The 72,089-nt window shown below is 39.3% G+C and overlaps 2 protein-coding genes across 2 annotated transcripts; one reads left to right on the forward strand and one right to left on the reverse strand.

Annotated features, from left to right (window-relative positions):
- Positions 1 to 7,759: 7,759 nt before the first annotated feature.
- On the forward strand, positions 7,760 to 15,750 carry NHP2 (NHP2 ribonucleoprotein). Its single transcript, XM_075209115.1, has 4 exons — positions 7,760 to 8,025; positions 11,304 to 11,373; positions 14,435 to 14,540; positions 15,024 to 15,750. The coding sequence occupies exons 1-4, from the start codon at positions 7,845 to 7,847 to the stop codon at positions 15,147 to 15,149; spliced, it is 483 nt and encodes a 160-aa protein (XP_075065216.1). The 5' UTR covers positions 7,760 to 7,844; the 3' UTR covers positions 15,150 to 15,750.
- A 14,764-nt stretch (positions 15,751 to 30,514) lies between these two features.
- Positions 30,515 to 56,854, reverse strand: N4BP3 (NEDD4 binding protein 3). The gene is made up of 5 exons (XM_075209116.1): positions 56,681 to 56,854; positions 38,457 to 38,891; positions 35,905 to 36,477; positions 33,292 to 33,543; positions 30,515 to 32,401 (listed from the first exon to the last, which is right to left on the reverse strand). The coding sequence occupies exons 2-5, from the start codon at positions 38,862 to 38,864 to the stop codon at positions 31,847 to 31,849; spliced, it is 1,788 nt and encodes a 595-aa protein (XP_075065217.1). The 5' UTR covers positions 38,865 to 38,891; positions 56,681 to 56,854; the 3' UTR covers positions 30,515 to 31,846.
- Between the last annotated feature and the right edge of the window lie 15,235 nt (positions 56,855 to 72,089).

Raw genomic sequence — 72,089 nt, forward strand, 5'->3', positions numbered from 1 at the left:
AATGCATTAGTATTTTGCCTGACCCAACATGGTTAAGGGCATGAAATCAGGGGGCAAAGAGGGTAAAGTCACCATATTTTATCATTTTGAATAAGTAGCTGCAGATTTGCAAGTGTTAAATGCTGTTGGGCCAGCAATTTGACAGTGGCAATCAACACAGGGTGGTCAGTTACATATAAAACATCTGTCTTTTGCCTGGCCCAACGCTGTTATCGGCATGCAATCAGGTGGCAAAATGGGCACAGATAGCATTTTGAATAAGTAGCTGCAGTTTTGCAAGTGTTAAATGCCGTTGGGCCAGCAATTTGAAAGTGGGAATCAACACAGGGTGGTCAGTTACATATAAAACATCTGCCTTTTGCCTGGCCCAATGCTGTTTTGGGCATGCAATCAGGTGGTAAAGTGGACATAGATAGCATTTTGAGCATTTTGAATAAGTAGCTGCAGTTTTTCACGGCTTAAATGCCGTTGGGCCAGCAATTTGACAGTGGGAATCAACACAGGGTGGTCAGTTACATATAAAACAGCTGTCTTTTGCCTGGCCCAACGCTGTTTTGGGCATGCAATCAGGTGGCAAAGTGGGCACAGATAGCATTTTGAATAAGTAGCTGCAGTTTTGCAAGTGTTAAATGCCGTTGGGCCAGCAATTTGACAGTGGTAATCAACACAGGGTGGTCAGTTACATATAAAATATCTGTCTTTTGCCTGGCCCAACGCTGTTTTGGGCATGCAATCAGGTGGCAAAGTGGGCACAGATAGCATTTTGAATAAGTAGCTGCAGTTTTTTCAAGGGTTAAATGGCGTTGGGAAATTGTGTGTACTGCTGCTGCAGAGATGGTCCTGAGGCTCAAAGTGCAGAGAACTAGGGCAAAGGTTGGGGTTAGGCAGGCTGAACCCTTTGTTCAAAAGGTGGTGGGTGCTGAGGTTGGAACAGGTGGTGTAGCAGGGGGTGAGAATTGTGGGGAGATCAATATTGTGGGTGTAAAATTTCCGCTCAAGTCTGTAATTCAAGTAGGTGGGGAGCCTACTAAGGTTTTTTTTTTTTAACTCAAAATTTTATTGTATAATAAAGTATGAATGACATAAGCATACAACAACAAGCAATTTGATTACAATAATCACAGAGCAGAGTAGATATCCAGCAATGTCACTCACAAAACAGAAACATGTATTGCAATATAACAAGATGGTAAGGGGCGGGAGGGAAAAGAAGTGGGCATTGAAGGGGGTGTAGGGTAGGCAAGGGGGGGTCAATGGCCGTCTCATGGGGTATACTAAGAAAGGCATGTTCACCTTCAAAGGGGGCGCGTTCAGGTCTGCATGGGAGTATTTTAAAGTAGTAAGGGGATCGATGTTATCTGGAATTGTGTAGGGGGAGACTATTTGGAGGAAGAGAGAACTACGGGGATCCTAGGCATAAAGCCAGGGGGCCCAAATTTGATGAAATTTGTCTTCTTTGTCTCGCAACAGCGACGTGATTTTTTCCATGTTGGCAATGAACCATATATATTATCTAAGAGAAGAGATGCGGGGGGGGGGGGGGGGGGGGGTCCGCTTGTTTCCACAATTTAGCAATCAGGCATCTAGCGGCTGCCAGGACATGTGAAGCAAGTTTTGCAGAGTGGGTGTCTAGGTCCTGTATAGGATAACAGAGTAGGAAGGACCATGGGTTCTTCCTAATAGGGCATTGGAGGAGGGAGGAAAGAAGTCTCGAGACCCTGTCCCAGAAGGAGGAAATGACCGGGCATGACCACCAGATATGCACGAAAGTGCCTCGGTGACCACAGTTTCTCCAGCAATCAGGAGAAGCTGACTGGTACATCTTTGCAAGCCTGTCAGGTGTGAGATACCACCTGTAGTAAACTTTGTACGCATTTTCCTTAATTAATGTGGAGATGGAACTAGAAGCCACGTTCAGCCTGATGGTCTCCCAACAGTCCTCCTCCGGGGGAGGGCCCAGATCCCTCTCCCACTCCCTCTCATGTGCGTTCCCGGAAGGCACCAATTTCCCTAGTAGAAGACTATACAAGGACGAGATCATACCCCTTCGCAAAGGGGAAGAAAGGCAGAGAGATTCAAATTGGGAGGGGGAGTGAGGTGAATTGTCCGACAGGAGTGACAGGAGGAAGTGCCAAACCTGCAGATATTGGTAGAAAGGCGGGTGAAAGTTAGGGACTCTGGAGCAGAGGGCGTCATAGGATATGGGCCTTCCCTGCTCAAGAAGGCTTCCCGCAAATCGGAATCCCGCCCTGGTGCATAGCCGAGAGAAAGATCGGGACATTCCTGGAGGGAAGGTGGGGTTATGCCACAGGGGTACAATGTGCAGAGGGTTAGGAAAGATAGAGAGATGGCCCTTGCAGGTCTCCCAGATCCGAGCCGCAAACTCTAGAGTTGGAAAACGTTTGGTTAGGGCCTTCCGAATATCAGAAGGAACTCCCCAAAGGCCAGATAGGCCGGGTATGGAGAGATATGCAGCCTCAAGGTCTGCCCATGCATGAGATGTCGGAGGAGCAAATGAAGAGGCTATGGAGCTAAGCTGGGCTGCCCAGTAGTAGGCCTCGAGGTCTGGGAAGCCCCTGCCTCCGCAGCCCTTAGGTTTTTTGAGTAGTGCCAATCGAAGCCTGGGAGACCTGCCCCGCCAGACAAATTTAGAAAAGTGTTGCTGCATAGAGTATATTTCAGTTAGGGGTATTCTCACAGGCAATGTCTGGAAAAGGTAAAGAAGTTGAGGGAGAACAGTCATTTTTACCGCAATGATTCTGCCCAGCCACGAAATGATTAGGGTTCGCCAGAAGATGTCTGATTTGAGTTTGTGAGAGCTGGATAGTTCTCCTGATATAGGGATTCATATGAGGTGGTTATATACACTCCCAGGTATTTAAATTTTTTCTTCTGCCATCTAAAGTGATAATGGGAGGTGAGATCACAGCAGTCCTGTGAGGGGACATTAAGAAATAGGGCTTCGGATTTTGTTATGTTGATTTTATACCCGGACAGGTCGCCATACCTCGAGAGGAGGCAGAACAGGTTGGGCAAGGATATTCTTGGCTGCTGGAGCGTCAGAAGTATATCGTCAGCAAACAGTGAGAGCTTACTCTCCAGAGACCCTGTCTCCACTCTTCTGATATCTGGGGAGGCTCGGATAGTGGCTGCTAAAGGCTCAATGGCCAAGGCGAAAATTAAAGCGGAGAGTGGGCATCCTTGGCGGGTGCCCCTACTAAGGTTTTTAAGGATACTAACACTATGTTTGAGGTAGTTCGTAGTTCAGGTGGAAATAATCAAGTGGATAGGGAGCAGGATAGGAGGGAGGTGGGTGGGATGGAACCAGGGGGGGGAGGGGGAGGAAATATATCCAGAAGGGGGGACAATTCCTGGGATTGACCGTGTGGTTCGGTCAGAAGAGTCTTTGGCCAGAAGTGATGGTATACAGGATCCGGGGATAGGGTCAAAGGCCTTATAGCTGTTAGGTAATATAATGCCTAGAGGTAATGAAGGTAATGCCCATGCCTATAATCTTTAATGATGGCTCCCCATCCCATACAGTTTGCCACCATTAATGTGGCATCTGTGTGTTCTGATCGAGCTCGTTATTTGGCCCTTGATTTTTTTCAACATGCTTGAGGTTGATTTTTTGATTTTGCAAGAGACTAGGGTTGGGCGCCTCGCGGATCTCCACAAATGCAAATGGGAGTGCAAGCGAGGTCCCTCCTATCAGTCTCTTGTGGCCGAGCCGTACGGTAGAGTGGCAGTCCTTTTTACTGGCATGGTAACCATTCAGCGGATTATAGAAATAAGCATGGGCAGATGTATGGTTATGGATGTTTCCCTGAGGGGGCAGGTCCTGAGGTTAATAAATATTTATGGTCCACAGACCCAACGGGGCAGGAAATGCCTTTTCAGGGAAATTAAACCGTACCTTTTTACGGCCCTGCAGATTGTCTTCGGGGGTGATTTTAACACCATTGTTAGGCCAGAGGATAGGGAAGGCTCGTGGACATCGCTGGGCTATGATGCAGGCTTTTTAGTTAATATGGTAAGTCAGGCTGGGCTGGTAAATGTGCATATTCGTCACTCTCCAGACCTCACTGGGTTCACCTTTTCTAGAGGTAGAAGTAGGTCAAGAATAGATAGGTTTTTTTTTAAAGGGAGCTCTGTCACATCAACTCCAAAGTTGATGGCGGTAGAGTTCTCGGATCACGTTTGTCTTTGCGTATCTTTGAACACTTCAGACACCCCTCAGAAAGGCAGAGGCCTGGGACGTCTGAACTCCAGCCTTTTGGATGATGAGGAGGTTAGACAATCCTTTAGGGACTTGCTTGAAACCCAAGAAACGCTTTTAGACACAGGTTGGACTAGGCCAGAGTGGTGGGAGGAATTTAAAGGAAGAACTCGGAGGTTCTTTAGGGAACTTATAGTTCAGAGGAATTGGATAAAAAAGAATGTCTGCCATGCCTTGAGACGGAAACTCGATTTCCTGATTTCTGAGGGTGGAGATAGTGGGGAAATCTCCCGGGTAAAATCCCAGATAAAAGGGTGCCAGTATGACCGTTATGCCTCTTTGGTTTTGGAAAGGGACTACGGTAAGTACCACTCTCCGGATCCCTACCTTAACTGTAAGAGTTCGGTTGATGCGAAGGAGGTGAGGGAACTGCGCGATGACAGAGGGGTCCTCCGAAAAGACCAAGAGGGTATCTTGTCAGTCGTGCATCTCCTTCTACTCTGGCCTTTTGTCTGGGAAGGTACTTATCAGAGAGAAGATGGAATGGTTTCTGAGGGGTGTGTCTGGGCTTGGTGACCATCAGGCTTCTCTTGATCCCTTGGATTCTGAGATAACAGTGGACGAGGTCAGGAGGGCGATTAATAGTTTATCAAATAAGAAATCCCCAGGTCCGGATGGTTTAACTTCCGAGTTTTATAAAGCCTTTGTGGACCTCCTGGCCCCACACCTAGTGGAGGTTTTTATTGAGAGCTTGGGTAGAGGGTTACTCCCTCCCTCCATGAGGCAGTCCGCCCTTATTTTGCTATCCAAGGGGAAAGACCCATCCAGGATTGAAAATTGGCGCCCCATCGCTCTTCTCAATTCTGATAGATTCTGGCAAAGGTCATTTTTAACAGGATTATGGAAGTATCAGGCCTGTTGCTTTCCACTTCTCAGCACTGTACGGTGAAGGGTCGAAGCATCTTTAATGCTGTCCTTGGCGTCCGGGAGGCCGTGGAGCGGTGCAGGGCTGAGAAGTGGGGTAAGTACCTTCTGGCGCTGGATCAATCTAAGGCGTTTGATCGTGTCAATCATGAATATCTGTGGGCACTTCTTGAGAGGTACGGTCTGCCAGTGAGGTTGGTTGATTGGCTGCGTACCATTTATAGGCAGGCCGAGAGCTTCCCTCTTGTAAATGGTTGGGTGGGTCCTACTTTTGCAGTGTCATCTGGAGTCAGACAAGGTTGTCCCTTGAGCCCTCTCCTCTATGTATTTGCGATTGATCCTTTTATCAGGAGGATTGAGAACGGTGCAGTGAGGGGAGTGCAACTGGCTGTGGATGTTCCCTTGAAGGTAGCGGCCTACGCTGATGATGTCACAGTAGTCTTGTCAGACATGGCCGAGGCGCGTGGCATTGAAAATCCAATCTGCGAATATTCTGAGGCTTCGGGCTCAGAGATAAACCAAGAAAAGAGTGAAGTTCTCTGGTTAGGGGAGGAAGGACGGCAGTTTGTCCTTCCGGATGCGCTCCCTCAGGCCAGTCAAGAGGTTAAAATCTTAGGCATTCTATTTGGTTCGGGTGATTATGCCCAGCGAAATTGGGAATTGAAACTGGCAGATGCCGCCTCTAAGGTGGATAATTGGAAGAAGTGGAAGCTGCCCTACAGAGAACGGATTGATTTGATCAAGACTTACTTGATCCCAGTTTTTTTATACGTCAGTTACATATGTCTGTTGCCAGAATCATTAAGGGTCAAGGTCAGTTCCTTGTTCTTTCAGTTGTTATGGGGGAACAAGTTGAACCTCATCAAGAGGAATGTGACCTACAAACCGAAGGATGAAGGTGGCCTGGGAATGGTAAACCCAGTGCTGTTCTTTAGTACTGCCTTTTTGAAGCTTCATCTCGGGAGTCTCTTTTTGGAGTCTCCCCCTCGGTGGGTAGCTGGCTTTCGTGTTTGGGTGCACCCCTTTCTCAACGCATGGTTGGATGGGGGTCCCGTAAAGAGTCTTCGAGTTAAGCATGGATACCTCCCGGCCTATGTGGTTCAGGGTTTAAAGGTGACAAGGAAATGGCAGATTGAGGTGGGTGAGGCAAAAAACTCCTCTAGAAGGGTGTTGGAGAGGAGGATTTTGCATACTCACTTTGATGTGCCCCTGTTACTAAAGGATTGCCCAGGTGATATGAGCTCGAAGGGTCTGTCTTTGGTGAATTCCAAGCGGATTCCTCCGAAGTTTAGAGATCTCACTTGGCTTGCATTTCACGGGAGGCTCTTTGTTAAGGGGAACCTGAAGCATAGGGGTGTCGATGATCGTGGTTGTCCACGGGAGGAATGTCATGGGGAGGTGGAGACAATGGACCACTTCTTGCTTCAGTGTCCTTTTAATATAGAGGTTTACAAGGGAGTGTCCCACGCCTTAGGCCTTCCGTGTCTTTCGGGGCTTAGTTACCCTGAGTGGGTGTATGGAGTGCTCAAATGGTGTGGGGATTTTGATTTAAGCACACGTTTTTTAGTTAGCGTAATTGTTAGGTTTTACACATGGAGCGCACGGTGTTTAGTGTCCATTAGGGGCAAAATCCTTCCCTGTAGTGAGGTGGTGGATAGTATTCTGCACGAGGTTTGGAAAATAAGGGAAATGGAGAGGGGCCGGGTGGATGCTGCGAGCTGGGGTAGACTTTGGCGGGGGCTGAGACCTCCCTAAGCGGTAGATAACACCTGCAGTCTCTCCATTCTTGGCTATCTATCCTGTTTTATCACTATTAGATTTTGTGGAAACCCTTTTTTTATTTTTTTAGTAAGGTTTACATACATTTAAAGTTTGCTTTCATTACCTGACAGTAAAGGATGTGTGGGTGGTATTATAGATTGGTGGCGGGGTTGTGGTAATTAAAAGTATTGTGCAAGGGTTAGCATGTTTCTCTCGTGGAAGTTTTTGATTTGTTTTGTGTTTTTTGTCTTTTTTATATTTGTGAAGTGGTGTATTAGTTGTTTTGTGATGGGATTGTAGTAGAATTGGGTGTGTAAAGTTTTTGTTCATAGTGGTCCTTTTTACCCTTTGGATAATGTACATAGTCTATTTTATCTTGGACAAAGTGATACTGGATTTATTTTTGTTGCAATTTTTTAATAAAAACATCAACACTTGCAAATCTGCAGCTACTTATTCAAAATGCTCAAAATGCTATCTGTGCCCACTTTGCCTCCTGATTTCATGCCCATAACCATGTTGGGTCAGGCAAAATACTAATGCATTTTGTATAAGGGACCCCCTGTAGTGTTATTCTGATGTGAAATCAGTGATCCAAATTGATTTAATCCATTAAAAATAAGCTTTTCTAAATAAGAAGCTGGAGCACGAATTAGAAACGAATAAGAAGCTGGCCGTATAAGAAGCTAACTTCAGCCTCGTTGTATTTCTGTAAGTCTATATCTGCTGATAGGATTCTAGGACGTCCCTGTCATACACTGCTGGAGATCCCTCAGCTCCTCCCCGCACTTCCACCAGATCCGGAAGCCGTGTGTTCCGGAAGTGTACTGTGTGTTCCGGAAAGGTACTGTGTGTTCCGGAAGTGTACTGTGTGTTCCGGAAGTGTACTGTGTGTGCCAGGCGTGCGGGACACGTGTGTGTGTGTGCGCGGGACTGCAACATGACCAAGATAAAGAAGGAGAAGTTGGACCCGGAGGAGGATACGGAGATCGCTCAGGAGACCTCTCAGGAAGCCGCTCCGGTGCTGTCCTACGAGGAGAGGCTGGTGAACCTCAATCCTATCGCACGGCCGCTGGCTGGACGGAAACTGACCAAGAGGCTGTACAAGTGTGTGAAGAAAGGTATGTGCTCTTGTACACCGCACACTATCCGTGTCATAGGTACACATCATATAGGGCGGCAGGATAGTACTGACATGATGCTGGGCCGTGGGTTCATTTTCCTTTATTAATAAACAAAAGTCTCTGATATGGGTGATCGTGGAATGTACAGACCCCACAGACAACTTGGAAGACTGAGCAGTGTTATTCACGGCGCTGGAATGATTCCGGGCTCAACACGCCTTAATTAACCTGTACTCATGGTGGGCTGCACATGGCACGCCGTGCTCCCCAGTAGATGAATGAAGCATAGATGGTCCTTACTTCAAGGACATTTTAGTAGTGCATTGATGTAACTTGTTTATTGTACAGTGTATTTATACCATGTACACTGTGCATAGTGAGGTTGAGAAAACAAACCATATCCATTTTTACTCTTTATTGGACATTTATATTTGTTTTGTTTTAGCTCTATGAATTCTGTTGAGGGAGCAGAATAAAACCAAGGAAGCTGTACATATTGGTCTTTCATAGAATGGATATGTATAGTTTTCTAGTCTTAACTATGTGAAGGACATGGGGATCTATTTACTAAACTGCAGGTTTGAAAAAGTGGGGATGTTGCCTATAGCAATCAATCAGATTCTATCTATCATTTATTTAATACATTCTAAAAACTGATAGCTAGAATATGATTGGTTGCTATGGGCAACATCTCCACTTTATCAAACCAGCTGTTTAGTAAATATAGCCCCTGGTATGAAAGTGTTGTGTTTGTGTGTGCTACAAAGCAGATAGGTGGACTATTTAGATTAAATTCCCATCTACCAATTTAACCCCACAAAGAGAAATAATATTCTTACCTGACCCCGTATATGGAAATAAAAGTAAATCACTTTATCAATGGTCTGCTTATTTTAAATACATCCAGTAGTTCTCCCAATACTACTTTACCAGTAGTGAATTCTACACTTTAACTACCCTCAGTATATTGCCTTATTGGTAGTGAAAATACTTGTTACAGTGGATGTCTTTGTAATTCTGGGTGTAAAATGTTTGAGACACACCCCTTTGTATTGCCATTTAATATATTTGTATACTTTTGTAACTTCACATTTAAGAACCATTGTTTCCAAATTAAACATCCAGCCCCAGTTTTTCATTAAAATTTAAAATATTCCCTCCTTTCATTAAGGTAGCCTGTTTCTGAATCCTATTGAATTTTTCATTGCTTTTCTTACAGATAGGTGCCAGAAACTACTCCATATTCAAAATCTGGTATAACAAGTAATTTATTGAGTGGCAAAATGTACTTTTCGATTATTAGCAGACTAAAGCCCACCATTGCATTGTTAAAGTTGACACCGTATCTGAACCTTTAGAAAAAATATTTTGGGATCCTATAGTTATAGGATGGAAAGCCAGGAAACTAAACTTAAGTGTACAATCAATTGTAATTCATTCCATTTCGGATGAGCTACAATGGCATATAAAGGACTTTTTCTTCATCACACGGTTAAACCATTCTACAAAACACAATTGACTTGAATGCAGCAAATCGATTCCATTGCGTCAATTTATTATCTTAGAAAAAAAATAATTATATTCCATAATTTAAAAGAAAAAATGTCAAGATTTCATAAATACAAATACATATAGAATGATCACCTTGTATCACATGATTATCCATATAAAAACAAATGTCCCATGATAGAGTAAAAAAATAAATAAGTGTAAATGTGTCTAGTATGAGTCCCATATTGCAAAAATACTCTTCATGGTGTAAATCAAATCAAAATGTAGAGTTACATTTATTCATAAGTCTCATTCTACAGATATTGCACACAAAAATACCTTTTCTGAACCATTCTGTTTCATCTTCGGGTAAATACGTGATTAAACTTTACACATCTATGGATTTCATTGTTGTTCATTGCATCCAAGCTATTCATCTCTTTTAAATGCTAATTGTTTTAATCATGTCATGAATAAAAATCAGTTTTATGTCACTGGTTTTCAAATGAATGTATTCAATTTGTTATTATACAGTTAAGTTTTGTCTCGTGGATCCTATAATTGTACAAGATTATTGATAAAAATGAGAGACAGGACTCAATACAACTCCCCTGAGACACCTCACTGATGATGTTGGCCCAATCTGAATGTGTTCTACTTGTAACAACACTCTGCTTCCTATCCTTCAGCCAGTTATCTACCCATGTACTTGTTATCCTAGTCCCCGTGCTTTTCTATTCTGTACAACCTTTTATGCTGAACTGTATCGTATGCTTTACATAATACAAATAAATGATATCTACATTGCCAAGTTCCGGTTTACAACTTACTTCTACATAGGAACTGATAGATTAGTTTGACCTGACCAGTACCCAGGGTTAATTTTTGTCAGCTGCCAATTGGATGTTTTCTTACAATTCCCTCAGATATATTGCCAGCTACCAGTGTCTGGCTCACCGGCCTGTAATTTCCATAAACATCAGCTATTTACATAAGAAACAGTACAACAAAAGTTATCATGCAGTAATCACTAGTTCCTAAATGCTTCCCTAACTGTATGTTCGATGTAATATCTGTTATATTGAATATAATTCATTTCAATTCAACATTTTCAGTATGCCGATTTATACCTGAGTAGTTAATGGCACCCATAATGAGGACTTGTCAGGGTTTTGCTTGCTGTCCTGTATGTGCATTGGTAATTGAATTCCAGCACAATCTGATTTGTAGGGGGACTTACAAACTCCAGTTAGTACTCTTAGGGGCTTAGTCAGATAGCCTCAGTGTTCCTTTGATGCGCACATCACTGGCAATTGCGGTAATGGGAACTTTGCTCGCACCTCTATGAGAAGATCAGTACCAAAGCATTTTTTTTCCTCTGTACAGCACTGCAGAGCTAATGTGGTGCCCTATAAATAAAGATTAATAATAATAAAGCATTATGCATGATATTCCTGCAGCACTTTGCTTGGCCCCTTAGTGTCTTTATTGCTGTGTATACATATACACACGCTCTCCGCATTGGGGCATTAATCGGCGGTATATTCCTGTAGAAGCTATAGATTTCCATAGTCACTGAGTCGCGTCTCATCCAACCATTTTTACAGTTATAACCGCTGTGTCATAGTACTGCTCCAATATTGCACTGTTTAAATATTGGTATCGGTCAAACTCAAGACGTATATTGTATTAGCTCAAACTTCAGTAAACATTTACTTTGGTCTTTCACTGTTTGATGTATTTTAATCACTGACCAGGCTCTTTTTTTACTTTGTCTGTTTTAGCTGCCAAGTCTAGGAGTATTCGAAGAGGAGTAAAGGAGGTACAGAAGTTCATCAATAAAGGAGAGAAAGGGTGAGCATCAGTGCCAATAGGAGCCATTCATCTGCTTTTCATTTGTCACATCCTTTGTTTTAAGGTGTCTGTCATCCTCACACATAACTATATTGTGTCTGTTACCTCCTTGTTTGCTTATAGAATCAATGGCAGGAGATGGCATATATCGGTGATGAGGAACTTGCTATTTTTTAGGTGCCTCAGAGGAGAGGCAATATGAAGCTTCCATTACAATTACAATTCTCACTGTTGCATAAACTGATACCAGAAGAGTAGAATGTGTCCATGCAGCCCAAGCAGTAGATTATCCTATGTATACATACATTGTATAAATGTGCTGTGCCTACTCAGTGACAGAGGCACCGGAGGGGACAGGATAAGTGGTGCTGCCCATAACAACCAGATTCTAGCTCTACAGTAAGTATCTGGTTGCTAGGAACAAAATCACATTTTTCCCTTTGCACCAGTTTTCCTAAGTGCACCACATTTTGCAATATCAACATAGTATTTTGTGTAGCAGTTTTTCCAAAGTATGCTGCAATTTTTTATTATGCGTTCATTTTAATGAGTACTGCTTAAACGTTTGTTGTAGATTGACCTGAATTATACTTTGTTTTGATTTTATGTCCTATTATGTTTCTAATTTTTTTTTTTCTTCCCTCCATAAACTGCTCTATTAGCAGCAATGTATACTATAGCAGATGTTTTTATTCCTGTTATGTCTCATCTGATTGCATACATTTACTTATTCTTGGTATGTATAGAATAATGCCACACATGTGTGTTTCAAATTCAGTCGTGCACAATTTTGGCCACAGTCATTCCAGATGTTATACTGCGAGTCTATGCAGTCAGTAGATGCCAGTGCACACAGACTGGGAGCATTCGCCAGCCTATTTTTTTTATGGTGTCTCACATGCCACTATCATGCCTATTTTGGAGTATCTATGGTCATATGACCAGCTGAAGGGCTAAGATTGTTAAAACGGTTTCCATGTTTTTATTTTTAAGTGTTTTTCAATACATTAAAATAACATTTGGGTATATATATTTAGTTCAATTTAATTAAAAAAAATTTATGGCACAAGACTTTTTTTTTCCCCCTCGAACTGTACGTTTTTTAGATACTTTGATTAAACCGCAAGTATGTACAAAACAACTAGTTTATTATTGCTGTTGTCACTTATTACTCTTTTATTCATAGTTTTTTTTTTTTGGGTACTTGAACCAGTATGTCCTAGAAGAGACAACATATAAACAGATATTTGTGGTGAATACAAAAATTGTTGTATTAGGTTCAAGGACACATGAAGATGTGTAATTACATGTGTTTTAAAAGTAAATGAACATTAATGTAATAAGTATCGCTGTAACATCAAAATGATCAATTCTGGTCAGAATAACAGTTATGACATGCATAAGCAGTAATATATTGAGATGCTGATAATATCGCAGGATGTGGGCTGTGAGTTGTAAATGAAAGCATTTCAAGTCAAATAATCACAAACACAAAATGCAGATATGCAACTTATATCTATGCAAAAATAAGTTTGTCTAGTGGATGCTGCAAAGTATATGAATATATTCAGAATGGTTGAATAATGGATAGTTCTATACATAGACCGTAGAAGTCAAATGTGTCCAGATGTTGTTGTGGGAAATATTCCCAATAGCTCACGTTTGTGATAAGATGTTGCTTGTAGAGTAGTGACGTTCCTCTCCTATAGTCCGGGCACTCCTTTCCTTCCCGAATGCGTGGGTGGTGCTGCTCGCTCATGGGTCCTGTCGGAGACGCCTAATTTCCAAGGTTGCGCATGGGCAGTCTGACCACAGTGTTTGCTGGCTGATGATGAAGCCAACTCTGATGTGGTTGCAGCATGCTTGTATGCAGGCAATGTTTGAATGATTGTGGCAGCTCCTGGTGTTGAGCGGGGTTACTGCCAAGACTGGTGTTGAAAGTTGAAAAATATAACGTTATCAAACGCGTTTCGCCCCTCAAGAGTATGGGCTTTCTCAGGGAGATGTGCACATATCTTTTGGCAGTATCCCACACTCAACACCAGGAGCTGCCGCAATCATTCAAACATTGGCCGCATACAAGCATGCTGCAACCACATCAGTCTTGGCTTCATCACCAGCCGGCAAACACTGAGGTCAGGCTGCACATGCGCAGCCTTGGAAATTAGACGTCTCCAACGGGACCCTCAAGAGAGCAGCACCACCCGCATTCGGGGAGGAATGTCACTACTCTACAAGCAACATCTTATCACAAACATGAGCTATTGGGAATATTTCACACAACAGCATCTGGACACATTTGACTTCTACCGTCTATGTATAAAACTATCCATTATTGAACCATTCTGAATATCTTCACATACTTTGCATCATCCACTGGACGGACTTATTTTTGCATAGATATAAGTTGCATATCTTCTTTTTTTGTTTGTGATTATTTGACTTGAACTGCTTTAATTTACAACTCGCAGCCCACATCCTGCAAAATATTACCTGCATCTCAATCTATTGCTGCTTATGCATGTCCTAACTCTGTATGTATAATTTTGATGTTACAGTGATACTTATTATATTAAAGTTCATTTACTTTTAACACACCTGTTATTACACATCTTCATGAGCCCTAGAACCTGATACAACAATTTTTGTATTAAACTTTAGAGGGTGGGAACTCCCCCTATCATCATGTAGGCTCCACTTAGTGGCTGTACTTACATCCAGTAGGAAGCGCGGCTTCTCCCACTACCATTGTCGGCCAAGATATTTATGGTGGTTTAGTCCATAGGAAACCGCATAGAGCTAGTAATAAACCTTTCATTGAGAAGCCAAGCTATGACCATCCCCTAAATGCAGTGCCCAAAAGATAATGCTTCATAACACACCAGTAAACGTTCTTTAGTTCATGGTCACATTTTGCCATTCGTGCCATTGCTCCCTTTTGACATATGGCTGTCACATTAGCATTATTTGGCAAGACCACGCTGGTATAGCTTCATATAAATATATGCAGATAAAAAAAAATCCGTTGGAGAACTTTTTTAATTGTTGATTTGTATTTTAGCCTTGTCATACTTGCTGGTGACACACTTCCTATTGAAGTTTACTGCCATATCCCTGTTATGTGCGAGGATCGGTCCATTCCGTATGCGTACATCCCATCCAAATCCGTGAGTATATAAGATATGAATATAAACTTTCACATTTTAGTCCTATGCATTAGTATGTTGTAATCCTAATAAAAATAATGTAAGACAGTGAGTTCCAGACGTAGATATCCGTGGGGGAGAAATATTGAAAAACTCTTAAAATCTAGTATTTGATGAGTATTGAATATTGAGTTTTACTTGCCTCTGATGTGCCATTTGCCCACTGTACCTCCGACAGACGTACTGTTCTCCTGGTACAGCTCACCTGTTTGTCAGCGGTGCTCTTGATGCCCTCCCCTGTGTACTTCCTATTTCATGTACTGGAAGGTGGTACATATGGGACATCAACAACACTGCTGCCCATTGAGGGGCTATTATACATCAGAGGTAAGTAAAGCAGAATAATTAATGTCCCCTTCAGCACACTGTTGTCTACAAATAGATAAATCCCAATCTGAAGTCTATGCAAAGAGTAATGTGCTATGTTTGTTTTGTTACTTGCAGGACTTAGGTGCTGCTGCTGGCTCCAAGCGCCCTACCTGTGTAATACTTATTAAACCGAACAGTGAATATGAAGACACATACAATGACTGTTTGGAAGAGGTGCAAGCGCTTCCTTTACCCTACTGAGTGTGACGTTTTTATTTTGTTATGTACAGATTGGACTTCTGTTTCTGTCTGAAGGAACATTTATTTTTTTTATTTTGTTTTTTCCTACATTAAGTCTTTAAAAAAAAATTGTGTGTGCATTTAAATGGTTAATGAGCAGTATATTGATTGGAATGAAAAAGATGATCTTAAAAGGATAGTACCCACCATTTATGGACTTAAGTCTGTATTTTTAAAGACACTTCTTTTTTTTTCTTTTTTTTTTTTGTGTCATAACAATACATGGAATATCTTCCCTTCACAAAAAAAAAACTTGACTGGGCTCTTAACTCCTAAGCTTACTTGTCTATTGGTGTTTTTAAATGAGGCCAATTATGGATAGAAAGGCTTAATTCCTATTGCTGCATTATTTAGATGCATTATAAATGCACCATATTTAGTTAGAACAGTAACTAAAAAGAAAATACTGTTTATTTGCTCAGCTGTGACTGAAATGTTATTACTCTTCTTTATGCTCAGATTGTTCAGAAATCTAATGATTCCATGCAAATTGTTCTCTCAGTCAGTAATTTGTATTCCCTATGTATGTGGGCAGATTAATTAAACCATCATATTTTAGTAATCTCTTCACTTTTTGTCTTATGTTTACTATAAATTGTAATATTGGCTTTAGTAGAAATTACTCACTGAAAAAAAAACAACTTTTGTTTACAAATCATTGCATGTGCGGGCCTTTATAAACATCTATCTGTATACTTTTCATTGTAATTTTCCTCAATTTCTCTGCTATTTTCTATATTTGTTGCAATGCTCGGCGTTGCTTAGGAAGATGCTGAGATATGACCGGTGTGGAGTTTGCTGATACCAGTATCGCATTGTTACATCTGTTAGTAATTACTGCTTCTATCCGGTATTTCATCTGGTGGTGGATATTAGAGCACACACCAGATGCCAAGCAGTACTGTATGCTAGACTATATTCAAGCTGCATGCTTTCTCACGTTTAGCTTCAGGAAGTTTTAGTTCTGTGAACTAACCAATATAGACTAACTCAATAAGAACCTAACTCTCTAAGGGGTACATTTACTAAACTGTGGGTTTGAAAAAGTGGAGATGTTGCCTATAGCAACCAATCATATCCCAGCTGTAATTTCATAGAATGTACTAAATAAATAACTAGAATCTGGTTGCTATAGGCAACATCTCCACTTTCTCAAACCTCCAGTTTACTAAATATACTCCCTAAGTCTCTTGGGTGCACATACCAACACTAGGCAAGTTTAATTGACCAAACAAAGCGCCAGTTTGCAAGAGCTAAGTGTACATTACTTATAGAAAAACATTCATAACTTCATACATTCTGTGATTGCAAAATATGCTGCATTGTTTACATTCCAATAACAGATGACAAAGGCCCTCAGTCAGTCATTTTACACTTAATTGGCTACAAATTGGAGCATGCATGGCTCTAAAACACCTTATCAACATCTACTCACAATATATTAGATGATTAATGTGGATGGTGCCAGTATGTGACACTCTATGCCATGATTATCTGACCATGCTCAGGCTATACCCCTATAGATCCAGTGCTGGATCTATCAGATTTGAATATTCATGCATATAACCAGTGCCGCAGTCTGTGCTGGAGCCACAGCTGACAGGAGACTATAAATCTGTTCTATACTGTTTCTGGATGCAAGTAGAAGTCATGGCAGGGAGGAAACTATTATAGGAAGATGAATAACCAACACAGGCTCATATACTGAGAGTGAGTGCCAGCTCCTAACACTTTATGTAAAGTTATGTTTGTGGCATCACTGTTCTTGGCCAGTATATTCTGTTGAATCATTTAAATATATGGGACCATCCTATGCATACAATACTAGATATGGTATAGAACTGTGATGGTAAGACACTACAGAAATAAATGTGTATAATATATACGCACATTATGGATGTGGGCAGTAAGTACATCACCATAGTTGGGAAAAGGGGTAAGCTGGATGTAAAGCCATGTATACCATGGCTTGTACCTGCCCCTGATTAGGGAATAATTTGGCTTGTATAACAAACAGGAGAAACGAGCCTGAACAATTTGATGTAATTACAATGCTGTCTTGGTACAAACTATATGTAATTTATAGATGCATGTGATATTTTTTAAAATGTAACAGTATGGTATATTAAAGAGCAGGGGCGATCTGTTACATGTGCACTGCTGGTCAGTCTAATAAGCTTGAACACCTGATTTATAGGGAGCTGTCAGGATATCAGCGTAGCACAGCCATGATGTTGTTTAATTGGTTGTCAGTACATTTTCTGTGCACAGTGGTGATTGCATTACTGTGTGATTCCCATTAATCCTTTGACAGCTGACTGCTAAGTTTATGCTGTCAGCTGCAGGCATAGCCACAGTGAGGTGTAGAGATCAATGCACATGCCATCCATGACATCATTCCTCTACTAGCTGGAATTTAGGGGGCAGCCGTTATATTGTAACTGTATATTGGTTTGTCAGTAATATGAACTCTGAAGATGATCAGAATGTGGTGTGCAGTGTCCTGTAGAATGGGCTATTCTATTCATCAGAGCTAAAGAGAACATGGATACAAAATATATGCTTCCCAAAGGTGGTAATATATATATCCTCAGTGCCAGGTTTATTGAATAACATAGTATAGGTTATGTCTATAATATGATAAAAATGTGAGGGCACTTATAGTCGCACGTAATATTAAAGCAATGGATTCGTTCCAGAGGAACCACACCTGGCCAAGAAAATACACCTTCTCCTAGCCTACACAAAACACCTATTTTAAAAAACAAAATAAGATGCACACATCTTCTGGAGCTAAACAAACTGATTCCAAACTATTTATTGTTCTAAACATTTATATAGCACTTTACTGAGAATATGTATCATTCATTAGTCCCCTGCCCAGTGACCAATAAAAAAATGAATTGACCAATTTAAGTAACCAGTATGTTTTGGACTGTGGTAGGAAACCAAATCACCTGTAGGGACTTCATGCAAACAGGGGGAGAACATACAATCTCCACACTGCTGCTTGCAGTGGCGGATCCAGGGGGGGGGCAGACAAATGTCTGGGTCCGCCCCCGGCTGTTTGGAACTGTACTCATACCCCAGTGCTTTGAGACAGCAATGCTGACCTTTATGCTCCTTCAATTAGCACAGTTCATTACTCTTGTGACCGACCACTCCTTCCACTAAGTGTTCCCACTAGTATTCAGGTGCATTGCCATTTTCTGAATGTATCCTGTTCCGTTCACGTGTGGCAAATGCATTGAGGAAGCCTACGTGACCTCCAATAGCTTCAAAATGTTACTCACAAACACAGGTGTTTGTGTTTTGGCGTGGTTTTTTTCTTTTTTTTTTTTCTTTTTACTGAAAAAGTCTGCCCGTTTGCATTAAGACTTTTGGCTACTATTTACTCTGCTCCTTTCAGCATTATGAACTTTGTCATGCAAGCAGTCAGCAGAACCTGACTAGTCGCCACAGGGGAAGATGGATATTGGTAATTAATCAGTAGGCTTGTTTACTGCTGCCTTAAGCTAGGTACACACTACAGAATTTTCCACCAACTTTTTATGCCGATCGATTTTACATGCGATCGATGTTCCGACCGCTCGGTCCACGGACTGCATACACACTAGCCTTGTTTAGGACGATAAAGGGAAGAGCGGGCGTCCCTTTAGCGACTTTTTACAGCCATGTTGTCGTGAGCAATGACTGTAATTTCGTACTCACTGTTGTGGATCGGTCGGAAGTTTATACACACTACACAACGGAAACGAGATTGGAACTAAAAAAATATTAAACGGTACGACCAACCAAATGAGGCGATAATCGTCCATTTGGGCAGACTTTCAACCATCGTGTCACTGCACACACTGACCCGAGTTTTGAACGAGCGGTCGTATGTCGGCTGGTTCAGCCGATTATTGGATGAAAACTGTGTAGTGTGTACCCAGCTTAAGGCACCAAAAGTTTATGACCTACCAGTAGTGGTAGTGATGCATGTTAAATGCTGCAATTTGTCCTTGCTCCCTATTCTATTAAAAGAACAAACGTCACCGACCCTAGCTGTATATCCTATACCACTCACAGAAAGTACTGTGCCTGCCCGCTAGCTTCTAGTAGTCTCGGCTCCTCACCACACAAATCTCTTTCAGCTGGCTCTTCACACGGTATTCTGCTACGGCCACACAATTCCCAATATATATGTCCTCCGTATCTTGTTTCAGAGAGAAGGAAGCCCTATATCCAAGAGCACCACTATCCATTCTGTTGAAGTCACACTCAGTTAAAACAGCACACCACAGTGAGGCAAAAAAAAAATCTTGTGTGCTGGTTTATTATACTAGTGTTTAAAGGTGGCAAATTAAGTTATGAGTGTTTTCTTATTGCCAAACCAATCACCCCCTCTGCAATGCTGACCACTTCCCCAAAAAGTATTTTATCTTCTGCCCTCCATTCCATGAGCTCTTCTTTATCTGAATCCTTAACACAAACAAATCATGTCATTTACATTTTCCCTATTCAAAGAACAAGTTAAATTACTAGGATAATATAACCAAATATTAAAAGAAAATGGAAAATTAAAATAGTACTCCAACTCTTATTGGAGCTCCAGTTAAAACTCCTCCTAATGCTTTGTGAATTTTTTCTTTATATTATGTCTGATTTTGTACCCTGTCTATTCCTCCTGTTTATATTTCTATCCTCCTGATGTAACAGTTGCTGAAAATGACAATACACAGATTTAGTCACAGTACATACGGCTAATGACTTAAAAGCGCTTTGCCAACCAACCTAGCTTAGGCTGCAAGCCAGAGGACATTGTATGTTAATTGAGAGAAAGGAGGGGTGCTCAAAATAAATGCTGAACATATTGAATGTTTATTTTATTGTGTTGATGAATACAATTATAATACATTTGTTCACATGCATCGCCATGAAGCCTTGAATATATGCTGGTGCAGTTACTACTTGTAAAGGTTTTTAGGGTGTATATATGATCAAAATGAGAACAGGAACTCTTGTATTCTTGCCAACATGACTCATTTCAATGCTATGATAATGTTCTCTGCTAATGTTTTTCCAATTTTAATAGCTAACCAAATTAGGTAATCAATGCTGGGGGAAAAACCATCACCAAACTCACCACCCCCCAACAAAAACTTCCTTGTTACTGGCAAACACATGACCAGTGGCAGAAATGATTATTTTTTTTTTTTTATTTCACACTGTTCTATTTTTATGAGAAAAAAAAATACTTGTACTTGTTGCATATAAAATAAATAATGTGAAAAGCAACGCAGACCCACCCCTCACATGTGATGTAATTCTAGTGCATTTACAGCTTCCGTTGTGCTCGTGTCTACTTACTATAGAGACGTATTACCGTTGCAGAAGCGCATAGCTTATGAGTGTGGCAGGGTCTACTACAGTATAATACAGTTTATTTTGGCTTTGGACAATTACCCAAATATTGCTCTCATTTTTATGTACCTGTGAAAACAGACTAATTAAAGAGCTTGCATCTGTTTTACATTTCAATTTACTGTGATTATACTAAATGTGGAGCGAAAAGCATATGTGTGACATCATCCTAAGGAAACTGGTATGAATTTCTGTGCGTCTTATACTAGTTTGTTAAAGTTTAGTCAACCGTTCATAAACATAGCTGTTTATAGCGTGAAATCTCTCACTTGTGATGTCCTCATTCTGAACGTGCAGCAGGATTTGTCAATTTAGTCTTAAAATGAAAAAATATGTTAAAAAAAACCCAAATCACTAACCGAACATTAAGGGCAGATACACACGGGTGCGTGCTTGTCACTTGTATCTATGGTACAGCCAGCTGCAATGTCAGTAAGCACTTACAATTTCCTGAATGCTTGGCGGACCATGAACTCATTAAGCAGGGTTCAGCTCAGGCAGACAATACCACAGGCGAAAGCAAGCGCCCATCTGTTTGAGCTCTAGAAGAGAGGAATCTAAACTACTGGAACACTTTTAAACTAGCTCTTACCATACTGGTACTTTCTCATTTGCACTCCCAGTGAGCACATTTTTAGCCTGCAATAAGTAAATACAAGTATTGTTTTTGTGGTGCTATCACTTGTGTGTCAACTGTCAGTTAATCCACATGAAATAAATAGAAAAATTACAAGTTTAAACCTTAAGATCAAAGCTCTAATGTTGTAAAAATCAAAGCAAATTAGGGTCAAATTCTGCCAATAACACTGGTCAACACTCAATTTATTGCCAATCATAGAGAGATTTTGGGGTAACTCTGTGGTGCCGATTCCAAACATGGCATCAGTTTTGCTAGATTTACTCATTTTTGGGGTATGTGGTACCCCATTGAAAAACCTAAAAATGCAAAAAATATAATGGTCAGGCAGCTCCTACTTATGAATCGCATTGAAATTGTCTTAAAATATACAAAGTAAACACATGAAATACGTAATAATACATAGTATATAGTCATCTATCATGTGTCCGTCCCATTTGTCTTGATACCTTTCTTCCATCACCTTTATATCTGGATGAAACCTCTCCTTTGTTCCTCACTAAAATCATTAAGATTATCCAGAAATCTGTGTAAGTGGTTATGGAGAAAGTGTACCTTTATGTTCATAATAGTAGCCACAGGCCTGATTCATTAAAGATCTTAAATGAAGAGGATTCTTATTTCAGTCTCCTGGACAAAACCATGTTACATTGCAAGGGGTGCAAATGAGTGTTCTGTTTTGCACATAAGTTAAATACTGCCTGTTTTTTCATGTAGCACACAAATAGTTCATAGCTTATTTGTACACTGAAATTAAAAGTTGATATTTGTGTGCTACATGAAAAAACAGTCAGTATTTAACTTATGTGCAAAACAGAACACTCATTTGCACCCCTTGCATTGTAACATGGTTTTGTCCAGGAGACTGAAATAAGAATCCTCTTCATTTAAGATCCTTAATGAATCAGGCCCCACATTCTTAAAGTTAAGTTTGTGAATAGGTTTTGCACCAGTTCTTCATAGTTGTCTGCTTTGTGGTTACCCAAGAAGTTCTTGTCAACTGAGACATAACTGCACCAGACAGAACCTTCAACACATTTCATACATTTTGTGAATTTAAAATCCTTGATAAGTTTCTTCTTATTTGAAACACTCTGTATATACAAATTGTCACTACAAACATTCCGTATACAACTTGACTTATTTACACTAATTACATGTATACAAATATATTACACGGATGAGAAACAAAACAAAACAATAGACAACATGAACCACTCAACTGCCAACTGACTGCTGGTTGGGTGACTGATACCTTATGTACGGAGGAGGAATATTCTACAATGATTCGAGTGAACACCTAGAATATTCGCGTATCTCACCTTCTAGAATGTTCTGGTAGATTCTCATATGCACCCGTTATGGCTAAGTTCCCTATTAATTGAGGGTATCTATTATCTCAAAAATTGAGCCAATTTTAAATTCAACCACAAAATACCCCAAATTCGTTCAAAAAACCTTAACTAAAGAAAATAAATTTTTTTGTGTTGGGCTGTGTAATGGTTTTAAACAAAATATTAAAAAAAAGCAACTAAATAAACATTTTGATATTAGTATTGGAACTTTCCAATGATTTTGTCTGTTTTGGCTATATTGGTATATTGACCCTGAACTGTATAGGTATGGTTTTATTGGGTAACTTGAATTTGTGTTACAAGGCAGCAACTTTTGTTGCCCAAGACATAATAAACCCTGCATTTACAATGTTTTATAGCCATAATGGCTGTACAGGGCGACTGTGCTCACAGATCATATTCTAAATGCTTATGTCTCCATATGCTGTACATATGGGTCACCAAAAACATGTTTAAGTAATGTTAAGGTAAGGGCTAAAATAACAATAAAAGTTTGTGTCTGTTAATTATACAGTCAGCACTATAACTCTCCACCTGCTGTTTCAAATCTCCTGCTCAAGTCAGTGAATAAATTATGTCACCCAGGCAGTGGAGTATATGATCATTAAAAAAAGAGACAAGGAGTTGTATTTACAGCTAGGTACGGAAATATTTGGACAGGGACACATTTCAGAGCAAAAATTATGTACGCCACTACAATGGTGTCGAAATTAAAAAGGGGAAAAGCAATTGAAGTGCTGACTTTCAGCTTTAATTCGAGGGGTTGAACAAAAAGATCATATAACAGGTTTAGGAATTGCAATTATTTTTATACACAGTCCCCTCTTTTCAAAGGCTCAAATGTAATTGGACAAATTCACAATCATAAATAAAATTTTTAATACTTTGTTGCAAATCCTTTCCAGGCAATGAGTTCCTGAAGTCTGGAACCCATGGACATGACCAAATGCTGAGTTTTCTCCTTTGTTATGCTTTGCCAGGCCTATACTGCAGCTGTATCCAGTTGTTGTTCTCTATGCCTTTAGTTTTGTCTTCCGCAAGTGAAATGCATGCTTGACGGATTGAGATCAGGTGATTGACTCGGCCATTACAGGATATTCGACTTCTTTGCCTTAAAAATCTTCTGGGTTGCTTTCGCTGTATGTTTTGGGTCATTGTCCATCTGGGCTGTAAAGCGCTGTCCAATCAACTTTGCTGAATCTGAGCAGGCAATATATCCCTATAATTCATCCGGCTGCTTCTGTTACATCAATAGACACTATTGACCAAGTGCCATTGAAAGCCATGCATGTCCGTGCCACGACACTGACTCCACCGTGGTTTACAGATGAAGTTGTATGCTTCAGACTAGGAACCAAGCCTTCTCCATACTTTTTTTTCTCCCCATCATTCTGGTACAGGTTGATCTTGGTTTCATCTGTCCAAAGAATGCTGTTCCAGAACTGGGCTGTCTTCTTTAGCTGTTTTGTTTGTTTTTTTTAGCAAAGACTAATCTGGTCTTTCTGTTCTTGAGGCTTATGAATGGTTTACACCTTGTGGTGAACCTTCTGTATTTGCGCTCGTGAAATCTTCTCTTTATGGTAGACTTGGATAATGATCTACCTACCTCCAGGAAAGTATTCTTCACTTGGCCGGATGTTGTAAAGAGATTTTTCTATACCATGGAAATGGTATTGTGATCATCCACCACTGTTGTCTTCCATGGACGTCTAAGCCTTTTTGTGTTGCTGAGCTCACCAGAGCATTCTTCTTTTCTCAGAATGTACCAAGCTGTTGATTTGGCCTCACCTAAGGTTCTAGCTATCTCTCTGATGGCTTTTGTTTTGTTTTTGTAGCCTAAAGATGGCCTGTTTCAATTGCATTGAGTGCTCATTTGACCACATGTTGTGGGTTCTCAGCACCAGATTCCAAATGTCACTCTTGGAATCAACTCCAGACCTTTTGCCTGTTTAATTGATAAAGAAATAACGAAGTAATAGCCCACATCTGTCCATGAAACAGCTTTTGTGTCAATTGTCCAATTACTTTTGGTCTCTTAAAAAAGAGGGGCTATATATATCATACTTACCAACTTTCTGTTGGTGAAATCCGGGAGCCTGCAGAGGAGGTGGGCGTAACGGGGGGGCGGGGCTCCAAGTGGCGTCATTTTGGACCTGCCCCCATGACGTGATGACGCAAAATGCGTCATTTGACAGCGGGGGGCGGGGCCAAACGCCGCGATTCACCGGGAATCGCGGCGTTTGGGACTTAATTCTGCCCACTTCACTAGGAAGTGGGCAGAATTATCCAGATGCGGGGGATTGCCACACTCGCCCGGGAGCCCGGGAGACTCTCGCAAAATGCGGGAGTCTCCCGGATATTTCGGGAGAGTTGGCAAGTCTGATATATATATTTTACACAGCTGCAAATCCTAAACCCTTCCTCCAAGTTTGATATGAATGTCCTCCAATTAAAGCGGACAGTCTGCACTTTAGGCTCATATTCATTATAGAACTGTAATTTGAACGTGTGGTAAATAGCTAAAATAACAAAGATTGTGTCAGTGTCCAATTATATATGGACCTAACTGTATATTACCCACTAAATGATACTTAATTCTAAGCATGTGTAAATTAAATCTCAACTATTTAAAAGTAGCTTTCCAAAATCACAATGATTAACCAATATAGATTTTTAAAACAACAGTGTGTTGCATTTATTAGTTTTCTAGTTTGTGTTCAGACCATGCACTGTGCATAATGATCAGTTAGTTAAAATGATCAAGTGACAATTAATTTGTAGTATAAGGGGGAACTTTGATACAATGAATCATAGAATTTGTCAATGCGATTGGACTTCTGATGGCTTAATGGGATATTTGAAAAACGCTGCTTTGCCAACGGTAATTCATCAGTGCCAGTTTGGGCCCAAGTTCTCAAACTAGAATCCAACCACTGCCAAGGCCACAAGAGTCTGGCAGTGGTTTTCAAATCTCCTGCTGCCTGGCTGACGTGAGAATTTGACATCTTGAGGCAGGCAGTGAACAACTTGAAACAGGGTTCAAGTGAAAATCATGTAGCACGGGTGAGTTACAGTGGCACCCGAATAAAGTACAAGAACTAATAGTCACTATCATCAGAAGAGCTGAGTAAAAGCTAAAAGGTGTCCCTGCTCTTCAGAGACCAGTAATCTGGGAAATTGCTATCAAAGGAAAATATTTTTTTCTGCAGGGAAAGTAACTACATGACCTTTCCTTTAAATCCTTTTTTTTTTTTTTTTTTTTTTTTAACAAAAGGTTGCAATAATTATATCTTTCATTTGGGCAATTTATGGAACTAAAGGCAAGTTGCTCCCCCCTACATCCTTGAATGTAAATATATTATGTTTTGCTAAACTGACCACAGTGAGTGCATAGGTCCCTCCTTACGCTTAATTATGTTTCTCATATTCTGCATTCCTTAAAATCCTGGTCTCTATTATGTATACATCCAGCTGTGTGAACTAACCTTCATGTATGAACCCAACTCTGCCAATAGTCTTTGTTCAATATTATTCTTGGTGTTCCAATTAACTGTTTGTATAGTAGAAAAAACAAAAAAAAAAAACCAGAGTATTAGCCCATTTAGAATTAAACATTTAACTTTTCTGGTCAGACAAATTAGTGCTGCACCACTTTATAACTTCCAAAATTTCAGATGTCAAAAAGGGACACAAATGATTGGTTATAAATAAAGCAGCACATTGTCTTGTGTTCACAGCTATACGTAAGAGGTTTCACTATCGTTATGATACAACATAAACGGTATTACAAATGAACCTAAAATATTCATAAACAGCACTCCCCTTCATCGTTCCATGGGCGGTCGACCGTATCGCACAGCCTTAGTTACGGCCCTGCTGATGGGTGCCCCTTAAATGCCGCGAGCACCAGTGGCAGGTGCGTATAGCATTAAAGGGGTGCTTAAAAGGAGTGGAATGGGCACTGCCCAACTTAACATGAACATTTCCTCTTCTCGGGTGCATTCTATCAATGTGCGCACCAATTAGGGAAAAACACACATATTGGGACGTATGCTAATGAAATGGAGATTTATATATTTTGGTATGAAACACCACACATTTATAGTCTAGCGCTGACCTATTAATCAGCCACAAGAAAGGGGATTATTACAAGTAAATCCTCCACAGCTAATGGACATTAAGAACTGGAGATACAAACCACATTACTGAAGTTTATAACATGCAAAAGCTCATTCATCCATCACATACTCTGTGTTGCGTAAAACAGCACAAGTTTAGTTTATGAAACAAGCTTCAAATGTATGGCTGGATATATAGCCAACTTCTATGGACACTAAAACGAAATGTGAATATGGTCAAAACAAGTCACTCATTAGCTGAAAGGCCCCATTATAATTACTATTTTTGTATGTATAAAAAGTCCCAAGAGATGGGGAACCCTCTCAACACAAGGACAAGTAAGCAGAGTACAACTAATGCAAAATGCTGGTTTTGCAGTGTCCTTCCCTTGACAGCTTGTGAACACTGCGTTGTCTTACAAAGCAGATTGGCTGCAAATTCCTGTTCTGACTTTAAGAGCATCCCTGACCAAGGAGGGAGAGCAGACACCTTACATCTGCTGTGCTACCAGTAACTGCAGCAAATATGGCCTTTTAATAAATAGTTGGTAACTACTGTAACAAGGGAAAAAAAAAAAAATCATATTAAAAAGTCCAAAGACAGCTCTGTATTGAAACATTTTAATTGTCAGAGCCAGACTGTGGTTTATAGATCAAAGACACCACCAGCCTATGATCTTGTATGAAGTGTTTAAAAATAATGCAGGACTGTGTGAGATAAAACATCAGACACACATCCAGAAAAGGAACACTATATTTAAATACGGATAATCAACAATTTATTTGGGCATGTGATGAATAATTTCCGGTGACACTCAGATACAGCCAGGGTTGGTTTCTGCTTTGCCTGCCAAGTTTTGTAGACACCCACTGCGATTTACTCTCTCAGATCTTCATCTCACAGCAGCTGTCGGTGACAAGTGGGTACTTGCTCCAAGGATTCTATGTAATTCACAAAGTGAAAAAAAATGAAGCCAGGCAGCTTGTTGTAATGTGAACATAACAAATAGACAATTTCTAGAACAAGCTCAAAAGGACAAGAGTTCAGTGAGTCACATTTCAAGGGAAAATGTGCATTGTGATTCCGGCTATGTCTCGCATGCTTGTGAATACCAGAATAAGAGTTGTATTTATAGGTAGATTTCTCTCCCCGGTTTTTAAAACAATGCATGTTATGTCATACAAGTTAACCCGTGCATGATACTCATGCATTCTAGCCAGATGTCTATCCAGACACAGGGATCTCTCTCAGCAGTCCTGAGTATCACACTCTTCTCACTCTGTCACCCCCGGCAACCACCAACCACTCCCCACTGTCACCCCCGGCAACCACCAACCACTCCCCACTGTCACCCCCGGCAACCACCAACCACTCCCAACTGTCACTTCTCCTTCAAGAAATATATATATATATATATATATTTTTAAAATCTTTATAAAAACACTTTTAACAATTAAATTAACAAATTAAAAACATCTTAGTATACCAAATTTTAGCCCTTTCTGAATTTTTTTTTCCACACACACTAAGAATTTAGTAGGTCAGTGTATAACTCAGCCCAGCAGGTGGCGCTGCAGCTTGGTTTTATTTTTTCCACACACAGACAGACTAACACACGCCACTAGACATTTATATTATAGATACTGTATACCACAAGCACTTCAAGGGCTGGTTTACACTTACTATTTTACATGGGAAGTACTCCACAAAATTCATTGTAAAATACAGGAAACAGTATGGATCATTGATAAGGACCATGCTTCAGAAACATTTTTATTTAAAAAAAAAAAAAAAAAAATTAAAAAAACCCTTCTTGTTCTTTGGTTTAAATAGATTCTATGATACAATGAATCAGGTTTCTGAAAACAGGACCAGTCAATTAGATAATTTCCATTACAGTGATCAATTATACAGCATTTCTAGTGGAGATTGAAAATTGATCTAATGAAGAGAATAGAAATCTGTATATGAAATGCTCATGAACAACTTGTCAAACTGGCATTAAAATGCATACATTTCCCCTGATTTTTCTGTTGCATTAAAAAACGCAGCTCATACTTTAACGTGAAAACCTCCTGAAATGGCCCCAGTTTCGTTCTAAGTGCGAGATGTGTTTTCCGGTTACTCTGTTTCTTATAGAACTCAATCACTGAAGGGATTTAAAGCATTTGTAATGGCTTTTAGACTGACTGTATTTAATCTGTGTAAGATCCAGTAACCGTTAAGGACTTGACCTGAATTTAAAAGGACCACTAAATCCCAAAATGTCATTCATTTCACAGCAGGCCAGTTGTAAAAATATTACCTTCTCATAGCAGACAGCTGATGCCTCTTCAATACCTTTAAGACACTGTCCTAAACGTTTGGCAAAGGTTAAAAGGCAGAGTGGTTTGAACTGTGCGACATCACTACCCTGCTCCTGTGTATGAATCCAGCAATATACAAGCTGCATTTCTGCACAGTAACTCTGCACCACTGTCCTAACATGGAAACCTTCTGGAGTGGGCTAAGAGAGTATTGTGGACATATTTATACTTGACTAATCACCGCTGTTATATCAGGCATATTATTCAGCTCAGGAATACACAAACTGGTATATATTAATGCCAAAATTGTGGCTTTGCATACTCTAGTTTAAGAAGAGAACATCTGGTAAGTGCAATGTTACAGTGTTTACATCCAAACAAATGTTGACCAATAGCTACAACTTGCACACTACCCATACTTTGTTTATCTAAAGTCAGTAAGGCATCTACACTTTACATCACCATTCGTGGCTGCTTCAGGAGATGCAGATCACAGGTCACAGGTCGAAATTATGAAAAGCAAGTTTACATTATTAGAGAACTGGCCAAATTGTGACCGTTTAAAAACAAATTATTTTTTTTGTAAAAAATGCTGCTCTAGACTGAACTATCAGAGAATAAGCACAATATGCAGACAGTATGCACGTATATAATATATTCATAGCATTTTATGTTCCGTGTTTTGTAAATATTCTATACGACATTGCAGCTCATATTGTGCCTTTTATGCAGCAAAAAAATAAATAAATTGTAATTGTGACCAAATTTAAGACATTAAATCCATGGTTTCCAAACTGTTGTTAGCCCTTAAGGCTATCCAATCAGTAAGAGACTATTATACTTATATGTGATAAACTACTGGAGTTTGCATTAACAACAAGGTGCAAATAGCACAGCTGTTCTGTAAAATAGTTCAATGATTATTAATGTCTAGTCCAGTGGTTCCCAAACTGTGTGCCTAGGCTCCCTGAGGTGCCTCAGCGATCTCACGAGGGTGCCTCAGCCAGGACCAGTGGTAAGCAAGGCGGTTGACTACTTGGTAATTATTCTGGCTTAGGGGTGCCTTGAAAAAATTATGGAGACCCTAAGGGTGCATTGAACTGATAAAGTTTGGGATCCACTGGTCTAGTCTATGAAAAAGCAGAGGCAATACATATAGTCCTGAAACTCCTTTTATTGTAGATTGTAAGCAGGATTCTCTTACCTCTCTGTCTGTATGTATTACCCAGTATTGTCTTATTAATGTTTGTTCCCAATTGTAAAGCGCTACGGAATCTGCTGGTGCTATATAAACAAATGTTGATGTTGTTGATGATTGTAGAGGTGCTCTGCATTCTTTATGAGATTACATACAAATTTGGGTACACAGGCAATAGACTTGTGCACATTTACACTGTCTGCATTAAACTTGTTTAAAGTAAGGTTATAAAAGTTCCCCATCACATAACTTATCCAGCCCTTAACATAGACAAACACTCATTTATAGTAATACAAATAAAAAAAAATCTATTTATTTGCAGTTGACCTCACTAGGATTGTTTCACATTTAAAATTTTTGAATAACAGAAAAACAAAAACAAGTTTATAAAAACAAACAGAAATAGCAGGCTACACCTGACATATTACTCAGTACAGGCCGAGCCTGCAGTTGTCAGACACCAAAATGTACTAGAGATTAATGGTTCTGAGATTAAACGCATTCATTTCTGGTTTGTTGACCAGAGCTTTATGGCTTTTGTTGATAGGCCCATATCACACAATAAGGGATATTCAGAGTTATACAGGGGCTGTTTGTCACTCAAAATTCCAAATGGAGAATTTCTGGTGTCATAATCTAGTAAAACTGTATAGAATACTGCCGGCAACTTTTAAATATAAAAGTAATTTTCTTTCATTGGTCAGTATCTTTAGATACTTCTTTATATACTTGTTAAGGTTAACATTTTATGACGCAAATAGTCCTGTATAACTGGTTTTAAAATCCAAGAAATACTGTAAGCAAATTCAAAAAGACAGGGGGCACAGCTTTGTCAAATGTGGTCTTAACTCGGTCACTCCTGACTGTTAAAGCGTCCAGTGACCACGTGTGTACAATAAAGTTCTGCCAAGGAGCAGATGAGCAGATTTCTTTCCTGGTAAATCAACTTACAGTGTATTATTTTAACCACTTTTCAACTATTTTAAAAATCTTCTATTAACTTAATTACAAAATTCTGTCATTTGTTAAATTACAGAGGTTACATGTCAAAAAAGCTCCTACAAAATATAGGCTTGTCTTCACATTTCACAAAGAAAGTCCACAGTGCCCTAAGAAACATGCGGGCAGAGACTAGATAAAGTGCTGCAAGACCTCTACACAGAGGCAGTGTTTCACTTGGACAATCTCCACCAACCACAAGGGACAACAATGTAATCACTATAAATTATCATTTTGAAGTCCAGTCTTTGAATTACACTAATGTATAACCCTTCCCATCTTATTTGTCATTTTAATCATGTATAGAATGACCACTTTCCTAGACACAGAAGAGTAAATAGTGGGCTTCCTGCATGTAATACAGAAAGTTATCCATAAGCTGCAGATCTGTAGACCTCATACTAACTTCATTCAACTTGGATCATCTCAACTTCATAACAGTTTTAGTGCTCAAATGGTATTGACCTAGAGTGAGTCTACCTTCTCTACGCCACAAGAGATCATTTCCATTGAACATCGTAGTTTTAGTTGTGAGGATAACGGAGGATTCTCACATTGTCTCGGCTCATAAATAAACAGAACGTCTGTCACCATGTACAGAGCTCAGCTTAGTAATAAAATGCAGCATAGTCAAGGCTTCATGTTGTTTCAAAGGATTCCACAGCATCCATCCAAAGTGATGGAGTGCTGGGAAACTGGATTGGAACCTGTCTCAGCTCTTTAATCTGTCTCTCAAGAGCCTGGTTGCGATGGTACATTTCTAGGTAGCTGGCTTGGATCTCTTTCTGGTACCTTAGCACTTTTTCCTTTTCCTCTTTCCAAGTTTTCCTTTCAGTCTCAAAATTCAAAATCTGGGCCTCGTTCTGACGTCTTTCCAGCATCAACTCAGCCCTTAGTCTATCTAGATCAAAAGCCTCTGAAATTTCTTTCAGTCCCCAGCACTTCGAGTCCTCCACTTCAGAGCACATTTTACCATTTGTTACCACTGAAGAAGTTTTATCTTTGGCATCCTCTGCAGCCTGCAGGTGAGCTCTTAAGTCTGCTGCCTCCTTGTCTTTCTCTCTTGCTATAGCTTTTGCCTCCCGAAGTTGTGTCCTCATCAGGAAAACTTCCCCTGTTTTTTGTGTGACCTCGGCTTGTGAGTCTCTAAGCTGCTGTTTCAAGAGAGAGATCTCACCAGCCTTCTGAGAGATCTGCCAAAATAAAAATCACCAGATTAGTTAATGGACACATTTACCTGCATACATGCTTCATAGTTAAAGACCCAGCAAAACAATGTTAAAATGCTACTGCATAACAAACTAAAAAAAAATAATTCACAAAATTGGAAAAATAATAAAAAAAAAGGCTAAAAAGTGCTGAATTATGAGTGATTCTCTGTACAGGCTCTGTGGAGTACAGCGGTGTTTATTTTTCAGAAACAATAACTTAAGATATGGGATAAAAATCCAGCCTATGGATCACACAAAGACACTACATATTTACAGGCTATGCCAAGTTTTCACTTATCTAAAAACTTGGGAAGGCAAAGTTCTTTTATAGTATTGACCCTTAGTGATACACTTATCAAAATCGGCGGTTATGTAAAGCTGCCGATTATATTTAAAGAAAAACTTGACTGGTTTTGCCTTAAATAAACAGAATCGACAATTTTAAAATGCTGATTCAATATGAAATAATTTTAACAAAAAGGTATGGACAGGCTATGAGAGCAGGTTGTTGTGTTTCGGTATACATATTGTTTGATTTTATGAGTAGCATAAAGACATGTCTCATAAGCTGTGTTTACATGATTACTGCATCAAAGAAGTAATACAATGAAAAATGCATGTACACTTAGCAAATAAACACATGTTCTCCAAGTTTACAAGGTAAATTTGCCCTTAGTGTCAGAGAATATCAACTTTGGATTTTATTTCCAGGTGTTTATATAGGTTTTCTTAACACGTGTGGCATTGTGGCCCTTGAACTTTATCAATGGCATTCAATTCTAGATTCTCAAATGGCATGAGGTATATGGTATACTTTCCCTATTAAAGTCAGAATACATGTGTACACACTGTATCGCAACAAATGTCTATACCTCCCATTTGGATTCTTCCAGTTTAGGATTTTCAGGCTGCAATTGCTTTTGCCTCAGCTGCTCACACTCCACCCTCATGGAGCCCAGGTCTTCCTGAAGACGCTTTTTCTCCTGCTGAACTTTATATAGCTGTAGCTGTAAGGCCCGTTGGCTGCGCAGTGCCTGCTGAGAGATCTGATGCAGCTTAGACATGTACATCTGTTTTAACTCATCCAGTTCCTCCATCCAGAGACGACGCTTGTCTTCAAACACCTGACGATACAGAGATTACATAGTTAGGAAAGTTCTGTGGCCCTTTTGGTAATACTGGCTCCAAACACATTGCATACAAGAGTACACAAAACATGCATTATTATTAGAAAAATTGCAAAGGCTTTCAGCAGAAAGTTCCTCTGTGGTGTATAATGCGATTAAAATACACCAGTAAAGAAAGGGCAAAATATTTACATAAATAGAGTTATTACTTCAGTATCAGTTACAGACTCTTATGTATAAAAGAGACATCGTAATGTACTCTATACTATAGTAAACCACAATCAGGGGGATATGTTGATTATATTCTGTAATCTATCTCTTTCTACTGGTATTTTTCCATCACTATTCAAGCATGCAGTGATTACTCCCATTTTAAAAAAACAGAATTCTGACCCTAACTCTCAAATAAATTACCGCCCCATCTCCCAGCTCCCATGCCCCTTCAAGCGTCTCTAAAGAATTGCCTACACTCGCCTCACACACTTTCTTACAGCAAACAACCTGTTGGATCCTCTTCAGTCAGGTTTTCGCTCTCAACACTCCACAGAGACTGCGCTGACCAAGGTTGTCAATGATTTGATCACAGCAAAAAATAATAACCATTACTCTCTTCTAATTCTCCTGGATCTCTCTGCTGCATTTGACACTGTTGACCACTCTCTCCTCATACAAACGCTACAATCCCTAGGCCTTGAAGGCACTGTCCTATCCTGGTTCTCATCCTACCTATCTAATCGCTCTTTCAGTGTTAATTTCTCTGTATCCACCTCTGCTCCGCTTCCTTTATCAGTTGGAATACCACAAGGCTCAGTCCTAGGTCCTCTGCTATTCTCTATCTACACCATTTCTCTTGGAAAACTAATAAGCTCCTTTGGATTTCAGTATCATCTCTATGCGGATGATACACAAATTTATCTATCCTCTCCTGATCTTTCACCATCTGTGTTGTCTCGCGTTACTGACTGTCTTTCTGCCATTTCATCTTGGATGTCTTCTCGCCAACTCAAACTCAATCTTTCAAAAACTGAATTAATAATATTCCCACCCAAAAACAGAAGCTTCCTGCCTGACATTTCTATTTCCGTCAATAACATGACCATAAACCCCACCCCGCAAGCTTGTTGCCTAGGTGTAATCCTTGACTCACAACTGTCGTTTATTCCCCACATCAACTCTATATCTAAATCATGTTACATACACCTAAAGAACACTTCCAGAATACGCACATATCTGACACAAGACACCGCCAAAAAACATTAATTGATGCACTCATCATCTCCCGCATCTACTATTGCAATTCCCTCCTTACTGGTCTTCCCAAAGTCAGACTTGAACCCCTACAATCTATTCTTCACGCAGCGGCTAGACTGATTTTCCTTACAAACCGTTATTCCTCTGCTGAGCCACTCTGTCAGTCTCTACATTGGCTGCCTGTATTTCAACGAATCCAATATAAAATTCTTCTACTAACATACAAGGCCATCAACAAAATAGCACCGACATACATTTCCTCACTTGTCTCGAAATATCTTCCTACTCGACACCTCCGTTCTGCATAAGATCTACGTCTCTCCTCCACTCTCATAACATCCTCCCATTCTCGGTTACAGGATTTTTTCCGGGCTGCACCTACTTTGTGGAATTCCCTCCCACGCACAGTAAGACTTTCCTCTAGACTTCAAACCTTCAAGCATTCCCTGAAAACCCACCTCTTCAGACAAGGTTATGATATTCCTCAACCATCATCTTAATTTTCCTAGATTACCCTATTACCATCCTCTACACTGCCAACGCAAGACAACAACCTTCTGACCAACATTGCAACACACACCCCCACTCAATACTTTTACCTTTGCAGTCTGGCTGGTCCATTGTGCAATATGATGTAGCACATGTACACAAATCTACTAAATGTTGTAGACTGGCACTGAATACTTTGTATTGTGAAGTAGACAAATGACTGATGTTTCCAAGCCCAGGCTCAAACATTTTAATGGGAATGAAAGAATGTTAAATTCTTGCCCTTAAATTTAACATACAGTTCTGAAGGAAAAATTGAAATCATTAGCTCCATGAAAAAAAAGTTATAAGGTATGCCCCCTTCCAATTACACTGAATAAAAACAGATTTTAAATGTTTGTTATATTTGCAGTTTTAATATTTTGGAGATAAAGGGAAAAAATATGTTGTTTTTTTTAAAAAAAATCAATGCTGAGAACAAAAACATTAATAAGAAGAAAAAAAAAAAAAAAAAAAAAAAAAAAAAAGAGAGCACTAGCTGCCACCTCTGTCTCCAAATCTTGGTCCTTAAATATTATATATATCAGCCACACTGCTTAAGTTAGACTGCACACTCACTTGAGTAAAGGGATCATCATTGTCACTTGGATTCCTTCTTAGAGGTCTCAGTTCCATCCCTTTTTCGTGCAGCTTTTCTTCCAGTTGGCGGGCTACATCCTCCACAGACTGTGAGTACTCGTATGGTGGAGGAGGTTCTCCTGAACACTGTAAGCGACTTAAGGTTGCCATGCTCTTGCAGGACAGTGGTGTCTTCTCACCAGATATCATGTCTCGAGCACCGCGGGAGGCTCTGTCTAAAGATCCTCCAATATGGTTAATATGTCCAGTGGAAGCACTTATTTGTGCACGTGCTACACCAAACCCCGGACTATAAGAATTAAAGCTGTTGATGGAGTTTTGCTTAGAATCAGGCAAGCTCTCGTTCTCATCGTTTTCGCTTTCGTGCTGATTGATATGATGAATGTTGTTTGACTTCAGTTGCCCACAACGAGAAGTGCTATTCAGACTGCCAAGTGTGTTCAGACTTCCATTGCTTTTGGATAACTTGTGGCCACCTGAAGAACATAAACTCTGCATTGACATAAAGTTCTTCGCATTTGATGGCTTCAAAGCAGACTGCCCAAAGCGAGACTGTAAAGAGATGATATGAAGGTCAAGTTAGTGTCATTCTGAGAACATACATTGTTGACTTGTTTGGAGTGTCACCGTTTAAATTCACAGTCCAATATATCAATTTTCATACTTTAATACTGTGGAAATATATATTTTCAATAAAATATATACAGCAAGTGCCACTTGGCACACTGTATAGACCCATGTTCTACACAAGGTGGACACTGTTGCTTGGTTTCTGCATTAGTCTGCCTCTAGATCACATATTTATTCTGGCTGGGCATTTATTTTCTTTGGTAGACAATTATTGTAATTCTCTTGTACTGCTCTGTGGGATAATATGTGTATTAAACTTAGACGAGTTGTTCCATTTCTGAATTTCTTCACTGAATTAGTCCATGACTAATCTTTTCTTCCCTACCATGTAAAGGGTTTAATTCACCATTCAAAAGTAGAAAAGCACTTCAAGACCCAGCAATATCATGATCTTTCTTACCATACAAAGATTGCTTACTATGTGATGGTAGAGAGACTTATGATATCTGGGTGTACATCTATTATCAGCTTTATCCATTACATTTTTCCTTACCTTATCTTAACTGTTGGCCAAGGTAACTAAAAACCACCAAGAGTGGAAGATACCATATATTACATGATTGGGATAATCAAAATGTATAATCTCAGAGACTGCTCCTTATCATGATATCACACTGCTATCTGTAATGTTCCGAAATTCTAAACCAATTTATCTGGTAATACTGAGATGCTGGATTTTGGGGCACTCAATGTCCAGTAGAAGGTTAGGAGATACCACACATCAAGCCATTAGTCTTGCCACTGTCCTCACAAAAGATAGACCTGGAAAAGTTGCTATATGTTATGAAGCTTCAAAACTCAGCCCAAGTGGACCCAATCTTCTAAAACCTGTCACTGGAACAACCCCCTTCATGAAATGGGTCTTAAAAAAATAAATAAGGTGCCACCTTGTCCTATCCTTTTACAATTTCCTATGGGGCAGAATGGTATTATTTTGTATCTCTGAAAAGCCAGTGCCACTTCTCAAACATTCATGCACCATTTTGCGGCTACTAAAAACGAGATGACTGTCAACCATCTGTTGGGCTGCTAGTCCCAGCACTACTGTTTAATGGCAAGATCATAGTTGGCTAGACCCACTTACTACATAAGAGTGGATAGTTTCATGGTCTCAGATTCCCAATGTTCTGAAAATAACTGCTGTGATACATGGAATATTATGTTGAAAACTTTCAGGATGGTACAGTGCTCATGACAAACATCAAGTTTAGCTCAAGCTCCCCCCATTAGGATTGCAAAATCGCAGGGACAGGATCATTTTCCCTCACATTTGGTGACTTGGCTCCTCAATCCAAAGCAAAAGCCAACCAACTTTGGGGAAATTGGTGGACGCCCTGCTGCTGTCTGATGAGCTTATCTATCACAAAGTACGCAAGTATGAAAAGTCTTACAGTATATGAATGAAAACATTTCCAGAAAACAAAAAGCATGCACTATCAATACACTTGTTGTGCTGCTGTCATCGCTCCACAGGTTGTAAAGGGAATACAACAGTAGTCTTTGTATGTGTAATAATATGTATGTATGTATGTATGTATGTATGTATGTATGTATGTATGTATGTATATATATATATATATCAGCCCGATTGTATAGAGCACAGATTGTATAACATATAATTACATATTTTCCAAGGCCGTGTACCCATCTAGTCAAGTTTTATGCTAATGTCAATTATCTGTCTACTAGGGACAATCAATTTGTCCATCTCCTTCCTCACTTCTGCGGACCTAATTTCATTACTTGTTCTGTGTCTCTTGTCCTTGTGGCACGTGTATTCATATAGTAAATATTTATACATCCTCTGCACATGCAAATGTGGCTGCATATATATATATTATAAGTTGTTTTTTTTTCTGGCTATAGACTACATGTATCTTTTCGAAATAAAAAACACTGACCTTTTCAAAACGTCCCCTTTCTGGAAGTGAAGTCTTGCTGAAGTCTGTCCCCCGGCGCTCTTTGTGGTATAAGCCAGGGTAATCATTCTCTCCTCCATCCACACTGTGTTCTCTTCGGAATGCCAGCCCCGAGGGAAACTTCTTGGAACTTTTGCCATCTTTCTTTGTGATGCTCAGGTAACCAAGCAGTTCTCTCTGATTCAGACCCCTCTTTAAGTTATTTCCTTGGCTGTGGGATTCTGGAAATGGCTTAAAGTCCAACTTGAAATCATCTGGTGAAAAGTCATGCTTCTCTATCAGACTGCTCACACTACCCATACTGCACCCGTATGAAACGTCGGAGGTGAAAGACTGAAGAGGTGGGTTCCCAGTGTTACAGGTCAGGCTGAAGGTTTGTGCAGCTGCCATGGAGAATTAACAAATGTCTGGGCAACTCTGTAAAAAGAAATTAACTTTATTATCAAAAACTGCTTTGATAACACTTTATGTAGTAGTAATTCTGATACCATTGGATGACCAACATGACGCCCTGTAAAACACGTCTTAGCTTTGGACGATAGTTGCCAACTTTGCACTATTTAGAAAATACTGTCCTTCTTTATTTATTCATTTACACCTACAGCAGAGCAAACAACCAGTGGGTAGACATTGTATACCCCCACCCCCCACACCCTCTTTAATGGACACTGTCTTATAGAGGGGGTAAAACAAAAAAACAATGCCTATGTGCCATAGAAGGGCAACAAAAATGTTACCTAATAACAGTAGTGAATAGCCTTACTCTTCACAACAATAATAAGAGCTAAAACCATGACACATTCAGCATTAGCATAAGACTTCACCGAAGATATTTGACACGTGTACTGTATGTGTTAAGGATATGTTCATATTTTGGGATGGAAATATCATGGATCCATCATGTTTGGTGTGTGTGGACAACGCCAATGTCTTAAGATAAAGAGTATACAACAGTCACCCTACAATATATGAGCAAGAAGTTCTCTGTCTAGTGCATGGTGTTTATAGCTGCTATAAACCTCCACTCTGTCCACCGCATCTCATCCTCAATGAAAACGGGGAAGTTATTTAGGGAGCCTCCAAAGGGAGTCATAAAAGCAACTATTAGCAAAACCATACATTGTTATGCTGCAAAAAACAACTGTGATGCCTGATAATTAAAAAAGAAAAATTAAATTGTAAGCTCCACTTGAGAAGGTACTAATGTGGCTGAATAAAATCTGATTACACAGTACTGTACAGCCACTGTTAAAAAACATTACATTAGTTTGGATTGACTAGAGCACAGAGTTCAAGGCACTTTATATACTTTTCTCTCTAAAGTCAGAATCCGTCTGCATGAACCAGAAAGTTGCTAAAAGATTATGAAAGAAAGAAACAATGAGTCACCAACAGATGAAGGCTGCCCACATGCTTTCATGCAGAAAAGTGAGCACATGTTCTTACACAGATATACAGTATGTTCACTCCTTTAATAGAAAAAGAAGAGGAAAAATAAAGAAATAAGTTGTCATGAATAAACTGGAAAAACAAAATCAGCGCACAATTTGTTCTTCCCAGCTGGATACAAAGAGACATCAGTAAACGTGAATGGGCAAGGTCTAGGCTTGCTGTAGACCATAGGCTATTGTCCAAAACGGTTCTAAGCTACCTTTCTAAGTATTGCCAAGATGGTGTGGTCACAACTGTCAATAGTGAATAATCTATCTCATGTAACAAACTGAACTATTAAAAATGGCCATAAATCATATCTCAAGAACATACATTTTGGGCAACTAGTGGGTGGCAGGATATAAAAGCTCTTTAGATAACAGTCATACACAATTTGTACTTCGTGCAAAACTCATTGGAACAGTTCTTGAAATGTTGTATCTTTCATTTATAGTAACGAGTTTGATCATTCAGCGACCATGTTGTCAGTAGGGCCAGACTAACTAATAATATTCAATAACCTTCTTTGGGAAAGAAACCAGATACATTTTATTCAGAAAATATTCAAAGCAATACTTCAGAGTCCAGAGATTATCTCCCCCATAACTTTACCTACTAGTTTCCAACTTGTAGTTTCTGACTACATGAAATAGACAACCGAAGACTTTTAATGTACATCCAGATTGATTTCTAGATTACAATGCATCATGTGCCTTTAATATTGGTCCAGTTCTTAAATGGTTTAATCCTTTAACCATTTTATGTACCACCAACTCTCCCACCACCGACCTTTATGGACACTACACAGAGATAACTACCCTGGGGGTACATCTAGTGCTAGCATGTGCGTCTAAAACACTGGCATCGTTTCCACAGAAACTATATTGAATTTACAGATTGCGTAATAACAATTTAATATTAAATCTTGTAAACAACTGACTGTAAAAGATAAAATAGTTACAAATGTGAAACAATTACAACCCTGTAATCTTTTTAATTGAAATACATTGTAAAAGTGAAATATTCAAAATATTGTTTGTACATATTGGCTAATGCATTACTTTCCCTCTCGCCATGAGCATTTCACACAGGACACAATGCCCTTCTCCTGTTTGTCCCACTTTTCTTTTATCAATTAACTGAAATGTGAAACATGTGGGTGAAAGATAGGAGCAAAGTGTCTAAAATGGTCATATTGGGAGTTATACATTGCTGCATGTACCTTCTGCTTCGTTCTCCCCTCTTCCAAGCTTACTGCTCGCGGGAGTGCAGAGAAAGACCACAAGCCCACCACAAGGCTTCTATATGGCCGTATCCTCTGGAGACAGTGCTGCAGGGGTTAACTGCACCTGTCTGATTATCAGAGCTCCTGAAACCATTCTTCTCACAGTAAAGTCTGCTTATCGCACATTCCTTTACTGATATGCTTCTATTTAATTAATAAACCAAACAGTACAAACATTAATATGTAAGCTGTCGGGTCAGTCCTGCTTGTGGCTGGAATGTGTCAGTTTTACACAATGGCAAAGCCCTGCAAAGAGTCATGGAGTAAATTCCTTGCATGCCTGACAGAACAAGAATGAATTCACACTACAGGAGGCTCTCCAGCCAGCAGTATGTGGTGGTGTTTGCTTCTTGGAAAGCCAACCAGCAATCATGCCCACAAGACCATACAGGCATCTGCCTCCAAGGATCCAGACCTAGATACTCATTACAAATCAGCTCTATTGGCAGCTCCTAAGAAACATAATCCAAGAAAAGGAAAATGTATGCGTCTTGTACATAGCTCTCTCTAACACAATTTTTTTGTCACACAGCGATAATTCAGAAAACACCACAATTACAACACAGTACAATTCTGTGCAGATTACACATCAGTGTTACAACGATGTGAAGGTAGGACAAATTTGACATACACGTGTTGATGTCAGGCTTACCATTAGAGCTGATAATGTCATTTTATAGCAGTAAATATCCCTTTACGTTGTTCGCTCTCAGGAACAGGGTCCTCTTTCCTTGTGTGCTCCTTCTACTGTTCCTTCACCCTCTGTACCTCTTGGCCTGCTTCGCTAGCCCTGTTTTCTTTAGCTTCGGCCTTCTTCTCGCCGATTTCTACCATCCCTTTCACTGTCTGTCCCAGAAATAATTTGATTTGCTTTACCCTGTCACCTGTGTTTGTATATATTTTTGTATCATGTTGTGTCTTGGTTCTCCGTTTTCTGTATATGTAATGTACGGCGCTGCGGACCCTTTGTGGCACCTTATAAGTCAAAGACAATAATAATAATAATAATAATAATAAAATACCTCCTACACTGGCAAAAGGCAAATAAAATGCATGACTTTACTAAATTAGCACATTTGATGCAATCTGAGTTTACACCGTGTACCAGTATATTTTTATTATGTAATTGCAGTAACTTGGTTGCATTTGATAATGGATAGTGTTACCAGATCAGCAAAGTAAATCCAGACACATAAATTATATATGGCTGCATTTTGTACTAAGAACATGCGCGTGACCTGACCACAGTGCAACTATGCAGAATGTGTAAAACATAGGTGTGTGGATTTACAGGACTGAACTTGTAACGCTAGTCAATGATGGCCATATTGGATGCTATGGTTTATAAGAAGACATGCAAAAATAACAATCATATTACCCAAAATTTAATTATGTTCACAGTAAGTTTTGGCTTTTTCTAAGGGAGAATTATATTAGCCGCTATGTCTGTCAATCCAAAGCCTGGTGAGGGGCTACCGATCCAGCCTTCCTCTTACCTGTTCCCTTTCTATAGGCTGTAAGCTTTCATCATCAGGAATCAAACTGCCTCTTTTTTTAAGTTCTGTTCATAATTTTGTTTGTAATGTAGCCTCACATGTTGTTCTATGCATAGATGTAGTTTAACCTGCTTGAGTGACTCATTTTCCCACTTTGTTTATAATTTAAGTCTATGAAGAAATCAGTCATTGTAAATATGCTCTAGGAATAATTACAATATTTGTTGTAATGTTTAAAGTGGGTATGAGCTAAAGGCATAGTGTGTTTTATCTATTCCTTTTTCCAGCCAGATTGTCGCACATAATTTTTCAAAGACTGGCACTTGGCAGCAGTGGACAAGAGACATCACATAGCCCCATCTTCCATGATAAACAGTCCCACCCTGTCTCCTACAAGAAAGCTTTAATCCCTACTATCACTTATACTAGGAAGCATTATTAAACTTAGGCAAAATGTTATTTAATATTTAATCATTAAATACTTACTACAAAAATCTAATAGTGGAACTTTATAAGCAGTAAAAGTACTTGTGACACATATATATGAATAACACCCCTATCAAGTGGTGCTTTCTTGCACCTTAACCACTAGCCAATGCAGCCATTTAGAAGTGCTGTCCGTACTGCTCACTGATCTGTACAATGCAACTTGCTGTATGTTATTTCTCATTACTTCCTTTTATTTGTCTTTGTTGCTTGCCAATTACTCTCAAACCTCATATCAAATCCCACAAAGCCTAACAAACTGTCTTTGTATCCCCAGATTGTATTAGTCTTAAAATTACAACACCCTTATCCCATACCACATCCTCATTATGCCACTCCACACTAATAAACATTAAAACCTGTTTCCAGTATTCCTTCCGTAACTGCACTATCCTCACCCTGTCCACATGAGACCTTTTACATCCTACATTCTTCTTCCCTATCCCTCAATCATTCTGCTGCTAGCAGATGGTAATATGTCACCAAAACCAGCCCCTCGCCTCTACCAAACACTTTTTTCTGAACGTGATACTACAGCAATACAACAACTGACAACCAGATTTAATGGTTTCCTCATCACTTTCAAGATCCTTTAACTGTACCCTATGGAATGCATGATCTGTCTGTAACAAACTAACCTCCATCCATAACCTCTTATTCTCAAACCACCTTAATCTTAACAGAGACATGGCTGACATAATCAGAAACAGTTTCACTAGCAGCCCTTTACAAGGTGGTCTCCAATTCAGACCTCTAGACCTAGAAGCAGACAATGAGATGATCTTAGACTCCTACTTTCCCCACGCTACACATCATAGTTCTCCCACCTGTTCATTATCTCATGTTCCTATATTGTGAAGTACATACTATCCTGATATTCATGCCCTTATCTTTTCGTATCACTGTGGTATATCTGGTATTATTCTTCCTACCAGCCAAAAGAAGCTACATATAGGACATCTTTAGTTCTACTGACAACATGAATATAAACAAGAAACTCCCTTATTTCTGGTCTCCCCCTAACCAGACATTCACCTCTATAACCCACCCTGAACATATCAGTGAACTGATGCAAAAGTTACTGCAAAGGTTGTCTGTGATGTACAGAATGCAATATAAAATATGTCTAACATACAAACCCATTAAAGACCTGCACCAACATACTTCTCTTCATCTGTCTCAAAATAGCTCCCAATTCAATCCTTCTTCATTGCCTGAGGTCTGCAGTTATCATCCACACTCATTGCTTGCTCCCATTCCCAGTTACAGGACTTTTTGGTCTGGATGAACTGAATCTGTACTATTTCCCTCACTCATATACAGTGGCTACGTGGTTAGCACTTCTGCCTTACAGCACTGGGGTCATGAGTTCAATTCCCGACCATGGCCTTATCTGTGAGGAGTTTGTATGTTCCCCCCCGTGTTTGCGTGGGTTTCCTCCGGGTGCTCCGGTTTCCTCCCACACTCCAAAAACATACTGGTAGATTAATTGGCTGCTATCAAAAATTGACCCTAGTCTCTCTCTCTGTGTATGTTAGGGAATTTAGACTGTAAGCTCCAATGGGACAGGGACTGATGTGAATGACTTCTCTGTACAACGATGCGGAATCAGGGGAGCTATATAAATAAATGGTGATGATGATGATGATACAAGCCTTTCCCCTAGGCTCCAAACCTTCAAAATCCACCTCTTCAGGCAAGCTTATCAAATTCCTAAACCACATCCTCACCCCTCTAAATCCATTATTCTCTTTCTAGTCTCAAATAACCTACAGACCACAAACCAACATTGCTGTGCGACTGGATTCATAAACCTCCATTAAGCACTTTCCCCCCATTGCTAGCTGGCTGGACCAATATGCAATCTGTTGCATTAACCTTGTGCATCAAACTCTTCTTTTCCTTTATTAACAAGGAGGGCTTTCTTACCTTTGTTTCTTAATACTTAGATTTCTTTTACTACCGTGTACATTCCTAATAGCAAAGAGCTGCGAGTATGCTGGTGCTATATAGATAAAAGGTTAATAATACTAATAACCCAAGCCTCTGTTATCTCACAGTGGCAAAACCTGCTCCCATAGTTGAAAAGAATACCCTCTTTCAGGCCCTGTGTAGAGCCCTCATTCGTCCATGCAATAGAAATCACTAGACCAGCATCAAAACCAGAGATGGGAGATTACAGGATCAGCTTTGCTAATCTTCTGAGAACGGACTTGTCGATACTGAGCCAGGAGATGCTGGCGGGAACAATGGTTTATTTCTGCTTGTGCAACCAGGCATAGGTGCATGTCTATACAGCAGCTGCACCATTTCCACTAGGCAGATAATATGAGGTACAGCCACAATGGCCATTGCCAAGCCCTTAAAAAAAAATATTTTTTTTTCCCCAAACATGGAAAGTTACCAGTGCCTGTAGTCACAGTGCTAACCAGAACTTTGTGGGCCCCTAAGGTTTTTTTTAAGGCGGGACACCCCTACTTTCCCCTCACTTTAGTCACCAGCCACTTCCTCTTCCTTGCAGCTCTACGCTTTACATCCTGCTCAGATAGGAGAGAAACACTAGAGCTCCCTCCACATATAAACAGAATTTCATTTTGGATCCCTACAACGTTGGCTCCCACTTGTGCACTGCATTCTGGGGCTTCATCAGATTCTTTGGGGAGTTCTCTGCTGACTTTCCACTAACGGGCTTTCAGTTCCACTAAGTGGCAACAAAATAATGTTTAAAAATAGGATTTAAAAAAACCCAAAAATTATTTTTAAGAACTGCCAATTGAAAGAAAATGCTCTATTTAAATAATAATCCTTATTAAATAGGCTGCTTTCACATGCAATTCTTTTCCCTTGATAAACAGGGCCTTAACATCAGTGGAGATAGGGGGCTTTTCTCCATTTCATAAATAGACCCCTAATCCCAAAACTGCACACAAAAATAATCTGTAGAAACATAAAGTCATACATAGTAATATAGAAATGGGCAAAAACAAGGTATACGAACATACTATGCAAATAGTGAAAAACCTTCCATTTAGATCAGGTTTGCACAACTGTGATTTGTATTAAGTGTCCTCTCAGAATCTGTATTTGGGTTCCCCAGATTTCCATAAATACAATATATTCTAATGCACCTGTGGTCCAAGAACAGCAGCAAATACAATGCAATAATTAAATGAAAAGAAAATTATCAGTATACTGTAAAGAATGATATCTGTACTTGGATTGCCTTTTCCTGAATGTCTGAAATGTGCTATTTAGAAGTTGCTCACTTCCTGCTGCCATATGTCTATGAACAACCCAAATAACATTAAACAAAATGGTACAGCAGAGTTTTTTTTAACCGCTTTCATTATTTACCAAACAATTCACTACACATCCACTTTTGGAGATCATAGTGTCAAAAGCAGAGATTGCAGAACAGAACTTATTTCTGAAAACCCCTCCCCCAACAATAGGTCTCTTTTCTATGTATGCACAGGCAAAAGAGAATTGAAAAAAATATTTTCCATTTTTGGTAGTTTCACATTGAAAAAGCGCCAATTTTTAAAGCAGAATAACTATGGCTTTCATTAGTTAAAATGTCAGTAGCCAAAGTAAAAGAACACATTAATTATAAAGCTACAGTAACTGCAACATCATGTGCAGGTAAATTACTCCCAAATTGAATGTTTTGCACAAGCCATTACATTTTAGCAATTAGTGCTCCAAACTGCCAAAAATTACAATTTGGGAACCTACAGGGGGGGCAAAGAGAAATCCGCAAAGTTGCGGTAAGATGGAATGCCTTTACCGCCGTTCAGGAGTCACTCCGCGCATAATTGAATACCCCGTTTTATTGATGGGAAGCTTCAGGGCATACAAACAGATAAGATTTTCCTATTGCTGTTGAGTTCCATTTGCAGTGCAACAAGAGAAAAATATTGTGTGGACATGCACTTGTACTATACTATCATAAATTCTCTAAACAAGCCCACAGTAGCATCTGTTATTTTTTGCCAATTGTCAACTTTACGGATTACTGACATTTTTTGTTGAAAGACAAAGCACAGAAGCAGGTGAAGAGAGAAGTGATGAAGATTAAATAAAAACATCCAGGATATAGAATTTAGAACTAACCAGAGTTTATTTGCTGGAGTCAGGATGTCAGTCATACACAAGGACTGTGGGGGATAAAGTATTTTTATTTCAATGTCCCACCACATTTCGCTCAGCAAAACATTTACTATACTTTAGACTTATGGCTTCATATCAATATTCCACATCATACACCAAATTAGACAATGGCTAACAAGAAGTCCTTTCTGTATATATTTTTATTTGTCGACACTATTGTGCTTCTTGCTCAAATAAAAGGAGTATGGTCGGCGCAATTTCTAAGGCACATTAGGGTGTTGTAACATTTTAGTCACACAAAAGAGATTGTTCATTATAAGGAAATGAGAAAAACTTAAAATACGATGTTCCCCCAATTAACACATCCTCAATTGACTCAGTCATATAGAAGCTTTCATCTCCATCAATTTCCAATTCACTCCCAAGTGATACATAGTTTATCAAAGTAAATTATTTGGCAGCAAAGCCCTCCGCCACTTAGCTGTAAGCAGAAACTGTTCCATTATTGCTCTCGGCAAAATAAAATCTTGGCAGGTCGGGTTTCACCCATTGTGAATACAACCGTGCTGTCATGTGCTGGGTCTGAAACCACAACACTTCTTAAGAAAAGTACTGGCAGTGTGTCTGTGCTCTGAATGGTGTCTGGCTGGGGAAGAAATGTTTCACGAGACAGAAAACTTGTTCTATTCACAGCTCACGGGTACAATGTCTACCAATTCACATGAATATTACTGAATAGAGAACAGCAAATAAACCTGTGACTGTGTCAGGCATATTGTTTATGGCTGAGAAAACAAAAAACTGTATTCACATGATAGCCAAAAGTGTGACTACAGTCTGTGTACGAAACTATACATAAAAACTCCAAATTAAAAGTTTATCAGTTCAGATCTGAACCAACCAAGGATTCCCTCTAAATGCTATGTATGTTTTGTAGCTATGATGACATGTTATAAGACCCCCCTTACTTCCTCATGCCTCTAACTTCCTGGAATTTCCACTTGACAGCAGGCAATTAATATGAACTCTTATCTCTTGGGCCTCTTGCTTCCTGGAATTTGCAAAACACACCGAAGGACAAAAAGATCAGTGTTGCCATCAGATTAAGGTAGTCAAAATAATTTAAATCTCGTTTTTGCAATGTTCTTTAAAAGGATTCAAGAATATTCACAATAGATTGCCTTTTGCCATTAAAATGTGGAATAGTCTGCTCATTTGGTTTTGCAGATTTTCAAAGCATTTGTATCCCTTTGTATTTGTCAGTGGATAAGCTAGCCAATACTATCAGGGAATAACCAAACAGACTAAGGACTCCCATTATTCCACCAAACACAATACCAGGCCAACTATCCTGCTGTTTCAGCCTGTTGCCTCTGATTCTTTCATCCTAATATACCAGAAATATAAGTGGTGTTAAATACATTCTTCAACTTTTACCATTTTTGGCAGTTAATACAAAAAAAGGAAAAAAAACAAGACAAAAAAAAACACCTGCCAATTTAAAGAGGACCTGTCACCAGGGCAACTATATATTCACAGGAACACAATACAAAAAAATCCCAACTATCCCCCCCACCCCCCTCCCATTTGTCTGTGAGAGTCCGAGAAGCTAATCGCTCAGTCTTTCCGCCACCACTCTTTATATAACACTCCCAATGCTGTAGACCAGTGTGGAACACAGAGTGCTGCCTTGATTAGAACACAGTGGTGGTGTGATAGGAGTGCAAGTGTTGCTCAGTGAGTAAGCAGCATACCGAACAGGCGCAGCCTATTAGGGACATTTAAAAGGAAAAAAAATGCAGGTGGCCAAGTGACCCAAGGTAGCCCACTATGAGACTGGCTCAGGGGGCAGATGCCCCCTGCCCCTGGGAACAACTAAAGTTATCATGGGAAAATAGAAAAATAACCAAATCCTGACCAATAATGATCTGGATTTATGATCAACAAAGTTACATTAGCAAATCACTGAGCTGCATGACATTTCCGGGTGTTTCTTTAGCTAGCCATGGGTAGAATTTTCCAATAGGATTTGCTTATGCATGTAGAGAAAAAAAATGATATTGGAAAGGCTACCTCCTTTTCTGCTTGTATGGAGGATCATAAATCTATGCCTGTATGGTGATGCGGTTGTTCGGCACAGCTCACGTCTGAACCGTGTAGTTAGTTCATGGTTCCGACAGCAAAGTCATAATGGTAACATTGGGGAAAAAAGGTTTGACTTGTATAAGAATTATTATTTTTATTGTGTACCAATGAACAACATGCAGTATTCAATTCTAGCAACATTGACAAAAGACTGCTCAACAGACTTGTAAAAGTCATTACAAAAGAAAAGGGAAGACTAAAACACATGAAAGCATAAAACAGAAGTCCTGTAAGCCAAAGAAACCTTGACGTAAAGGGCTTTCAATCTAATGGGATATGTAGGTTCAGTAGGTGAGAAAAGCAGGCTGCAGCTGACTAATCTTATAGGAGAGCCAAACTAAAATCTAACAGATCCCATAGGGGAATTCTGATCACAATTCATCACTGCACATGTCTAAAGTAATAATGTGATACGATCACTCACAATTGTCACCTGATCCTGATTTACACAAACATTTTTTTTTTTCACTTTTAAATAACATTCTTTTTTCCAAGCCTGCTCTCCATATAACGGTCATAATCTGTATTTAATATATCTGATAGATTAATATGTTGCTTTACTAAAAGTTTTAAAATCATCTCCATCTTAAAGTCTAGGTTAAATTATACATACACCATCATAATTCCCAACATTGATCTGAAAATCAGGATACTTTATGCCACACCACCATTCCACCCAGAAGTAACCCACTTTGCACGTTCATACCGCAATTGCTACTGAAATCACTGGGCAAAGATTAGACTGGTCAGCACAGTGGCTTAGTGATCAGCACTTCTGCCTCACAGCACTTAGGTCAGTGCGCTCTGTGCGCATGCCCGATACTTTCGGTCGGCGCATGCGCACTAGGAGTTGCAGGAAGATTCAATCATCGCAATTTTCTTCGGACAGAAGAGGCAGTGAAGAGCCCGTGTTACACTTCACAGGAACAGCCGTTTTTCGGAACGGCTGTTCCTGTGGAGATTTCTTGATATATATGAAAGATCTTTCAATGTTTATCTATGCGATGAGGATTGAAAAGTATCTTTCATATTATGCGGTCCTACTTAAATAAATAGGCATAAAAGTAGATTGAACTGTGCTGTCTTTTATGATAGAGAAAAAAACCCCACAATGAGAGTATAGTACTTAAAAGTGTGAAATGTCAAAAAGAAAAGTGGCTATAGGTATATATTTTGTTATACAGGGCAGCTAATTAACTGGTCAAATCCAGTGAGCAGTATATAGGATAGACATTGCTAGAAATATGTCAGCATGCTGTGAGAAACTTCTGATCGAAATTTTAAGTAAATAGAGCGGTCATACTGTGAGGCAACACTGTACAATTCACAATCTCCTGCATCATATAAAACATGTTTTTCTCTGGGTTAGTTGAACTTTAAAGTGGAATGGATCCTTTCTGCTGGAGCTTGTTTAAATGACCCCTGCTGTCCACCATTTACCACGAGAATCAATGATCCTCATTTCCTCCCTTCTGTCTGGAAACCACAACGGAGAACAAGTCATTACGTTAACAAACCTCTGAGGAATAGGTTGGTGATGTCAGAGAAAAGCGTTCACGCTTGTAAGTAAACAGCAGTGAATACTTCAATTATTTTCGGTACTAGGAAATATTCTATGACCGATTTCTGGGAACCGACACAGATTAAAAAAGTTAAACAAGAGCAAAGCAATGTGTTTTTTGAGCAATGTAAACAACAAAAACCCAGAGACCTAGACGACAAATCCACCTGCAGGCAAAACTGGTTGTTCTCCAACAGAAACTATTCACGCAGTGACCTCAACACGAAGAGCCATATAGAGAGGAAGCAGAGGGCTGGAGTTTCAATAATCTAGCCGGGTCTATAAATAACCGAGCAGAAGGAACAAGGATTACAACATTTACAGACAAGTCAGGCTGGACTAGTAATGAGCTACACCTAAGGGTAACACCCTCACTACGACAGCAAACTATGCTATGGGAAAGTTAAACCGCCTAATAATACACAGACTGAATGAATTCCATCTAATATTTGCTTTACGGCACTTTACATTTTTTTGGGCATTTCTCGTGTGACTTCTATGAGTTTCAAATACCTTTGTCTTTTTGAGAAGAAAAGAATCCCATGAATTTTGGATAGTATGTAACCTGTCTCGAGCAAACACAAAACATTATGGGGCATATTTATGAAAGCACGGTAGTGCACTATCGTGCACTTACCGTGAAATTAAGCTCCCTGTGTGTCCTCTGGATATTTATGAAAGGTGCATCGCAGCAGATATCGTGGATGGCGACTGCTCCCAGCTCAAATCTAACAAGTTCCGAAAAAACATTTTTTTCGTAAACTTGTCTTGAAGCTGGTGTACATTATCATAATTGAAGAAATCCCATGCTGTCAGCTCTGCTCCGAAGAGCAGAGCTGGACAGCGCATGTGTGGAGGGATCACATGATCCCTCCCTGTCACTCACTGCTATCTCTCTGCAACTATCGTTGCAGAGACAGAGCGGGGATCTTTGTTCTTTTCTTGGAACTGCACATGCGCAATTGAAGAATGAAAAGAACGAGAAGATTCGGAGACAGCGCTTCCGAAGAGGGGGGTAAGTATGTTTTTTTTTTATCACAGAAACAGCAGTTTTTCGGAACTGCTGTTTCTGTGATCTGTTATTCATGAATTTGAGAAATAGTTCAATCCTTATCCATGCGATAAGGATTGATAACTATTTCTCACTTTTGCCGAACATTGATAAATGTGCCCCTATATATGCTCATGCCCTACAGTTCTGAATAAATTACCTTCAAAATAAGGAGATGGTTACACAGTGTGTTCAGAAAGCATGGCAAGTGTGTTTGGGGCCTTAGCCAAGCCAAAAAGTAGGACAGGGCTTTAATAGTGACAAGTAGGCCAGGCATCTGTTCCCATATACTAACAAATACTTGGGAAGATTAAATGCAATTTGGAATTAGCAGCATATGAGATCAGGTCTTTCCATCAATGCACAACTACAACACAATATGTACAAACTTGCCAGTTTTCCAGGTGATGAAGCAAATTGTGGCTTTTCAGGAAACAACAACTTTTTTTCCTGCAATAGTTTTTTCTATGCAAAACAGTCCATCCCTATGATCTTCCCCATTTTTTTAAAATTATTGTTCCATTCAGGTTGCGATGAAATCACTGATGCAGCTTTTTAAGTCTTTGCATATTTTTTATTATGATCATCATCCCTTATTTGTTAGGCGCCACAAGAGTTCCGCAGCGCCGTACACTGCACAAACAGTAGACTTTTGCAACAAAAAAAAAAAAAAAAAGCACCTATATGTAATAATCGATTTCTATTCACAAATTTTGTATTGCTGCAGTTTTCAGTGTTGAGGGGCAATTATTAATATTCCCCCCATTTGCAGCAATTTTTTTATCACCATTTATTGCTACAAGAACATATTTGGTACCGCCTGAACTTAGCCTGGAGGGAGAATAGTTACAATCACTTTCCTGGGCCAGTCTCTGTCGTTCTGTGCATGAGCGAGTCGCATTGCTGGTTCACACATTATATACAACGTGTTTGTCTATTGTTTTGTGTCTCCACCTTCTGCTGTCTCTCTTTGTTTCACCCCATGATGCACCATTGGTAGCTGCACAGAAACGTCATCCACCAAAGATTGCTTTATTACTGGCAGCTGATAATGCTGCTACCTTGTAATAACACAATTTCATGTCCACTGCTACAACTGTTACTCTGCTACCTTATGTATCAGGTGTTCCCAAACCACTAGACTTTAAACTCATTGTGGCTATCTTTATCACAGTTCAGGTCATTGTATGTAATTTGTTTATGTCGTGATCCCCTTGGTGCACAATATAATAAACAATAATAAAAAAATATATAAATATTTTTTTTAAGACATTTGAAAGCCTTCGTCTGCAAAACTAACCTTCGGGGGGGGGGGGTGGGGGGCGGGGGGGGGGGGGATTAACCCCTTTGATATATAGTGCAAAGCCAACTGTGGACATGGGCTGGTATACGGTGGTTTGTTATACCACCACTTATCATACTGCCTTCATTCTAAAACTATAAAATTACATTTACTTACATTTTTCATACTGCCCCTTCTAAATTTTCACTTCTACCACTGGGCGGAACAATAACTAACCCTCTCACTGGTGAAACTAACCCAGTAATAGGGTCCTTCTTCCTTTGATAAAGAAACGTTTACTCTTTTTTCAGTGGCAAATTGGGGGCTGAGAGAGGAGATAGTTTTGCAGCTCTCTAGAGATGAGATTAGTGAAGTTGTGTCAAAATTTAGCATAAATCAAATTTCATAGTGGTACAGGACGATTCACAACAACATAGGGGTAAATTCTTCAAGTACTGCTTTTGCATTATTTAAAGAGCTGGAACGACAACTTATCAATTTATTCTGCTGTGTTGTGTGGTCGGACTGTGAAATTCCATCAGTGTAATGAGCACAAATGGACGGACAAATACAGAACGAAGCAAATATTCCACAGAAGAAATTTCTAAGGCTCACTAAGCCATTATGTTCCACAGGACATCATTTGTCCAGGACTAACCGTGTGTCCTTGCTTCACATAATTGCACCAGGAAAATAATGGTTGTGAACCAGACCTTACAGTGTTATAGGTATGAACAAGCCTCAAATATCTGGTGCTAGTTATGCAACTACAACATTGGCCACTGTTATGAAACAAAAAAACAAATTTGTGTTCATATGTTTGAGTGTAAAGGGCAGTAAAGGGCAGTAAAGTGCTAGCTATATAAATTTCTGACCAGTCAGCTAAATCAGAATCTCAACATCTACACATAACATGTAATTACAGAAAAGCCACATAACAGGTAATCAGGAAAGCATGTGGTAGCTTAAATCTACCTATAGAGTGTAGTAAACTTTCAATATATATGGCTAGGTGGAAATTACTTGCACATATTCAGAACACAATGGAAGCAGCTATGCTGCAAAACAGTAAAGAGCAATTCCTAGGTGCAAGTAACAATTATAGTCTTACTAGGGTACAATAAACAAAAAACCCATCAACTATTGTTTAAAGAACACAAGATCTCAGAAGGTGGCCATTGGTACTGTTCCCTTTTCCCCTCATTTCATTGAATTGCTAATCAAGTTTATTCCCAGGTCGTGAATACACAATCCTTAAATACAATGGCATGAAAACACATAATGCAGGTGTGTGCGTTGTATTTCAGTATTTACAAACATATATTTCTATTAAAGAAAATATGGACATTTCTCAACTATAAGGGATGATATTATCTGGGAGGGGGAGCTGGGGGGTTTGAGCGCTGTTACAGTTGCCAAAGTGTACAAATATAAACTCAAGACAGTATGCTTTCAGGGGTTAAAAGGGACTCCTGTGACAAATATCAATTTGCAATAATCCTGTCACATTGTATAGGTGTGCCTGCAGTAATTTGCAGCTCATCCTAGTTTAGCTCATCAGCTATAACACCAGCTGTGTTTACTGCTCTAATGTACAGACTATCATGCCCATGAACTCAGGATTCTTATTACAGTAATGCTCGTGCTATAGGATACAGGCAACTTTTTTACATTCTCATTTACAAATATGTATAAAATCATCACTCAAAAAGTGTATGCAGGGGCAATGTGGTGCAATCCATGGCAACCATAGGTATATATTTTTATGCAGTTTAGGAAATGAAAGCAAGTACCTGCATGATTATTTCAAGAGTTATAAAACTATTTTTCACTTAATGCTTCTCTTGCACTCTCTCCTGGCACTAAGGATGGGGCTGGTCAAATGGCATATGGACAACAGGTGATATGCTGTATGTCCAGACTCACCGAAATGCAGAAATAAATAAAACGGACAGCTTGAATCTCCTTATGGAAAACTATACAGCTGCTGATGAATGGATGCTGTAATGTAGCGAGCTACATGAGCCATTTTATTGGTGGTAACATGCTGAATATAGATCGTCTGGTGGCCTCCAAATGCCTTTTGTGCAGTGTGTGCATCAGGGATGTCGATGATACAGATGCCAACGTTTTTTAAATTACTTTCAGGCCAAAATGCTGCCAAATCCATGCTTTCAATCACATTCCACACTACAATTCCTATCATGTCATATCACTGCACTTTATCATTTTAAATACTACTTTACAATAAATCCCAACTTATAAAGCTTAGCAAATAGGAAAATATTGTAAAGAACGCCATTTAAAATTCAGGAGAAAAAAAAATATATTGTGTAGTTAATAAATACTTTAAAAATAAATAAAGAGACAAATCCAAGTATAAATATTTTAAACATGCAACTGTCCCAACTCTGATAATGAGTTTTTATAGAAGTCACATACTAATGTAATGTTGACCTCCACTGTAGGAAGCCCCAAGTGTTCTCTGAGCTGTGGCAGGGCAGAAAGAACCAGCAGGACATAGCCAGCTATCATGGACCTCTAACACTTCACAGACAACACCTGCTGTATAGAACCAAATGGAAACATCCTTCAGGATTATCTGTGTTGACTGTTGAAAGGAGTTTGTTTCCCCTCCCATGAAATAATAAAAAGCAGCTTTTAAGATGCAGAACACACTTTTTTCAGAAAACAAAAGACATTACCACCAACATATATTAACAGGAATTTAACAGAAATTTTCAATGTAAAAATCTAATAGTAATGATTTCCAAGAGGGACCCTAGCGGGCGACCCCGTCCATCAGAGTGAACAGAGGGGCACTGTGTGCAGTCATGCAGAGCAATAAGGAACAGATATCTCAACAACTCCCATCGCACACCGACCAGATGCCCCCACAACCCAGCCAGCCCCTGAATATATCCCACATGAAGATCTCACCCCTACTCTTGGGAATGTATCTATTGTTGGTAGTGAGGAACAAAAAAAAACAAAAAACAAGAATGCAGCAACAATAAAACAAACATTTAACCCGTGAGATGCTAGGAAGAACAACATACTACAAGTGTCTGCCTAATTTTCCAGACCCTACAACAGTGAGTCTGAACCCCAACATAAAAGTAGAGTGCACTATACACGACCCCTCCTGTATACCAGTCTCGGCTATCACGTCTCTATAAATCACAGCTGAACAGATTTGCAGGTCACCAATAATGATCTGTCTGATAAATCGCCCCGGAGAGAGAGTAATGGAAGCCCACAATGTCCACCTGCTATAACCCGCAGATAAACATGGTAAATAGCCTTCTACACAGCTCTAATGTCAGAGAAACCCCACATTAGGAGCACATAGAGCTTACCATATTCCAGCCCTCAGTAAAGTAACGAAGAGAGATGTGGATGGCTGCTACTGACTTGCACACTTCCCTCTCTGAAATTTGAACACTCCTCTCGCAGCTCAGCCAGAATACCAGTGATACTAGGGACACCAATCCTGTTTCCCAGACACAGACAAGCTGTGGCCTGGACTCTCATTACTCACACGCAGATCTGCCTCAGTGACTTTACACTCGCTAATCCTAGCTGGAGCCTCAACTAAAATCTGGGCTGGATCATATAGATTCACCAACTGTATAGCAAATCTGTTGCTTACTCACATGGCTGTGCTCCCAGAAGGACATGTGGTGAGAGATCACATTCAGGAAAAAGTCTTTGAAATACTGTTCAATAAAACAGTTTACATAACTGTTTTTACAGAATTGATTTTAAGACTGTGCTTGTTGAATGTTAAAGAACAATTATTTTGAAACATTTAAATAATTGTGTTTTCCTCCGTTTCTGTGTACCTTGCCTTCAATGCAGTGGTGTAATGTTAAGTGGTGCTGGGAGTTTAGCTACAACTGGGCCCAGAGGTGAGAGGGGCCCGACCCTTACAAAGGCCCCGCTCTGCTTTAAAAAAAAAAAACAGAACATGGGGCCCAGAGAACCATTCTTCTGCCATTGTGTCAGTATTATTATTATTAACTTTAATTTATATGGTACCAACATATCATGCAATGCTACACAGAGAATGCTTTTGTGTTTTTTCATTCACATCCATTCGTACCCCAGTGGAACTTGAAGGCTAAATATTCTGAGACAAATACTCACACTTATAAGTAAAATACCCACCTGTACTGCCTGTGAGGTGGCTTGTAGGATCAAACAGACAGCAAGGAGAAACATTTTTGTACAGAACACGTGAGCTAGCTCTAGTTTGCTGCCATGCTAAGCTTAGCCTCACAAGGTAAGACTGAACATGTCTGTCTGAAGAGACTAAGGGCTAGATTTACTAAGCTGCGGGTTTGAAAAAGTGGGGATGTTGCCTATAGCAACCAATCAGATTCTAGCTTTCATTTATTTAGTACCTTCTACAAAATGACAGCTAGAATCTGATTGGTTGCTATAGGCAACATCCCCACTTTTTCAAACCCGCAGCTTAGTAAATCTAGCCCTAAGAGCTTTGCTGCACTATTTGTGAGTGACAGTCTGGCAGCAAATTTGCGAGCAACTGTTTTGCTGCCAGGCTGTGTATCTCCAAGCTCCACCCCCACAGTAAGCAACCAGCCTGGGCATGCACTGCTTGTTGCCTGGACAGAAGAGATACAGGAGAACTTGGGATAGCCAGGCGCCTCTGTAGGGTATATTTGCTAGTCGACCATTGTGAGCAATCGATTTTTGTTGAGCCCTGCATTAGCCTACTCATTTTTTGACTGTGTGAGTAAACTATAGCTCCCAGAGGAAACCTTCGCGCAGAGAGAACATACAAGCTCCTCACAGATAATGCCCTAGTCAGAATAGAATCTTACTTAAGATGTCTGCCATTACAAACTAGACCTGCATATTTGCTCTTGATGCAAAGTCTCTCGTAAACACAGTACGGTACGATCCTACGGCTTGAATGCAGAGCAACCAGTGGCGGAAGTGGCGGTGTATACTATGGTATGCCATATCGCCACTTCTCCTTCTGCCTGCATTGTAAAACTATCACATTCCATTCACTTACATTTTCAATGCCGTCACTTCTAAAATTCAATTTTAACCACCAAAATCAACAATAATCAATCCAATTTAGAAGTGCATGTACATGGAAAAAAAATCACGAGATCCAGCAGTTTGGTACTTGGGCAAAGTAGCCAGATTCCTGCCAGTGTTACTGGAACCTGTTAGTGCAGTAGGAAGATGACCATCATCATCATCATCATCAACATTTATTTATATAGCTCGAGCAAATTCCGTAGCACTTTACAATTGGGACCACACACACAACCAAAAGTGGTCATCTTCCAATTACATTTACCAAATGGCAAATTTTAGTCGAAGGTGAGATTTGGCTCAGCAGCCTATTGGGAACATTTTAAAGGAAAAAAATGGAGGTAGTCCAGTGACCGAGCCCAAGTTATCCCACTATGTGACTGGCCTGTGGGGTGTTCAAAGGGACCACGATCCTTTTATACACAGCACAAAATTCCAGTAAAATACATAGTATACATATTATGTGTGTATGTACACAACACAATGCAAAAAGTATCCAGTTAGATTAATCCAGTCTGAGTAACCACCTAACAGCAGATACATCTGTAGAATAACAGGACATTAGTTTTGATTTAAGGTGCTTATATGTTGACACTGTTTATGTATAATACTATCAGGCCTATATAATATAATATTGCTTTATTATCTGTCAATTGACTTAGCTATTTTTTTATTTTATCAGCGTAAAACCAATAAAGATAAACTTACATAAAAGTTAATATTTTTATAAGAACATAGAGAGAAGTGGGGGATATTTTACGATTGCATGTAGATTAAATAAATATTAAGTGTCTAAAAGCAGACATGATGGCAGATATTCTACTTGTGTGACTGGTGTGGACTGGGTTAGGTTACTATAGTGCGCTAAAAGGAGAAATGCAAATAAATTTAGAGAGGAGTGCTCAACCACGCACAATAAATCTCTTTAAACTTATAATTTTCCTAGTAGTAATATAGGTACAGAGTCTTATGCCAGGTGATCAAGGGCTTCCCTTAGTCTTAAAACATTTATGGACAGCCATTTATTTGTTTACACCATGACAAGCTTGCACTGTGACACTGACCCATTGACTTTCAAACTTGTCAGCAGCAATTGTAGCCTTAAAGTACAAAGCTATGTTCAAATCGTAAAAGACCACTTAAAACATTTTGATTTATAAAAAATAGGTACTAATAATACAAACATCTGTGAAACGTTTAGGAGCTTATCAAACTAAAGGATGTTCTGGTAAAGTTGTAATAGGATTTTTATATTGCAGAGCAAACTTCCTGCATCTAAGCCAGTTCAAGGACACCTAAAGGCTTTACACACTGGTGTTTAGATGCTGTTCCTGACTTGCATTTTAAAGCAAGTGTAAAGCATGCAAACTGGTGTCAAAATGAAACCCATTATAGTTTATGTGTCCATACCCATTTTCGTTTATACTTGCACTGTGTGCGTTTGCATCTGTTGGTCGCTTTCTCCATTCCAGTGTGCTCAAAGCATGTCAGTGCACATGAAAATATCCATTAATTGGGCACCTCTCAGCTATGTTGGCACCTATGTGAACCCTGTCCCACGTATGGTGGCATGGCCCGAAACTATCTCCCTTCTGGGTCTCTGTCCACCATTTAATTTCAGTATCACCAAAATCTTCCTACCTGCCTCTCTCTACTATTCCTTACTCTCTCGCTCCATTCCACGTGTCCCTAAACACACACAAAAACTCATTACACACACAAGTGCTGTGAAGTGCCAGATCGCTCTTTTTTGGAATAATCCAGAACCACCTCCCCTTCCATCCATTATCAGTTGCGTATGGCAGTTGTACCACATGGAATATATCACAAGCATCCTCCGCCATACCGCTGTCCAATCTAGCTGTGTATGGAATGCCTGGACTGAGTTCCATGGCTCCCCTTCTCCATTTGCATTCTAGGGCCCTTAGCGTTTCCACAACCCCTCTGAATACTTGGAGCCTAGCTCAACTAGCCCACCTTGCGAATAGTGGCTGAGCGGCTAAGGGAAGTTCCAGTCAATTCAGTTTATATCCAGCTGAGTACTTTGTATCACCCTTTGTTGGAATTTTTTTTTCATGTGTACTGCAAGAAGAATATTTCCCCTTCATTACAAGAAGAAGATCCATTGGATTATAAACTCAGGACATTTCCCATGGATTACAAGAAGAATTCCCTTATTTTAATATTTTTCCTTGGATTACAAATTAAGAGGAATTCCCATTAGATTACAAGCTAAAAACATTTCTTGTCAATTACAAGATCCTTTGGATTATAAAGACATTTGAACTAAAAGAAGAATTCTCATTGTGTTGCAAGAAAAAGATCCTGTTTGAATAGAAGAATATTTTTTTTACTAAGAAATTGGTGAACAAGTTTTTGGAGAGTTTTATTTCAACAAGAGTTTATCTAACAATATTCTCTGTATTTTATTTACATTTTATTACTACTTTATTACTAATTCTGTTTATTATGACTTTAGCTCAAAACAAATCTTGACTGCTTTATTTCTGGGACAAAGACCAAGGCAAACTTGCACTTCAATGGTCCCATTATTCCTTATTACCCTGATACCCAAATCTCAGGGCCGTCAAGTAGAATCCCAATGCCTTTCAGCATGGGGCTGGTAATCTTTGGGAAGGGTTGAAGCTCTTGAAGCTTTTTTTGAATCCCCCCCCCTTCCCTTCACCTATAGGGGGTTTAACCCTGTACTGCCCAATCTAAGTTAGTTCCTTCTATGACAGAAGAACCACATGCTTGTGGACTCCCTGTCTACAGTGGGAACAAGATCAGGCTGTTTGAGGATGTTAGGGGAGCTATACTGCGCAATTTTATTTACCTGTTTATTCAATGTATGGACTTTCCCCCTTTCATTTCAGTTGCCCATTCATTCTAGAGGCGTTTCCACATGTAATGTACACTCTTAAACCCTATTGAAATTAATGACCTATTGAATGGGAAAACCACTAGCGCATATTAAATTTGGATATGCTGCATGTAAACCGCATATCATGCACATGTGCAGATGCATAGTGTTTATTTGTATTTTCGTATGCAGAATGTGCTTGTGTTTTTTGACATAGACACCAGTGGGTAAACAGGCTTCTCTTATGTGTAGAATGACTTTTGACAGGGGACAAACTTTGCACTAAGGTATGGGTACTTGAATATATACAATATACTCACAATATACTTGTGAGTATTATTAGTAACACATCATTAGTAACACACTGGCCTGATGATTGCACGAAAAACCTCCAATCAGCAGACATCTGACCGTTTGGTCAGATATCGTAGGCTTAGTGGTCCTTTGTTGTGATATAACTGTGTATACCTAAAAAACTGTAGTACTCATTCTTAATGACAGAACTCATGACATAGGAGACATTGATAAACTATCATTAAGAACCTAAACAGTGTACATCCTCCATACACAGAGCCTAACAAATGCATAAGTATTATATTAAAATAAAATTAAGGGACTATATTGGCCATAAATCTAATTTATCCGCTATTTTAAGTTTAGGGCATGTACATTTGTTAGGCCTGTATTTTGTGAGGCATTGTACTCTTGTGTGAAGATGTCATGTGATTTACTGCCAAATAATCCTGAACAATGACAAATCAAAGGAAGCATGTGTACAGAAAAACCTAAAAAAGTAGAAATGAGTAAGGATTTATAGAAAGAAAGGTATAAGTAATTACATGTATTATTTTGTTATTAATAATTACCTGAACTAGGTAATTATAAACCAAACCAAACAATTCACTAAAGTGAATTTAACGTTGCATAGTAAATAAAATGCATCTACTATCTCTCCATAGGATAATAAATGTTTGCTGCTTGCAAACATACTACCAGAATGCTATATCATATGTTCATGACACATGCAGGTGGATGCATGCGCTGAATGATTTAGTAAGGTACCTCACCAGCTTGTCTGTCACCACAGCAAGACCGACATATTATGTATAGTTCTTAGATTAGACACACATATAAGAATTAAAACAAATACACATACATTCACAAGAAGCATTCTATAGTGACAAATCTACAAGTTAAAAGTCTTACTAATTCTGTTTATTATGACTTTAGCTCAAAACAAATCTTGACTGCTTTATTTCTGGAAAATAAGTATACTGTCTACTTCACATTTCTGCCATTACAAGATGTTTTTGTTAAAAATAAATGACTCTTATTAGATAAAACTATCAGATTTAAGTTAAATTGTATTTTTGCACCAGCACTAATGATCCTGAATGGATAATATTGAGGCAAGCTACGAAGTAATAAATTCACAGATCTGCCAAATTTATTAGTAACCAGTAAGGTACCAGGGATTCTTTTATTCCTAGAGACATTTGTTTTCGGAAGCAAAAGGGGGTGGAGGTAAATGAACACCATCATTTTTAGTGGCAGAACAAGATTTCATAGTTGTGCAGCAATTTGTGGCTATTTATTATTAATATTTGTATGCACATAGGTATTCAATTAGCCTTGATGTTTCTTATAAACATTAACAATTGTCCATGTGTTTCAAGGCTCTCACACACACACGCTATGTGGTTGTTCAGCTTATTCAACAAATGATTGGATCAGTCAACAGTATTTTCCTCAAATCTATCAACTCTTTGGCCAACTGTCTGAATTTTCCTGGAACATAGTTTTGGTGGCTAAAAGTGGTGTGACCTATCTGGAAAATGGATGTTGCCTCTCCCAAAATAGGCATGGTTAGGGTGGATTGAGGGTATGAGATGTTTTGTCTCGAATTTCCAATCTGAAATTTTGGGAAGTAGGGTCACACATCATATGCAAGGGAAAACTGCTCAGATAAATTAGAAATTTAGCTGTTCTAGATGATAAGGCTATAATCGGACCACAATGGCTGACCAGATCTGTACATGTATAGTCCATTTTAGCCATAACATATTAATTATTTTATAATTACACCAATACAATAGATATCAGCCAAGATGTTTATAATGTTTAGTAGTTGCACACTGATGCTAGTACAACAAAACAAAGTATCGAGCAAACTAGAAAAAGTGTGTGTTTGTTAAGCAAATATACAGTGAACAGTTAGACAAATATTACACACTTATAACCTAGTTGATACGTATAGGTTCAAACTACTAGGAAAGTCCTATTTACATTTACTCAGCAAGGAAGTGTTGACTGCAGTCGGCTTATGCAGTCAGTCAGTGAAATGCATGGCTAATTTGTAATTTATTTAAATTGCTGATATGATATTTATGATTATATGAACTACATGTTAGGATATCTAAAAAAAATCCTGTTTAAAATATCATCTATTTTAAATAAATAGTTACAACAGCTTTGTGTAGTCATCCATTTATATCAGCTATATAGCTCACAGTGTGGATGGGACATGTAGAATATTCAGTATGACTAGTGTTGCCAACCACAAGTGATATCCTCCCCACTACTCCCATGTAGATGAGAGGCAGTGCCTTGGCCTGTCATTTGTCAGTGTTATCGTACAGCCAGTCACATGTGGTAATGCATTATATGGTCCAGTCATATGGAATATTGAAACCCACTACATAATACTCAAGTCAGGTTATATCTGGGTCTAGGAGCTGAATGTGTCAATAAACAATTCATCCTAGATCCTACAACGTAATACAAATGAATATATATTGTTGAAAAGCCAGTGTTGTTACAAAGTATACATCTAAACATACCAGGATAGATATGGCTGCGATGTAACTGTCCTATTGAACATGCTATATCATATCATTTTATCTCCCACTCAAATTTTCCATTGTATCTGTATTTGCATCAATGTAGCAAACTTAAAAAAATAGAATACTAACAACAAAAAGTTTAGCTGAATATCTCAATACAACATAGAAAAGCAAATAACGGTTCAATAATATCTGTATATAAAAAATCTTAGTGATTAACTAGGATTAAATAATATTAATCATTGTAAACTTGTCATGTTCAGTTTGAGTTCTTTTAACCATAAACAAGCATAGCTGGATGATCACATTGCAAAGCGTAGCATTCTACAACATTAGGTTTTGGCTGTGATTCAGTTGCTTGTTAAGTCTGCTAGTACAGCCAGCTAGTAACATGACCTGTATGCATAGACTACACACGCAGTAATAGACAGTGCTCAAAGTGGAATTTCTGAAACATTGGTACTGAAAACCTAACAATACTGTTCTGAAATGTATTTATATAATGCATAAATGTATTTATATGATGCACGTCAATTAGACAAAATAGTATGAATCCCAACGTAACTAGAAATTTTGGCTCCCGGGGAAAGAAGGAAAAAAGGATGCCCCCCAACCATAAATTGTAACTAAATTAACCTAAAAAATTAATTATCTTGCTCCCCCTTCAGGTTTGCACCCTGGGCTGTTGCCCCTCTCGTACAGCCTGACTTACGGCCCCCCTCCCAAAAAGTGGGAGCTTGGTATACCTTTGTACACTACCTCACGTCAATCACTGTCATAGCTTGCAAGTGTCCTTAATTTCTTCAATATTGATGAACTGCACAATAAAATTCAGTTTTTGTGCAGGTTAAATGCAGTTGTTACCATATATTTATTATTAACTTGGCTCTATGTGTTAATATAAGATTGAAAAAGAGTTAATGCAAAAAAGAGAATATAATTATATTAAATTCAGTAAATATAAAAATGATGGGGATTGTGCCACTGAAAGGTCTATCGATACAATATTGTGTATGACATGCTTCTATGCATCGGCTCAGTGTCCCTGATTGTCCCTAAATTATTTTAAAAGGTTGGCAACTATGTGGTAACCCAAAAACCAGCTTGTGATTTTGCTTTGAATGGGCTCTCACATGCTGATACTTCTGTCGCCTGACAAGACCATCTACGGACCGACCTGCACATAGGAGAAGGCCTAGACACCTCCCATAGTCACTCCTTCTCTTATATATTACTAAAGGTAGGCAGCATGTGGTCCTCAGAGAATAAAAGGTTATGCTGGAACTGGTAGTTCCACAACAGCTGATAGGATATCGGTTGCCAAAAATAATATACTATGCAGCTACAACCTGGTCTTAGAGGGTCTTGAACTTGGACCACCATCATATACAATATGCAAAGCGGGCCTAACTAAGAACCAAACTATACAGAGAAGCTAGATTAGAGGGCTTTGTAAAAGTGACATCCCAATAGTAGCTCGCTGCCAGAAGCCTATTGTGCAAAGACAAAAAAGATTAGCAGGAGGACATAGTAAATATCTGTTACATATATTTTAGTAATGGTTACTGGAGGCTATTATCAAATGAAAATCTGTTCTAATAGTTCACACATGGATTAGAGCAGTATTTGCAGGAGGACCACATCCTTGGTCCTAGAAGGTGGTCAGACATGGATGGATGCACGGATAGATGTGGGAGTCACCAGCAGAATGTGGAGTCTCTGACAATAACATGTCTGATTCTGCTCACAAACACAGAAGTTAGATTTCACTTTGGATGACAGTATAGCTTAAGGAAATGCAGAGACTTTTAGCTGATCAGACAGTTTTTACATAACTTCTGACTGGACATTAATTGGACCTCGGCCACTACTTTTAGATGGCAGAATTTTGATCCATATAAGTATACCTTACATAGGATGAACATTAATAATATTCATCAACCAATGTAAATGAAAATTAAAAATGTATAATCATGACATTTCAAATAAAGACAACCTGATTTCTTTACTGGAGCGAGTACTATAATGTAGAATATAGCGTTAAACCAGCACTATTTTAGGTGAATGAAGGAAAACTTAAAATGACATAATAGGGTCGGGAGGTTTTCGACTTTTGCAGATGTGTGATTTTCACCTTTAGAGCAAACATTTGCTAAATGTTGTGTTAAACGTCTACTCAAACAAACATCAAGTATAAAGGGGCAATGCTTTAATGTGATCACATAGAGGAAAGTAGGCACAATTGACAAAAATATAACATTCTGTTCCTCTGCCTTTTCCAGGGTTGTAAATGACTCCTTCTGTCCTCTATAGTTTTATCACACATACCTTCGGTTTGTAATGGAATACTTGCATTGCCAGTCAGTGGTTTCATTGCTTTGTGGTATTGTGACACACATAATCACACATGCCACATAATATTGTTTTGCGTGACATGCCAAAATTAACTTAATAAGACAAAAGTAGGATCATAATTAAATTGATTTTATGAACAGTAAATTTAAATATAGTCAATTTGTTTTATTTTACAATTGAAATATAGTTATATTCACAATGTCATATCTTCAATTTTATTTAAATAATTCCCCATCTTGATGATAAATTCTTGTACAGCCTGGTTACACACACAATGGTCCAGCCACTGATTGGGAATCACTGGCATGTACCATCCCCCATAAAGGACAAAAGCTGAATAAGCCAGATGGATCTGGGCTTTCTAATGCAACTCCCCCATCCAGCCAGAGGTCATTGTTCAGGTGCCTAGTGTATAATTGATGTGGACGTTTCAATGACATCTGATTGCTGAAGGAATGACCTCATCACAGTCATATGTTTATTACATTGCATGAAATCCCAGGAATTCTTTCTTGAAAATAACTACACTCAGTGTAGTTCATAGAAGACAGAAGTCAGACACTTAACATTTTCATTACTATTGTATTTAATGGATGGTCACCCTTTAAGGGACATTATACTAAAGATATAATATAATTTGATATACTTACTTCTTAATGTAACAAAGTGTTTGCCTAAAGGGCAGTGTATGTTCATTTCTCCATGGCACCTACCTCTAGAAAACTGTAAGGTCAGACACCTGACTCTACCTCAGTGTCTCTCACCTCAGACCTCTCTAGGTGACTCAGCAAACAGGTGTCACTGAGCATGCAGGTTTATTAATGACAAAGTACATGTAATATAAAGTCAGTAAGCTTTATATTGTACAGTTACCCCTACTGACATGACAGGACACCAGACCATCTCTCTTTATTTACACACTCTGGACCTGATTCATTAAGGGAAGCAAAACAAAAAAAAGAGTAAATACACCCCTGGACAAACCATGTTGCAGTGCTAGGGGTGCAAATTAGTTTATCAGTTTGCACATAAGGAACTTACTGGCTGTTTTTTCACCTAGCACACAAATACTTGATTGCTTTATTTTTACACTGAAATTTAAAGTTGATCTAGGACATGTCCTACACCACCTATAACTCTGTCCCCACATTTTAAATTTACCTCCCCCCTCCAAGGCAACGTGGTTTTTGCCAAGGTGCAAATTTACTCTCTTTTTTTTTTTGCTTTGTTTGTCTTAATGTATCTGGCCCTCCAGCACAGTTACTTTTGAAGGGGTAAAAGACTCGAATCAACATAACTCTACATTTAGCTCATGGATCTTCTAATTGGTGTGTTGCCAATGTAAGAATTTCCATTGTTACTTCTAATGAGAAGTAAACAAAACGTATCATATTTTGAATGATTTAAGAGTAGGTAAAACTTTTTTCCTCTAGTACAGATAGTGACCATGTTTACCACACAGCACTGTCCTCTGTTCCCTCAGTCTGTGTATGTATTTCATCACAGCAACAATTGTGGTATTGAAAATGCAGAAAGCGGGATTCACTGGATAATGACCCCTATTTCCTGCCTTTCCTCTAGTCCTTTGTTGAACAACACATTGTGCCTATTGTTTAATACTCTACATGTCACCAACACCTGAGCCTCCATATGCCCATTTATCTGCCTTCTTAAAAAGACACTAACATTAAAATTTGGCGTAATAAATGTACGTTTAAACATAATGTAAATATGGCATTATTATAGTTTATTTTCTATGGTAAAATTTTGAATCAAAAGTCTCAATATTTACTGTTTTATTGTTGGAATAAATGTTGTTAAAGTGTGGCAGTAATCACTGTATCTTTTCTTTCTCATTATCAATGGCTTCTTGGCATTCATTGTGCTGCTAACATCAGGTAGCTCTGTTCTTTTATGCTGAGAATGTTGTCTATATACTTTGTAGGTTAATTTAATTAACTTGGACCTGCTCAAAAAAAGGTTCCAGGTAAATAAGAAAAAAAATACAATTAACATTCTTTTTTTGTAATATCGATTACAAAACACTAACTTTATAAATATAGAGAGTTGGTCAGCTAGAGAGCTATTCACAATGGAATGTAAAACGATATAATCTTATACTGGCCTAAAGTGACGAATGGATTAATACCACTGCATATATGGCGCAAAGATAACTGCAATGTCCTATGATGATCGTCGGTTATCATTGTGTACTAGTTTTTTTTAAAAAAATGTTATTATATTATGTTGTGACTGAAGATTATCAATTGAACTATGTGGCCTATCTTTCTCCAGATATAAGAATGATTTATTATTTTATTGTGGAGATAGAAAATTTCTTATCGTTGCAATTTATCAACAAAAATATGGTAAGGGCAGCTGGGTTATAGTAAGCTGCCTCTGCGATAAGGATTAAATTTACCACTAGCCGAGTCAGTCTGTGAAGATATGTACATGCAGCAATCAACTTTAAACATTAAAAAAATGCTTAGTTTAAAGAATTTTCTGTATCTCCACAAACTATGAACTCTTGTGATGGCATCCCCCAAAGAGACGCAAGTAGGCTAGCACCTTTATATATGCTGGGTGGTGCAAAACCAAAGAGTTTTGCACTGCGCATACAGTGTGCTATATAATTGAAACACATTAATTCAATATTTACATGGATAGATTTCCTTTTCTCTCTGTGTGGATGACTGAGGAGTTTGTGAAAGCATTAATTCCCTTTCAGATGCAACAAAACTTTTGGAATTTATTGTGATTTACAAATACACCACTTCAGATCACAATGAATTGTCTTTCTACATGTTAATATATAATGGTGTCAAGCACAAGTGCAGTATCATCTTCAACATGTATTTATATGGCGCCAGCAAATTGCGTAGTACATTACATTTGGGTTGTTTTGCAGGAATCATGCATTATGCGGGTATTTGCACATTGATTCATCATCATCATCTTCATCATCATTATCAACATTTATTTATATAGCGCCAGCAGATTCCGAAGCACTTTAGCAAGTCATCACCATTATCATCACCATTTATTTATATAGCGCCACTGATTCCGCAGTGCTGTACAGAGAACTCATTCACATCAGTCCCTGCCCCATTGGAGCTTACAGTCTAAATTCCCTAACACACACACACACACACACAGAGACTAGGGTCAGTTTTGATAGCAGCCAATTAACCTACTAGTATGTTTTTGGAGTGTGGGAGGAAACCCACGCAAACACGGGGAGAACATACAAACTCCACACAGATAAGGCCATGGTTGGGAATTAATTGGGAACAAACAGTAATTAAACAATACTTGGTAATACATTCAGAGAGGTAAGAGGGCCCTGCTCGCAAGCTTACAATCTATGAGACAATGGTTGGATACACAAGAGTAAGTGCTACATCATATTGCACATTGATCTGGTTAGAATGCAAAGGTAAAAAGTATTTAGTGGGCTTTATGCTCAGTCACACAGCTATGTTGGTCAGAGAGTTGTTGTCTTGTGTTAGCTGTGTAGAGGGTGGCAATAGGTTAAACTAGGGAGATTAAGAGGGTGGTAGAGGAATATTATAAGCTTGTCTGAAGAGGTAGGTTTTCAGAGAACGCTTGAAGGTTTGAAGACTAGAGGAAAGTCTTATTGTGCGAGGGAGTAAAGTGGGTGCAGCCCGAAAAAGTCCTGTAACCGAGAATGGGAGGAAGTGATGAGAGTGGAAGAGAGACGCAGATCTTGTGTAGAATGGAGGTGTCAAGTTGGGAGATATTTTGAGACAAGTGAGGAGATGTATGTGTCAGGACTGTGAACTGGATGGAGCTACTAACTGGTATTAGCTCTACTGTACAGGGAGGCGCGGAGTCTAACGCACCCCCAGTTTTCTCCAGGGACCCCCCCAAGGAGTTTGGACTTTGCTGCTAGAGGTGCGCAGGTCATGGTTCTCCAAGACAGTTACCAGTGTAATAGCGTAGAGGTTAGTCAGGACAAGCCGAGGGGGATTCAGGTCAGGAAAGCCGAGGTCAAACCAGAGAGTACACAAGTCAAAACAGGATGCAGGAGGGTAGTCAAACAAGCTGGGTCAAAACAGGAGAACTGAAGCACAAATACAAGAAACGCTGGAGCCAGGAAATAGATCTGAAACTCTGGCACCCTAATGGCGCCATAGTCAGGTTTAAATATAGGGACCCAGTACATGATTGATCGGCAGTCAGGGCATCATAGATTGCCGACCGAGGCTAGAAAATAGCGTCCAGTTGCCTAGCTTCTGACGGCCGGGGGAGACTGTTTCTCTGTTGCCTAGCAACAGAGCACCCTCGGCCGGAAATAACAGGTGGCCGTCTCCGCTTCCTGATCGCGATTCGGGGACGGCACCTGACAGTATGTTGGTGCAATTTTGTTGATAGTCTTGTATGTTAGTAGAAGATTCAGTTTATGGTGAGCACAGAATGTGTTTTATCACAGTGAATGTATTTTAACAAATGCACTGGTTGAGGGTAGGCTGTCACAACTCCTGATGTACTTTTGACTGCAGATCATAATGAAGTAAGTGCCTATAAATTTCCACACCTAGTGATGTATTGGTGCTAATGACAAGTATTGGAAGCTATTGTATTATGCAGTTATCAGCTGAGGTAATTTGTGAAGCTCACCGGACACGCAATACTTTGGTTTTGCATCAGTGCGTCCAGAGCGCACTTTAAGGTGAACACTTACCCTTCGCTAGTGAGAGATGTCTCTGCTAAGTACTATTATTCGTCAGTGTGCACTGTACAAAACTGGCCACTACTGCATCTAGCACTGCAGCTTTAAAAAACACAAATATTTCCATTTTTCTTCTAAACTACTAGGAGTACATTTATCAAGCTGTGGGTTTGAAAAAGTGGAGATGTTGCCTATAGCAACCAATCAGATTCTAGTTATCTTTTATTTAGTACATTCTCCAAAATGACAGCTAGAATCAGATTGGTTGCTATAGGCAACATCACTACTTTTTCAATCCCACTAATTGATAAATTTACCCCGTTGTCTGTTTAGCCTCAATTATGGCTTAAATTAGTCATGCAGTACGTGTGTGTGGATTCAGGAACTGTCTCTATTATACGTAGCAAAATTGTTTTGTGAAGTTTTTTAACTGCAATGTGAATGTCAGGGGTGGGCTGGCAAGTGAATGGTCGTCCATGATTAATATGGCAAGGGCAGCTGTCCGCAGACAGTGTATAATTTTGGTCAGGGCTGGCCAAATCAGAAGTGACTGCCAGGTCGATCTATCATCATCATCATCAACATCAACATGTGTTTATATAGCGCCAGCAAATTCCGTAGTCCTTTTCAATTGTGGACAAACATAGCAATAGACAATACTGGGTAATACAGACAGAGAAGTAAGAAGGCCCTTCTCATAAACTTACAATGTATCCCAACAATGCCTGCTTTTTGGAAGAAACAGTAAAGTGATAATATTGCTCTCAGTGCTTTTCCTTCCAATAGACATTGTAGTAGACAGGGGTGAATCGTGCATTGTATGAGATCCCCATATGTCCTGCTCTTCTCAGACTCAAACGATATGCAAGATGCATATGACAGGTTGGGTGGAGCAGTGCTGAAAGTGGCATTGACCCAGGGCACCAGTCACAAATGGC

The sequence above is a fragment of the Mixophyes fleayi genome, chromosome 4 (genome assembly GCF_038048845.1).
Source record: "Mixophyes fleayi isolate aMixFle1 chromosome 4, aMixFle1.hap1, whole genome shotgun sequence".
Lineage (NCBI taxonomy): Eukaryota > Metazoa > Chordata > Amphibia > Anura > Limnodynastidae > Mixophyes > Mixophyes fleayi.

Coding starts and splice junctions, on each gene's coding strand:
- NHP2 (XM_075209115.1), top strand. CDS start 7,845: ATGACCAAGATAAAGAAGGAGAAGTTGGACCCGGAGGAGGATACGGAG. Junction 8,026..11,303: donor GTACAAGTGTGTGAAGAAAG/GTATGTGCTCTT, acceptor TGTCTGTTTTAG/CTGCCAAGTCTAGGAGTATT. Junction 14,541..15,023: donor CGTACATCCCATCCAAATCC/GTGAGTATATAA, acceptor TGTTACTTGCAG/GACTTAGGTGCTGCTGCTGG.
- N4BP3 (XM_075209116.1), bottom strand. CDS start 38,864: ATGGCAGCTGCACAAACCTTCAGCCTGACCTGTAACACTGGGAACCCA. Junction 36,478..38,456: donor AAAGGGGACGTTTTGAAAAG/GTCAGTGTTTTT, acceptor ATCTCTTTACAG/TCTCGCTTTGGGCAGTCTGC. Junction 32,402..33,291: donor TGGAAGAATCCAAATGGGAG/GTATAGACATTT, acceptor TTATTTTGGCAG/ATCTCTCAGAAGGCTGGTGA.